Source organism: Bufo gargarizans, chromosome 8, assembly GCF_014858855.1.
Source record: "Bufo gargarizans isolate SCDJY-AF-19 chromosome 8, ASM1485885v1, whole genome shotgun sequence".
NCBI lineage: Eukaryota > Metazoa > Chordata > Amphibia > Anura > Bufonidae > Bufo > Bufo gargarizans.
The window spans coordinates 193,883,462-193,954,692 of NC_058087.1; the positions used below are offsets into that span (position 1 = coordinate 193,883,462).

A 71,231-nucleotide genomic window follows, 5' to 3' on the forward strand; every position below is an offset into this window, starting at 1 on the left:
GGGGTAGTTGTGTATGAACTTCTGCACCACCAAATTCAGCACATGCGCCAAGCAAGGGATGTGCGTCAAACCGGCTAGTCCCAGAGCTGCAACGAGATTTCGCCCATTATCACACACCACCAGGCCGGGCTTGAGGCTCACCGGCAGCAACCACTCGTCGGTCTGTTGTTCTATACCCCGCCACAACTCCTGTGCGGTGTGGGGCCTGTCCCCCAAACATATGAGTTTCAGAATAGCCTGCTGACGTTTACCCCGGGCTGTGCTGAAGTTGGTGGTGAAGGTGTGTGGCTGACTGGATGAGCAGGTGGAAGAAGAGGAGGAGGAAGCCGAGAAGGAGGAGGTGGCAACAGGAGGCAAAGAATGTTGCCCTGCGATCCTTGGCGGCGGAAGGACGTGCGCCAAACAGCTCTCCGCCTGGGGCCCAGCTGCCACTACATTTACCCAGTGTGCAGTTAGGGAGATATAGCGTCCCTGGCCGTGCTTACTGGTCCACGTATCTGTGGTTAGGTGGACCTTGCCACAGATGGCGTTGCGCAGTGCACACTTGATTTTATCGGATACTTGGTTGTGCAGGGAAGGCACGGCTCTCTTGGAGAAGTAGTGGCGGCTGGGAACAACATACTGTGGGACAGCAAGCGACATGAGCTGTTTGAAGCTGTCTGTGTCCACCAGCCTAAATGACAGCATTTCATAGGCCAGTAGTTTAGAAATGCTGGCATTCAGGGCCAGGGATCGAGGGTGGCTAGGTGGGAATTTACGCTTTCTCTCAAATGTTTGTGAGATGGAGAGCTGAACGCTGCCGTGTGACATGGTTGAGATGCTTGGTGACGGAAGTGGTGGTGGTGTTGGTGGTACATCCCCTGTTTGCTGGGCGGCAGGTGCCAACGTTCCTCCAGAGGCGGAGGAAGAGGCCGAGGCGGCAGCAGCAGCAGAAGAGGCCGAGGCGGCAGCAGCAGAAGAGGTAGCAGGGGGAGCCTGAGTGACTTCCTTGGTTTTAAGGTGTTTACTCCACTGCAGTTCATGCTTTGCATGCAGGTGCCTGGTCATGCAGGTTGTGCTCAGGTTCAGAACGTTAATGCCTCGCTTCAGGCTCTGATGGCACAGCGTGCAAACCACTCGGGTCTTGTCGTCAGCACATTGTTTGAAGAAGTGCCATGCCAGGAAACTCCTTGAAGCTGCCTTTGGGGTGCTCGGTCCCAGATGGCGGCGGTCAGTAGCAGGCGGAGTCTCTTGGCGGCGGGTGTTCTGCTTTTGCCCACTGCTCCCTCTTTTGCTACGCTGTTGGCTCGGTCTCACCACTGCCTCTTCCTCCGAACTGTGAAAGTCAGTGGCACGACCTTCATTCCATGTGGGGTCTAGGACCTCATCGTCCCCTGCATCGTCTTCCACCCAGTCTTGATCCCTGACCTCCTGTTCAGTCTGCACACTGCAGAAAGACGCAGCAGTTGGCACCTGTGTTTCGTCATCATCAGAGACTTGCTGAGGTGGTATTCCCATGTCCTCATCATCAGGAAACATAAGTGGTTGTGCCTCAGTGCATTCTATGTCTTCCACCGCTGGGGAAGGGCTAGGTGGATGCCCTTGGGAAACCCTGCCAGCGGAGTCTTCAAACAGCATAAGAGACTGCTGCATAACTTGAGGCTGAGACAGTTTCCCTGGTATGCATGGGGGTGATGTGACAGACTGATGGGCTTGGTTTTCAGGCGCCATCTGTGCGCTTTCTGCAGAAGACTGGGTGGGAGATAATGTGAACGTGCTGGATCCACTGTCGGCCACCCAATTGACTAATGCCTGTACCTGCTCAGGCCTTACCATCCTTAGAACGGCATTGGGCCCCACCATATATCGCTGTAAATTCTGGCGGCTACTGGGACCTGAGGTAGTTGGTTCACTAGGACGTGTGGATGTGGCAGAACGACCACGTCCTCTCCCAGCACCAGAGGGTCCACTAACACCACCACGACCATGTCCACGTCCGCGTCCTTTACTAGATGTTTTCCTCATTGTTATCGTTCACCACAACAACAAAAATATTATTTGGCCCAATGTATTGTATTCAAATTCAGGCCTTTTTTTACAGACACCTAACACTATCTGGCCATCTATTTAGGTACCGTATTACACTAATACAGCCACACCAGTAACGACAGATTTAGCTGACTATGAATTTGAGGCCTAGTATTTAGGCTCTGGGTGACAGGTATACGTTTTACGGACAGAATTAGACTGGGATATGCACAGTAGCGTGTGTGTGAAGTTATTGAGAATGACCCTATCAGCACCTTGATTCTGATATACCCTTTTAGGGATGTATTTAAAGTAGGCCTGATACAGCAGAAACCACTAAATTAGGAAATTGCTAAATTGGGAATTGTATTTCAACCCAGAACAAAAAATGTGCTTTGACGGACACTAAATAACTTGCCCAGCCACAACAGTACAGCAGTAACGACAGATTTAGCTGGATATAAACTTGAGGCCTAGTATTTAGGCGCTGGGTGACAGGCGACAGGTTAAATGCACTTGGTGTGACAGCTTGACCAACCACACTACTGAGGGTTAAATGCACTTGGTGACAGGCGCAGCTTGCCCCTGATGTAGTATATGGCCAAAAAATAAACAGACTATTGCTGGTTAAATGCACTTGGTGTGATAGCTTGACCAACCACACTACTGAGGGTTAAATGCACTTGGTGTGACAGCTTCACCCTGATGTAGGCTTTAGCCAAAAAACAACCACACCATTGAGGGTTAAATGCACTTGGTGGCAGCTTGTGCTGGCGCACCACAAGACACGAAATGGCCGCCGATCACCCCAGAAAAAAGTGTCTGAAAAAACGGTCTGGGCAGCCTAAAAACAGTGAGCAATTCAATAGCAGCTCAATCATCCACAGCTGCAGATCGATCAATGGATGGAGTGTTTTGGAGGAGTTAATCTGCCTAATCTCACCCTACTGTCGCAGCTGCAACCTCTCCCTACGCTAATCAGAGCAGAGTGACGGGCGGCGCTATGTGACTCCAGCTTAAATAGAGGCTGGGTCACATGGTGCTCTGGCCAATCACAGCCATGCCAATAGTAGGCATGGCTGTGACGGCCTCTTGGGGCAAGTAGTATGACGCTTGTTGATTGGCTGCTTTGCAGCCTTTCAAAAAGCGCCAAGAAAGCGACGAACACCGAACCCGGACTTTTACGAAAATGTCCGGGTTCGGGTCCGTGTCACGGACACCCCAAAATTCGGTACGAACCCGAACTATACAGTTCGGGTTCGCTCATCCCTACCCACCACCCTAAAAAATGTATTTGCAAAACTCGGTGCACAAATCGTCCCCATTGCCGTCCCAGTGATCTGTAAATAATATTTCCCATTGAACGTGAAATAATAATGTGTCAGCAAAAACTGTAATAGTGATAGAACAAGTTATTGTGTTCATAAAAGTGTGTTCCCTTAGTGCTCAAAAAATATTGAATTGCATCCAATCCCAAATTGTGTTGTATACTTGTATCCGCATAATCTTCGGAATCCACCTTGACGCCTGGTAGATAGGCCCGACACACGTTAATCAAAAATGTGCGCAAAGAGCTTCTATTTTTCCATTTATAGTAGGTATAATACCACTTTAATTTAGCATTTTTATCAACCATGTTTGCTTTTTAGATATGCACCTGTGACTATGAATAATAATGTGCTAGTCTAAATTTTCTTGTAGTATATAAAAAAATGGTTAGGAAAAGCAAAAAATAGATAGGGAGACCACTAGTTTATTGGAAATAATAATAATAATAATATATAAGTTAATATAATAGTATATAAAAATATAATAATGAACATTTCAATCACGTGGAATAACTAAATAATAGTCATTTATTATTTGTTTAGGTTTATTTTTATTTTATTTTTTCGCTTTTTATAACCTAATATACAGCCCGCATAATTAACTAAAATAAAGTAAATATTTTTGGGAGCAAAAAACTAATAAAAACTTAAATCCATGGTGCTACCGTTTGTAATTTTTCGGAGAAATCCTACAGGCATTAGTATTCCAGATAGACTTTGAATAGCCGGTACATCTATACAGAAAAGTCTGAGTTCAGAGACCTGCGCAACTTATGCCATTGAAAAGTCCCGAGACGAGGTACAGGATACTATAGAGTGAATCTAGGGGGAAGAAAATCAAAGTCTAAAGACATGCGCATAGCACAACAAGTTAATGAATGAAGTGTAAGTCCGAGATCATGCGCGGAATACCAGTGGGAGGAAAGCAGCGAAGGAAAAGGCGACACATCAGCAGCGAGGAGGGGAGAGAAGGACGGGAGCGCTACAATCAGCAGCGAGGAGGGGAGAGAAGGACGGGAGCGCTACAATCAGCAGCGAGGAGGGGAGAGAAGGACAGGAGCGCTACAATCAGCAGCGAGGAGGGGAGAGAAGGACAGGAGCGCTACAATCAGCAGCGAGGAGGGGAGAGAAGGACAGGAGCGCTACAATCAGCAGCGAGGAGGGGAGAGAAGGACGGGAGCGCTACAATCAGCAGCGAGGAGGGGAGAGAAGGACAGGAGCGCTACAATCAGCAGCGAGGAGGGGAGAGAAGGACGGGAGCGCTACAATCAGCAGCGAGGAGGGGAGAGAAGGACGGGAGCGCTACAATCAGCAGCGAGGAGGGGAGCGCTACAATCAGCAGCGAGGAGGGGAGAGAAGGACGGGAGCGCTACAATCAGCAGCGAGGAGGGGAGAGAAGGACGGGAGCGCTACAATCAGCAGCGAGGAGGGGAGAGAAGGACGGGAGCGCTACAATCAGCGCTCCCGTAACTAACCCCATTCGGAAGCATAGCAACACTGAAGCCAACGATACGCTGCAAAGGATCATGATGTCGGAATGAGAGGATTTAAAAGCCCATCCTCGCCCCCTTAAAAAATATCCTGCCCAAATCCCCTGAGGACGTCAGATTAGCTGGCAAAACACGATCTCGGGGGCACCTACAATCTTATTCGAAATAAGGAGGGGGATGAGTGGAGATCGGCCTTTAATACCCCTGAGGGTCTTTATGAATATTTAGTGATGCCATTTGGGTTAAGTAATGCCCCAGCGGTTTTCCAAAATTTTGTCAATGGTATTTTTAGACGATTTATTGGAAAATTCGTGACTGTGTATTTGGATGACATTTTGATTTATTCACCTGACTGGGATTCTCACATTAGCCACATTAGACAGGTACTGGAGTTGTTGGATCCGGCAAAAGTGCAGGCTATTCTGGAATAGGTGAGACCCTCCTCCTTTAAAGCGTTACAACATTTTCAGGGTTTCTCTAATTATTATCAAAATGTATTAACTTTTTTTGGTTATTGCTAAGCCTCTCACTGACCTACCCAGGAAGGGGGCGGATCTACTGAATTGGTCGCCGGAAGCCATTAACGCTTTCAAAACACTCAAGATGTGTTTTGTTATCTCCACCAATATTGGTTTACCCTGACCAAGTGAGGCCTTTTGTAGTCGAGGTCGATGCCTCCGAGGATGTGGTAGGAGCAGGAGGACTCTCCCAGGGATCAGCAACTCTCACTAATCTAAGGCCCTGTGCGTTCTTTTCTCCCACTGAGAGAAATTATATTGGGAACCGAGTGTTACTTGCTATTAACCCCATAGGGACACAGCCTTATTTCACCTTAAGGACTTGGGCATTTTTTGCAAATCTGACCACTGTCACTTTAAGTGCTGATAACTTTAAAACGCTTTGACTTATCCAGGCCGTTCTGAGATTGTTTTTTCGTCACATATTGTACTTCATAACAATGGTAAAATGAAGTCAAAAAAATTATTATTTTTTTGCACAAAATAATACCTAATTTACTCAAAAATTTGAAAAATTAGCAAATTTCAAAGTTTCAGTTTCTCTACTTCTGTAATACATAGTAATACCCCCAAAAATTGTGATGACTTTACATTCCCCATATGTCTACTTCATGTTTGAATTATTTTGGGAATGATATTTTATTTTTTGGGGATGTTACAAGGCTTAGAAGTTTAGAAGCAAATCTTGAAATTTTTCTGAATTTTACAAAAAAACAATTTTTAGGGACCAGTTCAGGTCTGAAGTCACTTTGCGAGGCTTACATAATAGAAACCACCCAAAAATGACCCCATCTAAAAAACTACACCCCTCAAGGTATTCAAAATTGATTTTACATAAGTTGTTAACCCTTTAGGTGTTGCACAAGAGTTATTTGCAAATGGGGATGAAATTTGAGAATTAAATTTTTTTGACTAATTTTCCATTTTAACCCATTTTTTCCACTAACAAAGCAAGGGTTAACAGCCAAACAAGACTGTTTCTTTATTGCCCTGACTCTGCCGTTTACAGAAACACCCAATATGTGGCCGTAAACTACTGTACGGCCACACAGCGGGGCGTAGAGTGAAAGGTGCGCCGTTTGGTTTTTGGAGGGCTGATTTTTATGGACGGTAAACTACTGTACGGCCACACAGCGGGGCGTAGAGTGAAAGGTGCGCCGTTTGGTTTTTGGAGGGCTGATTTTTATGGACTGGTTTATTTACACCGTGTCCTGTTTTAACCCACCTGATGCACCCCTGGAGTAGAAACTCCCTAAAAGTGACCCCATTTTGGAAACTACGGGATAAGGTGCCATTTTTTTGGGGACTATTTTTAGGGTAAATATGATTTTTGGTTGCTCCATATTAAATTTTTGTGAGGCAAGGTTACCAAAAATTGAAATTCAGAAATGTAATCTCCATTTGCCATTAACTGTTGATGAACACCTAAAGGGTTAATAAAGTTTGTATAATCAGTTTTGAATACCTTGAGGGGTGTAGTTTCTTAGATGGGGTCACTTTTAGGGAGTTTTTACTCTAGGGGGGCTTCAGGGGGGCTCCAAAAGGGACATGGTGTCAATAAAAAAGGCCATCAAAATCGGCCTTCCAGAAACCATGTCGGTCCTTTCCTTTTGCGGCCTCCCTTTACTGATACAGCAGTTTACGACCACAAATGTGGCATTTTTGTAAACTGCAGTATCAGGGTAATAAATATTAACTTTTGTTTGGTTGTTAACCCTTGTTTTTTTTTTTTTACTGTGTTAATCTGGGGGGTTAGGTCATGGGATATTTTTATAGAGGAGATTCTTACGGACGCGGCGATACCTAATAAGTCTACTTTTTTTTTTACAATTATTTAGGTTTTTGACTATATTATCCTTTTTGATACAAAAATAAATTTTTTGTATCTCTAAAGTCTAAGTGTCATTTTTTTTATTTATTTTTTATCCGATTATCTTATGTGGGGGCTCATTTTTTGCGGGACGAGCGGACGGTTTTATTGGCACTATTTTGGGGGCTATATGACTTTTTGATCGCTTGCTATTACATTTTTTGTTATGTTTGGTGACAAAAAAATTCTTTTTTTGGACCTTTTTTTTTTTTTTGACCGTGTTAATCTGGGGGGTTAGGTCATGGGGTATTTTTATAGAGGAGATTATTACCGACGCGGCGATACCTAATATGTCTACTTTTAATAATTTTTTTATTTCTTTTTGGGTGTCTCAAGTCTGAGAACCAGTTTTTTTTATCCGATGTCAGTGCTAAATTGGGATATAAATTTAGTACTCCATGGAAGTGTGATACTCCCTGAAGCAACCAATAATGCAGAGGCCCGGATGATCGGGGCACGTGTCACATTGAGTAGTGGTGTCCTTCCGTATCCCCCTCCTGTGACACACTCTGCACCTTTTTTGGGTTCGTCCCTTCTTTCCAGTATGGGGGACCACACCTGGAAAGTGTTGGCCAGGGACGATCCGGGCTCCTACAGTTCCCGAGGTACTCCGGCCTGCTCTTTCCCGATCCGAAAAGATCAGGGCCTTGAGGACTGCCTCATAGAACTGGAGGTATGTCCCTGTGCTGCCAGCGCTTCGGGATAGTACAAAAGAGTTGTACATGGCAACCTGTACCAAGTAGACTGCAACTTTTTTGTACCATGCCCGGGTTTTACGCATGGCGTTATATGGCTTGAGGACTTGATCAGAGAGATCAACTCCTCCCATATACCGATTGTAGTCGACGATACAATCGGGCTTGAGGACTGTTGCCGCATTACCTCGCGGGACAGGGGTGATGCCGTTACCATGAATTGTGGACAGCATAAGGACATCCCTCTTGTCCTTATACCTGACCAGCAACAGGTTTCCAGTGGTAAGGGCACGGGTCTCACCCCTGGGGATAGGTACCTGGAGGGGGAGGGCAGGGAGGCCGCTTTGATTTTTCCGCACGGTCCCACAAGCGAACGTGGATCTGGCGGCAAGGGACTGGAACAAAAGTTATCCACGTACAGGTGGTAACCCTTATCCAGCAGTGGGTACATAAGGTCCCACACAAGTTTCCCGGTAACACCCAGAGTGGGGGGACATTCTGGGGGTTGAATCCGGGAATCTCGCCCCTCGTATATACGAAATTTGTAAGTGTACCCTGAGGTACTCTCACAAATTTTGTATAGCTTCACGCCATACCTCGCCTGCTTGGAGGGCACATACTCGCGGAAAATGAGTCTCCCCTTGAACGCAATGAGAGACTCATCAACCGCGACCTCCCTTCCAGGTACATAGGCCTCCATGAATTTGGCCCCAAAGTGATCGATGACCGGCCGTATCTTATACAGACGGTCATGGGCAGGATCACCTCGGGGGGGACATGCTGCATTATCGGAATAATGCAGACATTTCCGGATGGCCTCAAACCAGGAGCGTGTCGTGGCCGTACTGTAAAGTGGGGTCTGGTATAGGACGTCCCCACTCCAGTAATGCCTGACACTGGGTTTCTTGACCAGGCTCATAAGCAGCACGAGGCCCCAAAATGTCCTCATATCGGCTGCACTGACCGGCGTCCAGCCTGGCCAAAAAGGAGCCCGGGTGTTGAGCGACGAACTGTTGGGCGTACAGATTCGTCTGCTCCACCATCAGATTTACCAGTGGGTCACTGAAAAAATTACAAAAAAAGTAATATTCAGTGTAGCCCACTGTGGAAATCTGGATTCCTGATTGGCCTACAAAATCAGGAATCACGGGCTCGTATCGCTCTGGGCTACACCAGACAAGTTCACCGTCAGGGTGCTCCGGTGGATTTAACTGGTGGGCCGGGAAACCAGTACGAGCCCCAGAGCTGCTCGTACTAGGCTGGGCCACAGGGTCCCTAACATGGCGGTCCCCTTGCTCCGCCTGGTGGCGTCTCCACCGCCTTGGGGGCTCATCATCATCGCTAGATGATGAGGAGGACGCGGATGATAACAGGAATGTGGGGTCATCCTCGTCCTCACTGGGACTCTTGGAGTCGGAGGCAAGCTGGACGTATGCCTCCTCGGCCGAGAACGTCCGGCGGGCCATAGGGGTGTGCGTGTGTGGAAATCTTTATTTTGTGTGCGTGTGTGTGGGGGGACGGGTGTTCGCGGACTTAACCCTAAAACTAACAGAAAAATAAAAATAAAAAACTAACTAAAAAAAGGCCAAAAAATGTGAAAAAAATAAATCAAAACCACTGATCAATCGTCCGAAGTTGATCAGCGGTGGGGTGTGCGATGCGCTAACAGTGGCCGGACGCTAAGAGTGCCGGCCACAGTCAGCGTACACAAAAAAAATAAAAAATCCTGCACCCCAAAAAAGTGGGGGGGGGAGGCGGGGGAAAGCGGCAGCACCCCTGGGGGGTCTAGGGTCACACAGCTGTGCTGTGGACCCCAGACACCCTAACTAGGGTGATGCAATAAAAAGTTCAGAAACTACCTTTCCCTTTTTTTTCCCCTGCCTAACCTAAACTTTCCCTATGCTGTCCCTATGTACCTGATGGGGTGCTGTGGGCAGAGATCGGGTCCTGGGGGCACAGATCGGGGCGCTGGCAGCAATGGCGGACACACGTGCAGGCAGCTCCTCTCTCCTCGGCTCCGGAACACAAAAGGAGGAGGAGAGGAGCGCCTGCCTCTTTTGAATCTGCCGCCGGACCGCCCACAGACCAATCAGAAGCGATCCTGAGTGGTGATGTCACCATCACCACTCAGGATCGCTGGATGGTGATTGGTGGGGGGAAATCACACCACCATCACCATCCTGTTCCGGGTTATCGGGTCTTCAGAGACCCGAATAACCCGGAAACGCAGAAAACCGCAGGTCTGTATTGACCTGCGGTTTTCTGCGATCGCCGACATGGGGGGTCACAGGACCCCCCGGCGCATTTAGCCTAGGTGCCTGCTCAATGATTTGAGCAGGCACTGGGTTCCGATCACCGCCCGCCCGGCGGCAGTGATCGGAACCATACATGACGTACCGGTACGTCATGTGTCCTTAGGTACCAGGACATCATGACGTATCGGTACGTCATGTGTCCTGAAGAGGTTAAATGGGCCTTTGAGGAATGGCGTCATTTTTTGGAGGAGGCTCACCATCAATTCACTGTACTTACTGATCATAAGAATTTGATGTTTTTGGAGTCGGCTAAACGTTCGAATCCCAGACAGGCTAGGTGGGCATTGTTCTTTACACATTTTAATTTTCGTATTACTTTCAGGCAGTAAAGAAAGTAAAAATATCAAAGCAGATGCCTTATCCTGGAGTTTTTGTGCCTTTCAATCTCCCGATACTCCACCAGAACCGATATTACCGGCAGGTGTCATTGTGGCTTCGGTCTCCTCCGATCTGACGACCGAAATAACTGGGGGACAACACTTGGCTCCAGTACAGTCTCCGACTGTTGGGTGAGTGCCATAATTCTGTGTTTAGTGGACATCCGGGTATTAATGCCACCCAGGAACTTATCTCCAGGTTTTACTGGTGGCCTACTGTCACATTACCTCCCGTGTTAGAGGTTAGAAGATCTGGGAGGCTGGCTGCAAGTAGAGTTAACTGACAGTCTCTTGATTCTCTGTGTTGTTGTTTGCTAATGGCCACACCTCCGGTCAGGTGCAGCTTGTACTCATTACTGCATTCCCTATTTAGTTTGGTCTCACACTTCTGTCCATGCAGATTTATATTCTCTGCCTGGATTTGGAAGAGTTGGTGTGGGGACCTTTGCTGTGTTCCTGCTCATCCATGTTCGATAAGATAAGTTGATTTGCTATTTGTATTTGGTTGTTCCCTTGTGCTTGTTGTTTCTAGGCCTCAGGAAGACTCTGGTTCATTCACCTTGCAAGGAACCAGTTGTCTCATTCCCTATCACTACCTTAGGGCATTTCAGGGCTCCTAGGGTTTAGGTTACGGTGTATGTATTTTCCCTCCTTCCGGGTTTATACATACTGACAGGAGTCAGGGCCAGGTTTAGGGGTTTTCTAGGAGGTGACCGTTCCCCTCTCCCTAGTCTTGAGGCCTAGTCCTTTGTCTTTCCACTTCTCTTGCTATTCTGGTGTCCCTCCCCACTATTCATGACACCTACTTTGTCTAGAGATGTCCACTCATATGTATCTTCATGTGAGGTTTGTGCCAGGTCCAAGACTCCTAGGCCCCGTCCGGTGGGGGAGTTACGACCACTTCCCATCCCTAGTACACCTTGTTCCCATATCTCCATGGAGTTTATTACCAACTGTTAAAGGGGATATTAATTATTGATATTATTGCAAATCTCAATAATTAATATTCATAAATAGAAGGAGGTCGTCTATTGATGACCCCGCCTATTTATGCCTTAATTAACAACAAATCGCTACTGATTGCTTTACTGTCATGGTCTTACCCTCTTGCTGTTCTCCTTCGTTTGACATGTGCTGGCGGCCATCTTGGTTTCTGGGTTTCTTGTAGCCTCCCACCCTGCGGCTTCTCCTTCCCACTGGGAGGAGCTGGATGCCTGCTCATATATATAGGAGGTCTGTGGCTTCAGTTCCTTGCTTGGTCCTCCTGTGTTCACATGCTTCTAAGACTGCTGCTGCTTCTGGTTCCTGATCCTGGCTTCGTCTGACTACCCTGCTGGTTCCTGATCCAGGCTTCGTCTGACTACCCTTCTGGTTCCTGACCTCTGGCTTCGCAAGACCCTGCTTCGGTTTAGCCATCCGTTTGGACTTTTGCCTGACAGCTTGATTTTCAATAAAGCCTTCTTATTTCCACTTATCTCTTGTTGTACGTCTGGTTCATGGTTCCATGACATTAGGACCAAGCCATGAATTCTGACGGTACAGGGCCATCCTCGCTACCTACGCTGGTTGCCAGACTTGATCAGCAGGATCACCTGTTGGGTCGGTTCGCTGTGGCGTTGCAAACCCTGCTTGAACGCACGGCTCATTTAGCTTCCGTTGCCGATGGGTCGGTTGTCGCTCCTGGGCCCGCTCCTACTGCCGCTCCGGTTGTTGCGCCAGAGTCTACCCCGACACCTGTTGCTGCGCCTGCGGTGTTTCGGGGTATGACCGGTTCTGCTCCCCTTCCACAGCGCTTTGGGGGAGAGCCAACTCAGTGCCGAGGTTTCCTTAACCAGGTGGGCATTTATTTCGAGTTGCTGCCACATGCCTTTCCTACTGAGAGATCAAAGGTGGGCTTCTTGATCTCACTGCTCTCGGACACGGCCTTGGCCTGGGCCAGCCCTTTATGGGAGAACAACAATCCGGTGGTTGCCGAGTTTTCCGGTTTTGTTGCTTCTCTTCGGAAGGTATTCGATGTGCCGGCTCGTGCTGCCTCTGCTGCGAAGCTCCTTATGTCCATCAGACAGGGTTCACGATCCGTAGCTGAATACGCCATTGAGTTTCGTACCCTGGCAGCAGAGGTGGGCTGGAATAATGAGGCTCTGGTCGCTGCTTTCTCTCATGGTCTCTCGGATGCCTTGAAGGATGAGGTTGCAGCTAAGGACCTACCAGTGGAGCTCGAGTCTCTTATTTCTTTCCTGATTTTGATTGACACCAGACTCAGGGAGAGACCTTCCTTTAAGGAGAGCCTGCGGAGGTCTTCTAACAGATTGGCGCCTACGTTTGCTGTCCCACCCGTGCCTCCCTCTCCTCCCACGCCTCCTGGGGATGACTTGTCTGGGGGTGAACCCATGCAGCTGGGGTTTGCTCGCCTGTCCGAGGGGGAGAGGGTACTCCGGAGACACGAGGGCCGATGCATGTACTGTGGTCTCGGTGGGCATTTTCGGTTGGCATGCCCGAACCGTCCGGGAAACGCTCGCACCTGAGATCCTGTCGGGGGCAGATCTTGGGTGGAGTCTCCTCGTCCCCGGTTTCCCGTGTTGACAAACCACTGATTACTGTTGTCCTCTCCTGGGTCGGGGGCTCGGTGACGACCCAGGCGTTGGTGGACTCTGGTGCTGGTGGTTTGTTCATTGATAGTGTGTTCGCTGCCGCCAATTCCATTCCTCTGCAGCCTCGAGGTTCCCCACTGGCTCTTGAGGCGATAGACGGCAGACCCCTTCTGCCGCCACACGTGACTCATGAGACCCTTCCAGTGGGGATGGCCATTGGTGCCGTTCACAGAGAGTCGGTCTGTCTCCAGGTTATTTCGTCTCCACACTACTCGGTGGTCTTGGGGTACCCCTGGCTCCAGAAGCATAATCCGACTTTCGATTGGAGATCGGCCGAGATCCTCTCGTGGTCACGGCAGTGTGGGGCTAGTTGCATCCATGGGTCTGTCAAGTTGCTGTGTACTTCCTCGGACTCTCTGTTGCCTCCTGAATACGAGGAGTACCGGGATGTATTCGATAAGGTGCGTGCGGTTGCCCTACCTCCGCACCGCCCATACGATTGTGCCATAGAGTTACAATCTGGTGCCGTTCCTCCTCGTGGCAAGGTCTATCCACTGTCGGTAGCGGAGAATGAGGCCATGGAGGAGTACGTGAGGGAGGCGCTTTCACGCGGACACATTCGCAAATCCTCGTCCCCGGCAGGGGCTGGATTTTTCTTTGTGAAAAAGAAGGGCGGTGAGTTGAGGCCTTGCATCGATTACAGGGGTCTCAATCGCATCACGATCAAGAACGCTTACCCGATACCCTTGATTTCCGAGCTGTTCGATCGCCTCAAAGGGGCCACGGTCTTTACCAAACTCGACCTGAGGGCGGCATATAACCTGGTAAGGATCAAGGCGGGCGATGAGTGGAAGACCGCGTTTAACACCAGGACCGGTCATTATGAATCCTTGGTTATGCCCTTTGGGTTGTGCAATGCGCCCGCAGTATTCCAGGAATTCATCAACGATGTTTTCCGTGACCTGTTGCAGCAGTGTGTGGTGGTCTATTTGGATGACATCTTGGTATATTCTGAATCCATGGAGGCCCACATTCTGGATGTCAGACGAGTGTTGCAACGGTTACGAGAGAACAAGCTGTTCGGTAAGCTTGAGAAATGCGAATTTCACCGATCCCAGGTAACCTTCTTAGGTTACATCATTTCCGCTGAGGGGTTCTCCATGGATCCTGAGAAGGTTTCGGCTGTCTTACAGTGGCCCCAGCCCAGTGGTCTTCGTGCCCTGCAGCGCTTTTTGGGCTTCGCCAATTATTATCGGAAGTTCATCAGGGACTTTTCCATGCTAGCCAAGCCTCTCACGGATCTGACCAGGAAGGGCAGTAATCCCCAGGTCTGGCCGCTCGAGGCCATCCGAGCTTTTGAGGCTCTAAAGTCCGCCTTTGTGTCGGCTCCGATTCTGTCGCATCCCAACCCTGGGTTGCCTTTTGTCCTCGAGGTGGACGCGTCTGAGACGGTAGTAGGCGCCCTTCTGTCTCAGCGTAGAACACCAGAGGGTCCTCTGCTTCCTTGTGGATTTTACTCCCGGAAACTGTCTTCCGTGAAGTGCAACTATCAGATTGGTGACAGGGAGTTATTGGCCATCGTGCAGGCCCTTAAAGAATGGAGGCACTTGCTCGAGGGCTCGGTGGTTCCGGTTCTCATCCTGACGGACCACAAGAATCTGACCTACCTCTCTGAGGCCAAGAGATTGACACCACGTCAGGCCAGATGGGCTCTGTTCTTGTCACGTTTTAATTACGTGGTCTCCTACCTACCCGGTTCCAAGAACATCAGAGCGGATGCCTTATCACGGCAGTACTCCGAGCTGTCCGGGGAGGAGTCGATTCCGACTTCGGTCATACCTCCGAATCAGATCCTGGCCGCCATTCGCACCAGCCTGACCTCTCCCCTGGGTGAGCAGATTTTGGCGGCTCAATCTGGTGCTCCCTCTGGGAGACCCAACGGCAGATGTTTTGTGCCTGAGGAGTTGCGCACTCGGTTGTTGCGAACCTACCATAACTCCAAGGCCGCGGGGCATCCTGGAAAGAATCAGCTGTCCTGGGCTGTTTCACATCTGTTCAGGTGGCCTTCTCTACGTTCCGACATCGCCGCATATGTAGCGGCATGCTCCGTTTGTGCCCAGAGTAAGTCCCCTCGGCACCTTCCGTTGGGTCTTTTGCAACCCATAGCCACCGGGGAGTGTCCATGGTCACACCTGGGGATGGATTTCATTGTGGACCTCCCTGCATCCCGAGGCCATACGGTCATTCTCATGATTATGGATCGGTTTTCCAAAATGTGCCACTGTGTTCCTCTCAAGAAGTTACCCTCTGCACAAGAGTTGGCCACGATTTTTGCCAGGGAGGTCTTCCGGTTGCACGGTTTGCCCAAGGAGATTGTGTCGGATCGGGGGAGTCAGTTTGTGTCCAGGTTCTGGCGCGCCTTTTGCTCCCAGTTGGGGATTCATCTCTCTTTCTCCTCGGCCTACCACCCTCAGTCCAATGGGGCCGCAGAACGATCCAATCAGGCCTTGGAGCAATTCCTTCGTTGCTATGTCTCCGATCACCAAGACAATTGGGTTGACCTCCTGCCTTGGGCTGAGTTTGCCAGGAACACGGCGGTGAACTCTTCCTCTGGGACGTCTCCCTTCATGGCCAATTATGGGTTCCAACCTGCCGTGTTACCGGAGGTATTCTCTCCCCAGGATATTCCGGCTGTGGAAGATCACCTTTCCGTCCTACGTGCTTCTTGGGTACAGATCCAGAGGTCCCTTGAGGTCTCTGCGCGGCGCCAGAGACTCCAGGCTGATCGCAGACGAGCGCCCGCTCCTTCCTACCAGGTCGGAGACCGCGTATGGTTGTCCACCCGCAACCTCAACCTTCGAGTGCCCACTCCCAAGCTGGCGCCTCGTTTTGTTGGTCCCTTCCGAGTGCTTCGCAGGGTAAACCCGGTAGCCTATGCCCTTGCGCTTCCTCCTGGCATGCGGATCTCCAACGTGTTTCATGTCTCCCTGTTGAAGCCACTGGTGTGTAATCGTTTCACTTCCTCGGTTCCTCGGCCTCGTCCGGTCCAAGTGGGCAATCGTGAGGAGTATGAGGTGAGCAATATCCTGGACTCACGCCTGGTCCACGGTCGGGTGCAGTTTTTGGTCCATTGGCGTGGTTATGGTCCAGAGGAGCGTTCCTGGGTTCCCTCCGCAGATGTCCATGCTCCTGCCTTGCTCCGAGCCTTCCACGCACGCTTCCCTCAGAAACCGTTCTTTACTCCGCGGAGGAGGGGCCCTTGAGGGGGAGGTACTGTCATGGTCTTACCCTCTTGCTGTTCTCCTTCGTTTGACATGTGCTGGCGGCCATCTTGGTTTCTGGGTTTCTTGTAGCCTCCCACCCTGCGGCTTCTCCTTCCCACTGGGAGGAGCTGGATGCCTGCTCATATATATAGGAGGTCTGTGGCTTCAGTTCCTTGCTTGGTCCTCCTGTGTTCACATGCTTCTAAGACTGCTGCTGCTTCTGGTTCCTGATCCTGGCTTCGTCTGACTACCCTGCTGGTTCCTGATCCAGGCTTCGTCTGACTACCCTTCTGGTTCCTGACCTCTGGCTTCGCAAGACCCTGCTTCGGTTTAGCCATCCGTTTGGACTTTTGCCTGACAGCTTGATTTTCAATAAAGCCTTCTTATTTCCACTTATCTCTTGTTGTACGTCTGGTTCATGGTTCCATGACACTTACGCTAATCTCTAAACTAGCTGCATGCGCCTTACTAGCTACCGTCAGTAACCACACGTTACACCACACGTATAAATAACACAGTATTTATTAATCCTTACAGCATATACTAATAATACAATACCGGTAATACGCTACAACTTATTGCTGCGGCGCCTTACTACTACCAAGGAATATATGTTTATAACTATATATATATATCTATCTATCTAACTCAAGGAAATAGATATCTATATAGTTATAGCAGCACACAGCAATAAGTACACACACTATAACAATACACTTTTACGGTTCTAACTACACTAACACAGTCCCAAGTCCTCCCCAACATCTAACTACAATCGCAATAATACACATACATACACTTTACCAGCAGCCCACCCAATCCTGACAATATACTATCCCTACGGGGTATAACAAGGGGTAAATATGGACACTACTACTACTGGGGTAAGCAGGGAGCCTAGAATCAGGGGTAGAGGTAATACCAGGATAGGTCTAAGGGTAACGTATCAGGGTATATAAGGAATCCTGGGGGGACACAGGGGGATTAGCTACAGGGGAAGGTAAGGTTTATAGGGGGTGGAAACCAAGGGAAGCAGGGGCTATGGGGAACACAGGGGGATTGGGGTCCGCTGGAGGTGTAAGGGTTGTTAATGCAGGGGAAACAGGGAGCAGGGGATCATTGGTTGTATAGGGTAGGGGAATAAGGGAATATCGTTGGTGGTATAGGGTAGGGGGGTAAGAGTTAAATGCAGGGCAGGGGATCGTTGGTGGTATAGAGTAGGGGGATAAGGGTTAATGATACTCAGCGGTCCTGCTCGTTGTCCAGGGGGGCTCGTTAGTCCAGGGGATGCTTCTTCCTGCCAGTGGTCTTCTTGACTGCTGAGCGGAGCGCCGCCGGCCTATTTAAGCTTGGCGGCGCCCGCTCGCAGTCCCACCATTGCCGCCGTGCGCATGCGCACCGCCGGCCTGAACACGTGGGCCGGCACGGTGATACGACGTCACTGCGCCGGCCCGAGGATCTCGGAGCGCGCTTCCAGGGGGGGGATCCTTTGATCCTCCCGCCTGTGAAGCGGACGCCTACCTCCGGCGCTGTAATTACAGCGCCGGAGGTCAGCCACTCACAGGGGCATGGGAACTCTTTGTTCCCATGTCTCTGTTAGGCGCACCATCTCCGGTGCGGCCGGAGATGGTGACAAAGGGCAGAGGATCTTATTGATCCTTTGTCCTTTGTAGAGGCCGACGCTGGACATAATTGTCCAACTGTCGGTCTCCTCCACCCCCCCAGCAGGCGCATATGAGCGGGATTCCGGCCATATATGCCCATAGATGCTTGGGGCACATCTATAAGCATATATGAACGGACATTATTCACATAGGGGCAGGAATAAGCCCTCCTATATATTGTATAGGGGCACATATACATCCACAGATGTCTGGGCCACATCTATAGATATATATGTGCCCATACCCCTGAAACCCACCCCTATTATATGTCCTACATACATAGAGATGCATGCTGCCAAGGGGGCACACATACTTCTCTATGTATGCAACACATCCCAACTGGACGGGCCCAGAAGAAGGGCCTATATATATATATATATATATATATATATATATGTCAGGGCATATATACATATATATACTTGAATATGCCACTCCCCTCAACAATCCCCCTGTTGTCGGGAACACGACAATAAACATTTTGGGGGAAGGGTTGGGATGTACTAGTCTCCTCTCAATCGCCCTCTAGGTGACGATTCAGGAAGGACTGAAGTAATATGACCCTTAGGTACCTAGACATCACCCATCATGACTAACATCTCCGACCTGCCCTTCACCAAACGTTTCCATCCACCGAATATACTGTCTTCTCTTTGGGTAACTTCCTTGGAATCTTACATTATGATCCTCAGGTGTCAGCCACTCCCTATGTAGTCTATTCCTGACTCTGGAATGGCTTCACCCTCGCCGTCTTTAGATCGCTCCACTCAGCGACCGTGTTCTCTCTTCTTGCAGTGCAAGTGAGATTCCTACAGCCGTGCCACTGGACTACCCACCAGTTGGTGTGATTGGCTGCAAAAGGAGATATAAGAGGACTTACCCGTTGGCGGAGGTTAAATGGGAAGTGGCCGCCGTACAATGATGATACAATATGTTTAAGGTTGCCTGAGAGTTCACTCTGGACTTGCGTACACGCCAGAGCGAGCTGAGCTCTATCCTGTTCTTCCAAGAGACCCACAACTAACCTTCTAAACTTCTCTCGTAAAGCAGAAGATAGAGAGGTAGTGGCATCTATGTGCGAATGCTGCAAACCCTCTAAGACGTGGTTTACATCAAGCTGGGTCTCGAATCCTTCTCCGGCGTGTCGCGCAACATCCCCAAGTTTACCTCTCAGGACTTCCATATCCATAGTGTTCAGGGCGCCCACTCCCAATGCACCTCCGCCTAGTCCCATGGCTATCAGATCTCTTCTTCCCCTGTGATTCCTGTGTATGAGATCGTCCTTTCTTACCTCTTGCCCCGCCTCTATCCAACCTCTTATGTCAATTTGGTTCCTCACAAACTCCCCACATCTGTGATCCCACTGGTCGACTCGGAAGTCATCTACGGAAATTCTCCAAGTAAATAGGACGAATTTTGTCCCCGTGATGATCTTCCATGGGGATGACAGTTGAGGAGCTTTAGGATCTGCCAATTGATGGATAGGGACGTTGCAAGAGTCTAAATGCATTTTTACAGGTTGGAGACCTGTCGCTTCATAGGGGATCCTCACCACTGTTACACAAACTTGCCCTCTACCTCTGAACGGATACCATTGGTCACTTTCTCCAACCTGTAGCACTAGTTTTCCTACGGGTTTGGATTTAGACAGATCGACCCATTGTGTAAATGTCCAGCACCCTTCATCTACTGCCTCGCAAAAAGGCCATCTAAACGAACCATCTATATTGATGTCAAAGTTAATATCCCTGCCACTGGGGTCTTTCCAATCGGAAGACACATACCTACCCCAGTATTCCTCATTCATAGGGGTACCGTCCATCCATATATCCACTGTAGGGGTATCCACCCCATTGCACACTAAATCCCAACTCCAGGGATTAGTGTCCAAGGTTACCATATGGGTATCTTGTTCGCAGTGACCATAGGTGACGAAATAGTATCCAGTCACCTCCTGAACACAATTGTCTCTCATGATGGTGATCATAAAAGACCGTATGGATGGAGATCCCTTTAACTGAGCATACCTGGGATCCTTGGCATCTGTCCGTACTTTTAAAATGGTGGCTCGGTAAAAGCCTTCCAGTTTTACCGGACCACTCTGGTCATTCCATAGGGCCTGGCCAGAGTTACTGCAGTTTAACTTTAGCATCATTATACTGGTTCGTATGTAACCTGTGGACACATGTCCCTTGAACATAACTGGATTCCCTAGTGATAATCATCTGGGAATCTCTTAACATACAATAAGCTTTTAGGGTGCCCTTTACCGGAATGGGTCTGTCAAAATATGTCCTTACCCTCAGCCCATCTTGGCTATCCCTCCTTATAAAGGTAGCTTTAAGGATAAACCAGCCACTATACTCTGCCCCAGTGACATCCTCAGGACTCAGAACCCCCTCTTTGGTACACAATACCGTGGTAGTGTTGGCTTCCACTTGCTTGTAAGGATGCAAGTGAGGGTCCCTAGACACCCATCTTAAAGATCTCATAGGAGTAGGGTCAGAGTCCTAAAAATGTCTGAATTCCTTGAGGCAGAAGGCATGTAAATCATGTTGTATGGCAGACACATTCTCCGCAGGGGTATAATGTTGAATTACACCTGGGGCAAAACTCTCCCTCTGGAAACCATACAGATACCACTGTCCTGGTGTAAAGGAGAAGTTCTCGTATGGTTTCAGGATTTTGCCCTCCAAACATTCCACCATTAAAAGGCCGGGTTTATCAATAGATATGTTAGCCATATCGTTATTAACTCCCAGGCCCTCCCCCGAAGAGGTTGAGCCTGCCATCATCATGCTTACCACCAGTGCCACAAGCTGGAGATATGCCATGTTCAGAGGATTTCTATATCTTTTCTGGTTAGTCGTAACCTTGGTGAGTCTCCCTCCCGTGATCTGTTAATTCAATGTGAATGTAATTAGTTTCATGGATCCACCCTCGACCCACCAACCCCCCCCCCCCCCCCCCCAGTCACCCAACTCTGCGAGGGTTCATGTTATTGAGTTGGGGAGGCTCGGGTGGCCTTGGCCTGGTCGATATGGATCCATAAAACTCCCTGCCGCCTACGTGACTTTTTCTTGGTCGTCATCAGCCTTTGCACCTTTAGCATGGTGTCACCCATTACTTCAAGGACCTGATTGGGTCCTTCCCAGTTTGCATCCCAGGGGCAGGCCCGACGGAAGATTTTCACCAGCTCTCCTACAGAGGGCATTGGTGTTTCCCCCTGTAGATACGGTCTGTGTAGCCGTATCCCTGCATGAGGCAATAACTCCTTCAGGTTTAGTTGTACCTGTTGGAGAAACAGGTCTCTGGCGATGGCATTCTTCACCGGTTCTGACACTAGGGGTTCATTGGGCAGGCATACGGGCATTTTGCGTCCAGTCATTAGTTCGAACGGGGTGATACCGGTACTGGTAGCCTCGGTAGCTCGGATTCCCATTAGCACGGCTGGCAGAGAGATTACCCATGAGGAACCTTTCTCCAGTAGTGCTTTAGAAAGTCGTGTTTTTATGGTCCGGTTCATCCGCTCCACGATGCCCGCAGACTGAGGGTGGTAAGGCACATGAAACCTTTGCTTTATATCTAAAAGACCACAAAGCGCTTTCATTACCTTACCCGTGAAATGGGTCCCTCTGTCTGACTCTATCAATCTGGGGATACCCCATCGTGACAGAACCTGTTCCCAGAGAACAGGGGCAGTGGTTGTAGCAGAATCATTAACCGTGGGGATGGCTTCTACCCATTTAGAGAAGACATCCACTACCACCAGTGCATAACGATAGTTACGACTTCCTGTTGGTAAAGGTCCTATAAAATCTATTTGTAGTGCGGACCACGGACCATCTGCAGGAGGAGCTCGCTGCAACACCGGCTTCAGGGCTGACGCCCTTGGGTTAACCTGAGCACATACCAGGCACTGTTGTGTTACTTCCTCTACTGTGTTGGACATTCTCGGCCAGTATAATTAGTCTCTCAGGAGAGACAAACCTTTATCCCGGCCCAGGTGTCTAAACAGTTGGTGGTTCAATCTGGTTAGCTCTGCTTGCAGATGCTGTGGTATCACGGGAAGAGGAAGTTGCTGTGTACCGGTATCGTAACACAGGATCCCTTGCTGTATTGACCAGGGATGCTGTGGAGATGTGAGGTGTGTCACTAGAAGAGGATCTTTTGCTTGTTCCTCCTCAAATGACACCGGGCCTTTACTCAGGTTGGTACGAACTGCAATCTGGTAGGCCGGTAGCGGCTCAGTGTCTGTTTCCTGAAGGATCCCAGATACTGCCGCTAGTTTGGCCAATTCATCCGCCTTGTTGTTACCTAGCGTCAAAGGCTCATCCCCTTTCTGATGCGCAGGGATTTTTATGATGGCTGCTTCCGCCGTGTGTGCCATGCCCCATTCCCAAAGTTCTTTCAGGACCGACAAGTGAGCCAGAGGTTTGTTTTGGCTATCCACAAATCCTTGTCTTTTCCATGTGTCCAGGTGTAAGGTGAGAGAACGAACTACATATGAACTGTCGCTATATATAGTTCGTTTCCCTGGGGGTTGAAGAAGCAAGGCTTCCTTGACCGCCTCCAGTTCCGCCCGCTGTGCCGACATGTGACCTGGTAACTTGACAAGATTCTGGGTACCTGTGGTCTCATCCAGCACAGCAAAACCTGTGACATAGGTCCCATCCATGAAAAATCGAGAGCCATCAACAAAGATGACTCTGTCTTCTGGATGTTTATCGGTCCTGAAAATATGTGGCGCGTTGATATGCGCTGGTTGGCCACAGTCATGTTCGGTGCCAGTTAGGTTCAGTAACTGGGACAGAACATACTTGGCTTTGTGGTTCACCTGCAGACTCCGGCCACTGAGATCCATAATCCACCTCCCGAATCTCTGTTGGGAGACTCCAGGGAGTGTATCACGGAGCAGTAGGGCCAATGGAGAGTGTGGAGTCTGCAAAGTGAGGGGCCTGAAGCCTACAATATGCTCGGTGGTTTTGACGGCATAATGTATGGCTGCCAGTTGTTTGGCACACTCATCGAACCCTCGTTCAACAGGCGAAAGTAACCTGGAGAAGTATCCCAGCGGTCTAGTGTCATACCCTATCTGCTGTAGGAGGACCGCTGAGATAGACTCCGTCCCTGCATGCGCCTGTATGGCTATTTCCCCTTCAGGATGGGGGGTGGCCAATACAGGGGCAGAGGAGAGGTCCCTTTTCAAAGTAGAAAAGGCCTCTTCCTGTGCATCAGACCAACCTTTGATTGAAGGGTCTTCTCCTCTGAGGAGTTCATAGAGGGGTTTTGCTTTGGCAGCAAAATCCTCTGTGAACTCCCTCATGAAATTAGCAACTCCCAGGAATTTTCTCAAATCCTGTAGAGTGCCCGGCCTAGGTAACTTTACCATGGCTTCCACTCTGGCTGCCACGATTCCTTTGGCTCCAAAAGAAATTTGGACTCCAAGGAAAGTCACCTCTGTTCTGGCCAAATTTGCCTTGTGGGGACTCAGCTTGAGTCCTGACTTGGCCAGGAGTCCCAATAGCTCTTTTAACAGAACATTGAGCAGGTCATCCACGTATTGCAGAAGGCATCCCGGCCGTGAAAATACACTCAGAACGGCCGCCAATGCCTGGTGAAAATACGTGGGACTACTGTGGAATCCCTGGGGGAGTACACCGAACATGTACTGTTTGTCCCCTACTGTAAAGGCAAATTTGTACCTACAGTTTTCAGTGAGTTCAATTGAGAAGAACCCATTGGCAACATCTATGGTTGAGAATATGCAACTTTTGCCGCTTATTCTGGCCATGATGTCGGGAGTCTGTGCCACCACTGGAGCGGACCTTGGGGTGTATTTGTTGAGGACCCGGAGGTCTATGGTGAGCCTCCATGCATTGGTGTCCTTTTTCTTTACTGGCCAGAGGGCATTGTTGCATTTAGAATTGCCCTCTATGACCACCCCCCTAGTTTTCAATTCTTGGACGGTGTCCAAAATTGAATGGGTGGCTTCTGGCGGAAAGCGGTATTGGCGTTGAGGTGGAGGGTCGGGACCTTGTATGTCCACCTGAACTCCAATCAGTCTGCCACAATCGTTTTTTCCCTGGGCCCACAGATCGGGGTACTCATACACAATAGGCTCAAGGTCTGGATTATGCGAGATCTCAGGCCATTTGTGTTCAAGTACTTCAGTAGAGTCATCTACTGTTGGCAATGGTGGTCCCAGAAACTGGCGTTGGATGACAAACACCTTGGATTGTCTGTGACCCTTCCATACAATACTATTTGCCAGATCTAGGATCCACCCATTTTGTGTCATTACGTCGGTTCCAATAATGTTGTCAGAACCGGGGTAATACCACATGGGGATCCTAAGGGTCGTGTGACTGGTAATCTGGACAATTACTTCTATTCTGTGGGCCTTCACCCCCCCCCCCCCCCCCCCCTTGTTGGTGATCAAATTCGATCACCACACACTGAGGGCTGTTGGGATGTAAATCATGTTTGACATTGGTAATGGAAATTTCCGCACCAGTGTCAAGCATGATTTCGGCGTCCTGATTTTTGATTTTGGCCTTTATGTGGGGTCTCCCTGAAGAATCCAGTATGATGGGACATACTGGCGCCAGATCTTTAGGGATCCCTGATCTTCAATCAATTTCTACCAGACTCCCAGTAGGTACCTGTGAGGTACATACTGCCACTTGTGGGTTCTTGCTATGGACCCTTAGTGTGGATTCCAGGGATTCCACACTCCTTACCGAACGCGCTGGGTCATTCACAACAGCCACACGTTTTGGTGTCTGGACCTGTGAATGTCCCAGATATTCCCCCACTGGTTTGGCATAATTAGGTTTCATCTTGAAACCGTTATTATTGCCCGTTCTCTCAGGATTTGTCCGGTTATTACATGACCATTGTGGGCAATTCCTCTTTATGTGCCCGTATTGTAAACATAGGAAGCATCGAATGCCTCCTATCCTTTCCAATGGCGGGGCCGTGGGGCGAATAGCTGAATTACCTTTTGTGTGCTGTACCCGTTGATCTTGAGATGTATCGTGTACAGGCGCACGCTCCGTCACTTTGACAGATTTCTTATTGAGCAGTGTATCCTGTCTGCACTGCTCAATAATCATAGCAGCATCCGTGAGGGATGGCTCCCTGGCTGCGCTCAACCGGATTGCAGTGTCAAGGTATGGGAATTTCTCCACAAACATACGTATCATACCTTTTGGAATTCTGATACCGTGATCCTTTGTAACCCTTCTATACATGGCTTCAAACTGACTACACATAGACAAAGGTTCGTCATGTATAGTGGGTTTGAACTTGGACAGGATATCTGGAGTGACTTCCCAATGGCCCGTTGCCAGTCTCATGAGTATGGAGAGACGTTCCTCCTTGTCATAAAACTGTCCTTTCATGGGTTGCGTCCTCCCCGTTACCTCATACCTTTGGTTTAGGTGTGTCTGTAACCATAACTTAAATAACTCCATGCGATATTCGTGAGCCACTGAATACTTGTTACAGTGACCCTCGAAGATATCACATGAAGTAAACGGATCTACACTGAGATCATATTTTGGGATCTCCTTGCAAATCCGTAACAGGAAGTTTATCCTTTCCATACTGGAATGGTTAGGATAAAAGTCTTCCTGTCTTTCCGGACACGTTGGCGGACTGGAAGTGGTAAATGGCCAACCACTTTCCTCTCTCCAATCGTTGTCCTGTTCCTGGACTCGGTTGCTACCCCTATTCTCCCTGGGTGTTTGGGTGAAAGGTAGCGTCCGTTCCACCTGTCCCCTGGTGTCTACTGCGTTGGGTGTTTGATCCGTGGGAGACCTTGGCGCAGTCGCCGCTGTCTCCCCCTGTGCCATTCCCGAAACACAAACCTGTTTCGTGGGCAACATGCTGTTAGCACCAGGCCGTGACAGATTCGAGATGACCTGCTGTAAATCTGCAATGGTTTGCGTTTTTGCAGCCAGGTCCTCTCGAAGTTGAACAATCATGTTATCCATAGATACCGTATTGTTCCTGAACTGATTTATCTCAGTGTACAGTCTGAGCAGTTCCTTATCCATGTCAGAGTAGAAACTCTCCTTGTCCGAGAGTCTAGACTCTAACACGCAAATCTCCCTGCCCCTCTCCACCGTACACTGGGACTTCTCTTGTAGTTGTGTTTGTAATGTGTGTAACTGTTTAATGTTCTCAACACAACAATTGCAGTGAAAGTTTGCAGTGTTGGAAACTTCCTCTGCCTTTGTTGTGCTGTTAAGTGTTTCAAGATGTTCTGGCTTCCAAATGATATCCTCAAAGGTGTGAACCAATTTGGCTAACATTTGGAGCCGTTTTTTGGTTTTTTTAAACACTGCGATTAATGCAGAGTTTATCATGAGCGTATGCCTAGTCCAATAAAGTGGACCATAGCAGCTCAGTGGATTTGTACGTGGTGGGGATGATGGGGTTGTATGTGCTATGTTTGCTGAGGTGTTGCAGTGTGGCGAAGTTCATACTTTTTGACGAGAGGCCATCTTCATTGGTGTCGTTGTTCGTTGTACTGTGTTGCTGCGTGGAGGAGGTCCTTCACTATTCGGAACGTCTTCTCCCGACCAGCCAGACGACTTTTGCTTCAATGATGATGGTTCTCTCTTCAGTTCAGCGTGTAAGGGAATCAGAAAATATTAATATACAAAAATCAGAAAAGATTTTAGATTCTCTGCTGTAGAGTTTGCTCTGTGTCTAGTTCTGATTTGAGAAAAACCGCTCTACCTGTCCGAACCTTCAGGCTATGGACGCTCAGAATCCACTGACCGCGTCCATCCCACCTGATATTTCACAGCGTAAGCGATTTCTCTTCCCAAAACCAAACACAGATACAAACTCCCAGCAGTGGGCCTGGCTCGCCAATGTTAAAGGGGATATTAATTATTGATATTTATGCAAATCTCAATAATTAATATTCATAAATAGAAGGAGGTCGTCTATTGATGACCCCGCCTATTTATGCCTTAATTAACAACAAATCGCTACTGATTGCCTTACGCTAATCTCTAAACTAGCTGCATGCGCCTTACTAACTACCGTCAGTAACCACATGTTACACCACACGTATAAATAACACAATATTTATTAATCCTTACAGCATATACTAATAATACAATACCGGTAATACGCTACAACTTATTGCTGCGGCGCCTTACTACTACCAAGGAATATATGTTTATAACTATATACAGTATAGACCAAAAGTTTGGACACACCTTCTCATTCAAAGAGTTTTCCTTATTTTCATGACTATGAAAATTGTAGATTCACACTGAAGGCATCAAAACTATGAATTAACACATGTGGAATTATATACATAACAAAAAAGTGTGAAACAACTGAAAATATGTCATATTCTAGGTTCTTCAAAGTAGCCACCTTTTGCTTTGATTACTGCTTTGCACACTCTTGGCATTCTCTTGATGAGCTTCAAGAGGTAGTCACCTGAAATGGTCTTGAAGGAGTTCCCAGAGATGCTTAGCACTTGTTGGCCCTTTTGCCTTCACTCTGCGGTCCAGCTCACCCCAAACCTTCTCGATTCGGTTCAGGTCCGGTGACTGTGGAGGCCAGGTCTTCTGGCGCAGCACCCCATCACTCTCCTTCATGGTCAAATAGCCCTTACACAGCCTGGAGGTGTGTTTGGGGTCATTGTCCTGTTGAAAAATAAATGATGGTCCAACTAAACGCAAACCGGATGGAATAGCATGCCGCTGCAAGATGCTGTGGTAGCCATGCTGGTTCAGTATGCCTTCAATTTTGAATAAATCCCCAACAGTGTCACCAGCAAAGCACCCCCACACCATCACACCTCCTCCTCCATGCTTCACGGTGGGAACCAGGCATGTAGAGTCCATCCGTTCACCTTTTCTGCGTCGCACAAAGACACGGTAGTTGGAACCAAAGATCTCAAATTTGGACTCATCAGACCAAAGCACAGATTTCCACTGGTCTAATGTCCATTCCTTGTGTTCTTTAGCCCAAACAAGTCTCTTCTGCTTGTTGCCTGTCCTTAGCAGTGGTTTCCTAGCAGATATTCTACCATGAAGGACGATTCACACAGTCTCCTTATAACAGTTGTTCTAGAGATGTGTCTGCTGCTAGAACTCTGTGTGGCATTGACCTGGTCTCTAATCTGAGCTGCTGTTAACCTGTGATTTCTGAGGCTGGTGACTCGGATGAACTTCTCCACCGCAGCAGAGGTGACTCTTGGTCTTCCTTTCCTGGGGCGGTCCGCATGTGAGCCAGTTTCTTTGTAGCGCTTGATGGTTTTTGTGACTGCACTTGGGGACACTTTCAAAGTTTTGCCAATTTTTCGGACTGACTGACCTTCATTTCTTAAAGTAATGATGGCCACTCGTTTTTCTTTACTTAGCTGCTTTTTTCTTGCCATAATACAAATTCTAACAGTCTATTCAGTAGGACTATCAGCTGTGTATCCACCTGACTTCTCCACAACGCAACTGATGGTCCCAACCCCATTTATAAGGCAAGAAATCCCACTTATTACACCTGACAGGGCACACCTGTGAAGTGAAAACCATTTCAGGTGACTACCTCTTGAAGCTCATCAAGAGAATGCCAAGAGTGTGCAAAGCAGTAATCAAAGCAAAAGGTGGCTACTTTGAAGAACCTAGAATATGACATATTTTCAGTTGTTTCACACTTTTTTGTTATGTATATAATTCCACATGTGTTAATTCATAGTTTTGATGCCTTCAGTGTGAATCTACAATTATCATAGTCATGAAAATAAAGAAAACTCTTTGAATGAGAAGGTGTGTCCAAACTTTTGGTCTGTACTGTGTGTATATATATATATATATATATATATATATATATATATATATATATAATATTGTTTTTAACTGTTCTTATTTATGCATCCCTCTAGCCAACATCATTCGATACCCGTAACACTGCAGTCTTGCTATGTCCGGAGATGTCAAGAGAAAAGGACATTAGATACCCCTAATTTTCCAGTTGTGAGCACTGATTGACCATTGGGGATTGCCCTCCTTTATATCCTCTTCATTTGGGCCTTTTCTTCCAGATTGACTGTTGATCAGTCTTTAGACCCGCACGGAAGGCGCTGCAACACTACCAAGGACTGTCAAGATTTACGCTGTTTTTAGTTTTAAGATGTAGAAATATACATATGAATTTGGATATACATTTGAATTGGGTTTCCTATATAGGGTCATAGCACATCACGTTTTGCACTTTGCACTCATTCACGTTTATTTAATTTATTTTTTATATTTATTTTTATCACTCACCTTTTTTCCTTTCACTGTCACTGACTTGGAAGGTTCTTATTATTTTGCGCATCTTATTGATTATGTTTTTTGCACTGATATATGATGCTATTCGTTTATGAGATTCTGACATAACTAATAATGGATTCACATATATGTTTATATAGGATTTTATAGTATGTATTATGATAGTATAATAAATTATTTATTTATATGAAGTATGGTTATCACTAACACACCTATATGGACCCATGGAGGCATATTTGGGGTGCCTTGAGTAAGATAGACGGCGCTCTTTTAATGTATATGTTGGTTTCTCTGCTCCCTGGTTCGGCCACTGATTGTGGGTACAATATGGGCAGCGGTGCCCTTGATTAAGATGGCGAACCCGCATCCTCTAGCCGCTCCCCCCTCCCCTCTCGCATGTGCAATTGGTTGGTGGGAGTGTTTTTACTCCACTCTCGTGTGTTCTCTCGCGTGACTCTCCAGCGCCGGGACGAACCCATTGCCGGCCGGCGCTGTGGAGTCACGTGACGGACACACGTGATCAGGAGCCTGAGATGAGGTATAATCCTGTGAGATGCGGGGAATCACACCGATGGGTCAGGAAGAGTGAAAGCTATAGGCCACAGGTGCGCAGCGCTTATTACTCCAGGTGATTGGAGTAAGGGGGGTATATAGGGGGTGTTGGCTAGTCGAGAGGGATGCGCCCCCAAGAGGAAGCAGAGGCGAAACGCACGTCGGGGTCGGTCACCTTCTATCACTCCTGTTGCCTACTATCCTGTGCTATGTAAGTTTTTTAATCATAGCTCCTGTGTTCCTTGCTGCTGATTTAGGCGTGCACGGATGATTATATTTGATTTTTGTATTGTAATGTTGTGCTATTAGAGTGTAGAGGTCATATTGCTATTATACATTGAGCTCCTGTGTGATAGAACATTTGGAATGGTGCTTTGATGACTTCAGACACTGTACCACATGTTTTTTTCAGGATATTGGGGATAGTGCAATAGTATCATTGCCATTGAGCATAATTTATTAATATTGCACTTCCACTAGCAGGAGTGATTGTTACATCAGGAGAGCAAGTGCCATGGTTGTGTGTCATGAACTGTGCAGAAATCCCATCATCTCTTCCCCTATGCAGAATGCGGGCTGTAACTGTGTCCCCCGTCCCCTGCGGAGACTCTGCCCGGCAACAGCAGATTAACAGCTGGACCTGTAAAGCCTTATAAGGGCAATGGAATGTGGTAATGTCATGTGACCTGCCATGAGAGAGGGGGGACTCGAAACTGTTGTTATCCCTCACATCTTGGGGAGGGGGATATGAAAACTGCTGTTTTACCTCAATAAATCAGTTTATGTTCTGAGTTCACATGAAGCAGAGGTGTGTGGTGTCTTCTCTGAGGAAAAGGGGACATCAGGATCGCAGGTTCTGGGTGTCCGAATGGCGTGATCTTGGGACAGTACGGAGCCACTCATTTGGGATATAAGGGCCCCGTTACAGTGATTTAACGGGGTGTCCTGTTTTGTTGTCGTAGTACTGTCCTGCAACTACTACTATGTACAGGTCCTTCTAAAAAAATTAGCATATTGTGATAAAGTTCATTATTTTCTGTAATGTACTGATAAACATTAGACTTTCATATATTTTAGATTCATTACACACCAACTGAAGTAGTTCAAGCCTTTTATTGTTTTAATATTGATGATTTTGGCATACAGCTCATGAAAACCCAAAATTCCTATCTCAAAAAATTAGCATATCATGAAAAGGTTCTCTAAACGAGTTATTAACCTAATCATCTGAATCAACTAATTAACTCTAAACACCTGCAAAAGATTCCTGAGGCTTTTAAAAACTCCCAGCCTGGTTCATTACTCAAAACCGCAATCATGGGTAAGACTGCCAACCTGACTGCTGTCCAGAAGGCCATCATTGACACCCTCAAGCAAGAGGGTAAGACACAGAAAGAAATTTCTGAACGAATAGGCTGTTCCCAGAGTGCTGTATCAAGGCACCTCAGTGGGAAGTCTGTGGGAAGGAAAAAGTGTGGCAGAAAACGCTGCACAACGAGAAGAGATGACCGGACCCTGAGGAAGATTGTGGAGAAGGACCGATTCCAGACCTTGGGGGACCTGCGGAAGCAGTGGACTGAGTCTGGAGTAGAAACATCCAGAGCCACCATGTACAGGCGTGTGCAGGAAATGGGCGACAGGTGCCGCATTCCCCAGAAACAGCGGCAGAAGCGCCTGACCTGGGCTACAGAGAAGCAGCACTGGACTGTTGCATGTCATTCGGAAATCAAGGTGCCAGAATCTGGAGGAAGACTGGGGAGGGGGAAATGCCAAAATGCCTGAAGTCCAGTGTCAAGTACCCACAGTCAGTGATGGTCTGGGGTGCCATGTCAGCTGCTGGTGTTGGTCCACTGTGTTTTATCAAGGGCAGGGTCAATGCAGCTAGCTATCAGGAGATTTTGGAGCACTTCATGCTTCCATCTGCTGAAAAGCTTTATGGAGATGAAGATTTCATTTTTCAGCACGACCTGGCACCTGCTCACTGTGCCAAAACCACTGGTAAATGGTTTACTGACCATGGTATTACTGTGCTCAATTGGCCTGCCAACTCTCCTGACCTGAACCCCATAGAGAATCTGTGGGATATTGGGAAGAGAAAGTTGAGAGACGCAAGACCCAACACTCTGGATGAGCTTAAGGCCGCTATCGAAGCCTCCTGGGCCTCCATAACACCTCAGCAGTGCCACAAGCTGATTGCCTCCATGCCACGCCGCATTGAAGCCTCCTGGGCCTCCATAACACCTCAGCAGTGCCACAGGCTGATTGCCTCCATGCCACGCCGCATTGAAGCCTCCTGGGCCTCCATAACACCTCAGCAGTGCCACAGGCTGATTGCCTCCATGCCACGCCGCATTGAAGCCTCCTGGGCCTCCATAACACCTCAGCAGTGCCACAGGCTGATTGCCTCCATGCCACGTCGCATTGAAGCAGTGATTTCTGCAAAAGGATTCCCGACCAAGTATTGAGTGCATAACTGAACATAATTATTTGAAGGTTGACTTTTTTTGTATTAAAAACACTTTTCTTTTATTGGTCGGATGAACTATGCTAATTTTTTGAGATAGGAAATTTGGGTTTTCATGAGCTGTATGCCAAAATTATCAATATTAAAACAATAAAAGGCTTGAACTACTTCAGTTGTGTGTAATGAATCTAAAATACATGAAAGTCTAATGTTTATCAGTACATTACAGAAAATAGTGAACTTTATCACAATATGCTAATTTTTTGAGAAGGACCTGTATATGTCCACATTTATGTTTTTATAGTAATCATTGTAATAATAAAGATTAATGTTATAATACATGTGTGCATGTTTTTGGTGATTTTTTTTTGTATGCTGACACACATGTTAAACTACTGGTGTTTTTGTTAATATCAGTGTTTCTGATAATCAATGTAACTAAATGAAGGAGGAATGACTGTCATAGCGATCATTCCTCCCCAGTCACTTTACATTGGCCTGTGTAATAGGCTGATGCAAATGAGCGCCAATCAACATTTTTTTTATTTGCGGCCCCTTGAAATAGAGCGATGTGACAGTGCGGCCCTCAGACCAAAAAAGGTTGTGCACCCCTGGTCTAAAGTAAATCAACCGAGGCGAGGTATAAATGTAGACAAGAGGGTCTAAGACAAGAATCAGCAACCTCCGGCACTGCAGGTGTGGTGAAACTACATCTCTCATCATGCACACTTGCTTGGCTGTTCTCTTAACTCCCACAGAAGAGAAAGGTGCATGCTGGGAGATGTAGTTCCACAGTAGCTAGAGTGCCGAGGGTTGCTGATTCCTGGTCTAAGATGTTTAGAAAGATATGGAAGAGTTTACAGAGTAGCCACTGAATTCCACCAAAGACAGGAGTCCGGGGAAATCTGTGACTGCGCTAGAACTACTCCACCAGGATCCGCACCAGATCCCGTCAGTGATCACTCATCATTGTCTTCCTCAGTATGAATCAGCAGTAAACACAATCTCCGAGCTGCAGGGGTTAATTCTTCTACAGGAGCTCTCCGCCCTCTTAGGGGAAGAGACTTTTCCACATTCAATTCCTGCTCCTCTGTACCACAATGGCGTCTGCTGATCTGAGAGCGGAGCTGGACTGCTCTATCTGCCTGGGCCTCTATACAGATCCCGTGTCCCTGAGATGTGGACACTACTTCTGCCGCTTCTGTATTGTGAGTGCGCTGGATGCGCAGGAGGCAGCTGGAGTGTATTCCTGTCCTGACTGCAGAGCAGAATATCTGAAGCGTCCGGCCCTGGAGAAGAACAGGAAGCTGGGGAACATAGTGGAGCGTTTCTTATCTGCTCAGCCTGACATGGAGGAGACCGGGATCTTCTGTACTTACTGTACTAAGTCTCCTGTACCGGCTGTGAGGACATGTCTGCAGTGTGAGGCCTCGTTCTGTGAAAAGCACTTGAGTAGACACAGTAAGTCATCACAACATACTTTGGTTGAACCCACTGCTACCCCGAAGGAAAGAAAATGCTCCAAACACAAGGAGGTGCTGAAATACTATTGTCCTATAGACGTCGCCTGTGTCTGTGTGTCCTGCTGGGTGGCCGGAGACCACAAGGGACATGATGTGGAGCTGCTGGACGTGGCCTCTGAGAAGGAGAAAGAGAAGCTGAGGAAATATCTGGAGGAACTAAACCCACAAAAAGCAAAAATTCGGACAAAACTTCTGAATCTGCAGGATCGTCAGAGGAATATCCAGGAGAAAGCCTCTGATAAGAGGAAGAACGTCAGGAAGTTATTTATGGACATTAAGGAGCAACTGGAAATGGCAGAAAAGAAAGCACTGAGCGAGATCTCCAGGCAGGAGGAGAAGATTGTGTCCCAGATATCTGATCTGTTCAAGAAGATGGAAATAGAGGAGGACAAGCTGTCCAGGAAGATGCGTCACGTGGAGGAGATGTGTCATGTCACCGACCCAATAAGACTCCTACAAGAAAGTGACATTACAGTATGTGGTCGTGGAGATGATGAGGACACAGGGGGAGATGGTGCAGAGGGCAGGTCTGAGGATGATCTGGATGAGGTTCTGATCTCACTGACCTTACACCGATCTATGAGGGATATTGTCACCAATGTCACATCAGAGCTCGGGCTCTATGTTCCAGACATATTGCTGGATGAGGACACTGCTCATAGACATGTGAAGATATCAGAAGATCTGAAAACAGCAACAAGAACAGAAGAACAGAACAGACCAGAATCACGGGGAAGGTTCCTATATTGGGACCAGGTGTTAAGCAGATGTGGCCTCTCCTCAGGAAGACATTACTGGGAGGTAGAGTGGAACCAGAAAGGAGGATGTGACATCGGAATGTCCTATCCCAGTATAAAAAGGAAAGGACGGCAGTCTAGTATTGGATGTAATGATAAATCTTGGTGTTTGTATATGTATGGTGCAGAATGTGCAGTGTGTCACCGCTCAATCAGATCTCCCCTCAATGTAGATACAACATGTCCTAGACTTGGTGTCTTCTTAGACTATGAGGCCGGGCGTCTGTCCTTCTATCAGCTGTGTGACCCCATCAGACACTTACACACCTTCACAGCCTCCTTCTCTGAACCCCTACATGTTCTCTTCTATGTGCGGGATGGAGCCTCTGTTAGAATAATAAGCTGAGGCCGATGCGTCCACGTCCCGTTATAATCTCCGCCTATAAGTCACGATATAGCGCTGTATGGGCGGAGCCTCCGATCACACAATGTATATGGCGGCTCTATGGGGGGGTTACTGTACGATTATTTTACATTCCTTGGAGATCAGATCCAGAATCGATGCTTGAGACAAATGAGAAGTTACGTCGTCTGCACACGAGTTCGGGTGAACGCACATCAGATCCGCAGCGTATCCGCACCAATACCTGCAATGTGTGGTTACGGATTTTGGTGCGGATAAGATGCGGTTTTCCACTGAAAAGGGTGAAATCCGCAGCTAAAACCACAAACATAACTGACAGGCCGCAGATCTGGGAATCCGCACAGAAATAATCGGCGAAGTGTACGTGATCGGGGGAATCTCATACACTTTGCTGGTGCTGTAATTCCTTACGGTTTTTCCACATGGGATCTCGCGTGGAAAGACTGAGCGTATTCCGCAGCGTGCGCAGATGGCCTTCGGGTACAAGCGCACGGTGCGTATTACCTGCTGGTTTTCCAGAGTGAAATAATACCGCCTAAGCAGATGGGATTCCCAGTATCTCATCTACACGGAGCGGAAGTTTCCTGCGTCCGGAGTGACCTGCGGAGCGGATCCGGAGATCTGCGGCCGGTGGATTGTCCGTGCGGATTTCTCCCTTTACAATGCAGAGGGGGAGATCTGGGGAAATCCGTGTCAGGATCTGCAGGTAACAGGTGTGGATCCTGGAGCGGAGATACACCGCCGAGTGCACGTACCTCATGGGGGCATCATTAACCCTTCCCCGTCCTCCACTGATGTCGCTGTAGGGGCTTCTTTATGTTTCGGGGACACATTTGGGGAACATATAATTATTAATCAGCTTTTCCTATTTCTGTAGAGATGTGACAATGTGACGCTTCTTTCCGCACTATACGCGGCATTTGTTTTTCCCCTTTTTATGGAATAAATGTCTGACTACTTCTGTCCCATCAGAGTTGTCGGTCCTATCATCTGGGTGTCAGTGGTCTCCTCCGCCATCATGTCTGTTATAACCGCAGGTAATGAGTTCTGCAATACACTGGATCTGTACAGCGCCACCTGCTGTTCTTGTCCTTATTTATGGCCGGTCGCGCTGAGCTGGTCGCACGCGCTCAGTGTAAGGTGACGTCTACACGACGAGGTGTCTTGGTCCCAACTCTATACATTGTTAGTGTGAGAACATACCGCGCGCTCCGTATTGTGCCGCCTATAGAGCTCCCATTGTTGTGCTCGCCGCCTGGACTCAGCACTTTTCTAACTATCCCTTGTAATGGACGCCTTCCCTGCGGCGCAGCATGTCGGACGGCGCCCGCGCTACGTTACTGTCGGCCGCACTTCGCCATGTCTAGTGATTAATACTGTACGGTTTTCATGCACATTCTGTTCTGTTGTTAGCAGCATTATATGGCGGTGTATGTGGCTCGGGGTGCGGCTTTCTAATACTTCCCTCTATGTGTTGCTGAACTATTGTAGAGCAGCCGTGCAGCGACCGCCTCACGTCCTGGATTGATATGATATGATTACCTCCATTATTCTTATTGACTTGATTATTTGGAGCATTTTTATTTCTTATTCAAATCTCTTATAACAGTCATTTATTCTCTCTTCTTAATTATTTGCCCAATAAGTAATGAATTCAAACCTTATGATTTAATTTTCTATCTCTAAATGAGAAGACTGAGAAAAGCTCATTCCTGATCTATAAGAAGGTCCCCGACCCTTTGTATATTTTTATTCTTACTCAGTCCTTAAAAGTCATGTAGGACTCATAATAATCATTTATTTATCCAGAATATCAAATACAGAATAAACCGTCTTTGTTCAGAGATTATTCTCCAACCCTAAGTGAGAGGACGGAGGAAAGCTCTTATTCTGTCCTTAGGAGTCATGTAGGACCAATTGTAATCAATCATTTATCCAAAGTGTCAAATACGGGGCAAACCGCCTCTGTTCAGAGAAAAGACAGACGTGAATCCCTCATTTAATCCTAGAGGAGTCAGGCTTTTTGTCTCTTCTAGTTGTAATCTCTTATCTATATCTCCTCGTCTTGGGCCCATCTTCATTTTCTTGATAGCCCAAAATTTTTGATTATTTGTATCTCCTTTGTGTTTCTCGTAGACATGTTTTGAGAGAGCTGTATCTGATTCTGTATTGATACAGCTGAAATGTTTAGCTATTCGTCTTCTCAGTTGTTGTGTTGTCTTGCCTATATATAGTTTGGGGCATCCACATTCAATGGCGTAAATTACGCCTGTAGATTTGCAATTTACATACTCTCTGATTTGATATTTTTTATTATCAATTGGATTGGAGAACTCTTTTCTTGGTTCCATTTTATTACAAAATATTCAGTCTCCACAAGGGTAAGACCCTACCGTGGATAACCATGTAGTTTTAGGTTCTCTTTGATCCAATTGAAAATGGCTGTGTACCAAATTTTCTTTCAGATTTCTCCCCCTTCTGTATGTAATTGTTGGGTTGGGAGGAGCCCCTTCTCTCAGATCGTCATCTATGATTAATATGTGCCAGTGTCGTCTCACAAAGTTTCTGACCTTCTCATGTTGTACGTCATATGTTCCTATGCAACGTATTAACTTTTTCCTCTCCTTATCTCTCATTTCCCCTTTATCCTGTAGTAATGTGGTCCTTTCCGAACTTTCTTCGGATAGCCTCTTGCTTTAAACCTTTTATAAAGTAGCATGCTTTCTTGCTCAAAACTTTCCTCTGTTGAACAGTTAAGTTTTGCCCGTAGGTATTGACCTACTAGGATACCTTTTTTAAGAGCTGCTTGATGATAACTCTCCCAGTGAAGGAGGCTATTAGTTGACGTAGTTTTCCTATATATATACAGACGTGGACAAAATTGTTGGTACCCTTTGGTCAATGAAAGAAAAAGTCACAATGGTCACAGAAATAACTTTAATCTGACAAAAGTAATAATAAATTAAAATTCTATAAATGTTAACCAATGAAAGTCAGACATTGTTTTTCAACCATGCTTCAACAGAATTATGTAAAAAAATAAACTCATGAAACAGGCATGGACAAAAATGATGGTACCCCTAGAAAACACAGAACATAATGTGACCAAAGGGACATGTTAATTCAAGGTGTGTCCACTAATTAGCATCACAGGTGTCTACAACCTTGTAATCAGCCATTGGGCCTATATATATGGCTCCAGGTAATCACTGTGTTGTTTGGTGATATGGTGTGTACCACACTCGACATGGACCAGAGGAAGCAAAGGAAAGAGCTGTCTCAAGAGATCAGAAAGAAAATTATAGACAAGCATGTTAAAGGTAAAGGCTATAAGACCATCTCCAAGCAACTAGATGTTCCTGTGAGTACAGTTGCACATATTATTCATAAGTTTAAGATCCATGGGACTGTAGCCAACCTCCCTGGACGTGGCCGCAGGAGGAAAATTGATGACAAATCTAAGAGACGGATAATCCGAATGGTAACAAAAGAGCCTAGAAAGACTTCTAAAGAGATTCAAGGTGAACTTCATGCTCAAGGAACATCAGTGTCAGATCGCACCATCCGTCGTTGTTTGAGCCAAAGTGGACTACATGGGAGACGACCAAGGAGGACACCATTGTTGAAAACGAATCATAAAAAAGCAAGACTGGAATATGCCAAACTACATGTTGACAAGCCACAAAGCTTCTGGGAGAATGTCCTGTGGACAGATGAGACAAAAATCGAAGTTTTTGCCAAGGCACATCAGCTGTATGTTCACAGACGAAAAAATGAAGCATATCAAGAAAAGAACACTGTCCCTACTGTGAAACATGGAGGAGGCTCTGTTATGTTCTGGGGCTGCTTTGCTGCGTCTGGCACAGGGTGTCTTGAATCTGTGCAGGGTACAATGAAATCTCAAGACTATCAAGGAATTCTAGAGAGAAATGTACTAGCCAGTGTCAGAAAGCTTGGTCTCAGTCGCAGGTCATGGGTCTTGCAACAGGACAATGACCCAAAACACACCGCTAAAAACACCCAAGAATGGCTAAGAGGAAAAAATTGGACTATTCTAAAGTGGCCTTCTATGAGCCCTGACCTCAATCCTATTGAGCATCTTTGGAAGGAGCTGAAACATGCAGTCTGGAAAAGGCACCCTTCAAACCGGACACAACTGGAGCAGTTTGCTCATGAGGAGTGGGCCAAAATACCTGCTGAGAGGTGCAGATGTCTCATTGACAGTTACAGGAAGCGTTTGATTGCAGTGATTGCCTCAAAAGGTTGCGCAACAAAATATTAAGTTAGGGGTACCATCATTTTTGTCCATGCCTGTTTCATGAGTTTATTTTTTTACATAATTCTGTTGAAGCATGGTTGAAAAACAATGTCTGACTTTCATTGGTTAACATTTATAGAATTTTAATTTATTATTACTTTTGTCAGATTAAAGTTATTTCTGTGACCATTGTGACTTTTTCTTTCATTGACCAAAGGGTACCAACAATTTTGTCCACGTCTGTATATATATATATATCTGTTTTGACACTCCCGTCAGGCTCAAGGGAAACGTTCAGATCCAAGAAACTGATGCTTTTTTGTGTATTTCCGCAGTAAATTTTAAACCTACTTGGTTATTATTCAGTGAATCAACAAATTGTGAAGTGCTTTTCTGTGCCTTCACATAAAATTAAAATATCATCAATGTATCGTCCCCAAAATAATTTGTGCTTCGTGAAGTTACCATATTGTTCTGTGAAAACTATTCTTTCTTCCCACCACCATAAAAATAAATTAGCAAAACTCGGTGCACAAATCGTCCCCATTGCCGTCCTAGTGATCTGTAAATAATATTTCCCATTGAACATGAAATAATAATGTGTCAGCAAAAACTGTAATAGTGATAGAACAAGTTATTGTGTTCATAAAAGTGTGTTCCCTTAGTGCTCAAAAAATATTGAATTGCATCCAATCCCAATTTGTGTTGTATACTTGTATACAAAGCCTCAACATCGAGGCTTGCAATCATAGTATCTTCATTGACCTGTATACCCTGGAGCCCAGCGAGAGTGTCTTTCGTATCTTTTAGATATGAAGAGAGACCAGGTACAAATAGGGAGAACACCTGGTCCACATAGCTGCTGATCCCCTCACAGAAGCTCTGATTTCCCGAAACAATGGGTCTCCCTGGAATGGGGTTACGCATAAATGGTTGCTACCGTTGGTCTAGGGTTGTATAGCACTTTGTATTCTTCTTTTGTTATTAGATCCTTTTCTCTAGCGGACATGAGAATTGTTTTTATTTCCTTGGATTATCTTTGGTGTCTTTTAGCAATGTCATAACCATTGTCTGATAATCACTCTTTTCCAGAAGAACAACATTGCCACACTTATCTGACGGTTTTATCTCCAAATCTTTATTGTCCATGAGTTCTTGCATGGCTATCTTTTCATTTTTGGTCAAATTGGATCCTACCAAATTACCAGTTGTTTTTATTTTTTGGAGATCCTTTGTTACTAGGTCTACAAAAGATTGGATATTATCATACTTGGTAATAGGAGGAGTAGATTTTGATTGAGGAGTTAATGTACTGAATGGACCGGTCGGTTTTTGATATTAGCCTCTATGTTCTCTCTGTAATTCCTCAAGTGTCTGTATAGCTTTTTCGTCCTTTTTAGCCATTTCACTCATGTCTCTGTCTTTGTGCTTATATTCTTTATGTAATGCCAATTTTCTAGCGAACAAATTAACATCCTTAACCCACAGTCAAAATAAGGCACAGGTGTAAAGGGCAGACCTTTTTGTATGAGGGTTACATGCTAAAGTTGTTAGAGATAGAAAATTAAATCATAAGGTTTGAATTCATTACTTATTGGGCAAATAATTAAGAAGAGAGAATAAATGACTGTTATAAAAGATATGAATAAGAAATAAAAAGGAATAAAAATGCTCCAAATAATCAAGTCAATATAAGAATAATTGAGGTAATTATTTCAATTCTCCCAAAGAATATACATTAAGTAATAAATAAATAAGAGAAGTAATAGTATAGACAGTATTAGGAAATTGCCAATCATGATTGAAAATAACTAACTATATAAAGAATGGTTAGGAAAAGCAAAAAATACATAGGGAGACCACTAGTTTATTAGAATTAATAATAATAATATCTAAGTTAATATAATAGTATTTAAAAATATAATAATGAAAATTTTAATCATGTGGAATAACTAAATAATAGTCATTTATTATTAGTTATAATAATATAATATACAGCCCGCATAATTAACTCAAATGAAGTAAATATTGTGGGAGCAAAAAACTATAATAAAAACATAAATTCATGGTGCTACCCTTTGTAATTTTTATGAAAAATCCTACAGGCATTAGTATTCCAGATAGACTTTGAATAGCCAGTACATCTATACAGGAAAGTCTGAGTTCAGAGACCTGCGCAACTTATGCCATTGAAAAGTCCTGAGACGAGGAACAGGATACTATAGAGTGAATCTAGGGGGAAGAAAATCAAAGTCCCGTAACTAACCCCATTCGGAAGCATAACAACACTGAAGCCAACGATACGCTGCAAAGGATCATGATGTCAGAATGAAAGGATTTAAAAGCCCATCCTCGCCCCCTTCAAACATATCCTGCCCAAATCCCCTGAGGACGTCAGGTTAGCTGGCGAAACATGCGTTTCAAGCAATTTTTAGACAGCGGATGCCCCAGTTACAAGGAATAAAATAGTGAATGGTTCTCACGTACAGCACAGGGAGAGGGGAGCGAGCAGTGCTCGGACGCAGCTCACTGCTACCCTGAGGCTGGTAAATTACACTGTGATGGTAAGGCTACTTTCACACTGGCGCTTGGTGCGGTTCCGTCATGGATCTGCACAGTCGGATCAGTTCAGATAATACAACCGTCTGCATCCGTTCAGAATGGATCCGTTTGTATTACCTTTAACATAGCCATGCAAGCATTGTTTTTATGTCTGCCTCCAAAGCGGAATGGAGACTGAACGAAGGCAAACTGATGCATTCTGAGCCGATCCTTTTCCATTCAGAATGCATTAGAATGCAAACTGGTCCGTTTTGGACCGCTGCGCCCTGAACGGATCTCACAAACGGAAAGCCAAAAACGCCAGTGTGAAAGTAGACTAAGGCTACTTTCACACTGGCGTTTCGTGGATCAGTTTAAAACAGATCCGTTAGAAGGATTTGAAAAACGGATTCAAACGTTGATCTTTTATGCGGATCCGTTATAACGGATCTGCCTGTAAAACCGATCCGTTCGTGGCGTCTGCATCCGTTTTAGCATCCACTCAGCGGATCCGTTTTTCTAATAAAGGTGTAAAAAGGTGTGCCTCACAAAGTCCTCCCACATTAAAAGCAGGTACACCTCTATTCAGGCTCATTGTATATTGGAAGCATGTTGCCTGCACACTTGCAGACGAGACCTGGAAAGAAGACGACGTCGGTATTGGATACACCCTATAAGTTCAAAAAGGATGACCAGAGTTTTTTTTTTTTCTGTTCTTTATTTGGAGTTGCGTGCAAATCCTGAAAGATTTTACAATTATATGCGCATGACGGTTGAGATTATGACCAGCTTCTGCAGCGCATTACTTCGACCATTGAAAGGCAGGATACCCGATACAGAAGGGCCATTTCACCATCAGAGAGGCTAATGGTGGCAATAAGGTAAAAATGTATTTATATTTAGATAGTGTTTTATTTATTATTAGTTTTTTATAATAACTTTATTTTTTGGGGGGTTTATAAGGTTTCTTGCTACCGGAGAAAGCCTTACGTCATTACATTACCAATATCGTATTAGAATTTCGACACTCTGTGGAATAGTAAAGGATTATGGGCGATATTGCATGAAGACTTTATCCCGCATCCAACAACTGAACGATGGCTTCAAATAGCGGACAAGTTTATGGAAACCTGCCAATTCCCTAATTGTGTAGGAGCAGTGGATGGCAAACATATAAGGATTGTTAAGCCGTCAGGAAGTGGATCTGGTTTGGACGCACCTTTTCATTCAAAGAGTTTTCTTTATTTTCATGACTATGACAATTGTAGATTCACACTGAAGGCATCAAAACTATGAATTAACACATGTGGAATTATATACATAACAAAAAAGGATGAAACAAATGAAAATATGTCATATTCTAGGTCCTTCAAAGTAGCCACCTTTTGCTTTGATTACTGCTTTGCACACTCTTGGCATTCTCTTGATGAGCTTCAGGAGGTAGTCACCTGAAATGGTCTTCCAACAGTCTTGAAGGAGTTCCCAGAGATGCTTAGCACTTGTTGGCCCTTTTGCCTTTACTCTGCGGTCCAGCTCACCCCAAACCATCTCGATTGGGTTCAGGTCCGGTGACTGTGGAGGCCAGGTCATCTGGCGCAGCACCCCATCACTCTCCTTCATGGTCAAATAGCCCTTACACAGCCTGGAGGTGTGTTTGGGGTCATTGTCCTGTTGAAAAATAAATGACGGTCCAACTAAACGCAAACCGGATGGAATAGCATGCCGCTGCAAGATGCTGTGGTAGCCATGCTGGTTCAGTATGCCTTCAGTTTTGAATAAATCCCCAACAGTGTCACCAGCAAAGCACCCCCACACCATCACACCTCCTCCTCCATGCTTCACGGTGGGAACCAGGCATGTAGAGTCCATCCGTTCACCTTTTCTGCATTGCAAAAAGACACTGTGGTTGGAACCAAAGATCTCAAATTTGGACTCATCAGACCAAAGCACAGATTTCCACTGGTCTAATGTCCATTCCTTGTGTTCTTTAGCCCAAACAAGTCTCTTCTGCTTGTTGCCTGTCCTTAGCAGTGGTTTCCTAGCAGATATTCTACCATGAAGGCCTGATTCACACAGTCTCCTCCTAACAGTTGTTCTAGAGATGTGTCTGCTGCTAGAACTCTGTGTGGCATTGACCTGGTCTCTAATCTGAGCTGCTGTTAACCTGCGATTTCTGAGGCTGGTGACTCGGATGAACTTATTCTCCGCAGCAGAGGTGACTCTTGGTCTTCCTTTCCTGGGGCGGTCGGCATGTGAGCCAGTTTCTTTGTAGCGCTTGATGGTTTTTGTGACTGCACTTGGGGACACTTTCAAAGTTTTCCCAATTTTTCGGACTGACTGACCTTCATTTCTTAAAGTAATGATGGCCACTCGTTTTTCTTTACTTAGCTGCTTTTTTCTTGCCATAATACAAATTCTAACAGTCTATTCAGTCGGACTATCAGCTGTGTATCCACCTGACTTCTCCACAACGCAACTGATGGTCCCAACCCCATTTATAAGGCAAGAAATCCCACTTATTAAACCTGACAGGGCACACCTGTGAAGTGAAGACCATTTCAGGTGACTACCTCTCGAAGCTCATCAAGAGAATGCCAAGAGTGTGCAAAGCAGTAATCAAAGCAAAAGGTGGCTACTGTGAAGAACCTAGAATATGACATATTTTCAGTTGTTTCACACTTTTTTGTTATGTATATAATTCCACGTGTGTTAATTCATAGTTTTGATGCCTTCAGTGTGAATCTACAATTTTCATAGTCATGAAAATAAAGAAAACTCTTTGAATGAGAAGGTGTGTCCAAACTTTTGGTCTGTACTGTATATATATATATATATATATATATGAGAAATCTGGTGTCCAGGTAGCAGTATAGCAGAATACACAGTCCATAGTATGGAGCAGCAGAGATTTTTTGTGCTGCGATATGAGGTTCGATTGGGTGTCTTCTCCCCTAGAATCAATGCCCTGGAAAAATATGATTTTTTATTAGCATACAATTCTTATGAAGAGCTTTCCGGAATACAGCACAGCCCGCTATAACCATCTAGCTCTAATATTATAATGTTTAATCAATGGCCGGCTCTATATAGTATATACAAGTGAAACTCGAAAAAAAATTATATCGTGCAAATTTATTTCATTAATGCAACTTAAAATTTGAATATTGTGAAAAGGTTGAATATTCTAGGCTCAAAGTGTCACCCTCTAGTCAGCTAATTAATCCATACCCCCTGAGCAAAAGGGACCTGAGATTGTGACTTTGGGGTTTCAGAAGCTGTAAGCCATAATCATCCAAATTATAACAAATAAAGGCATGAAATATCTTGCTTTGCCTGTTATGAGTCTCATGTGTTAGTTTCACCTTTTAAGTTGCATTACTGAAATAAATGAACTTTGCACGATATTCAAATTTTTTGAGTTTAACCTGTATAACATTTTATTTAAAAAAATATAATTTACATAAAAATATAAATTATACAATTGAAACTAAAATTAAAATAAATTAAAAATGCATATGCAATGTATATCTCTTAATAATGTGCAAATTATCAATTGTAATCACAGTCCCTCTACTGGTTCTTATTGCGGAGCTCACGCAATGTTTGGAACCTTAAAAATTAATAGTTCTCCAATTGTTATATTCCTCTATCATGTATCGTTTTGTATTAATGTAATATAGTCTTGTTGTCACTTTATTACTTTTCCATATGCCGCATGGGCACCAGATTCGCCCCCAGCTATGCTACCCTATTTATGGCGGCATGGGAACAGGATGCAATAACACCTAAGCTGGGGTCGATACATAGATGACATTGTTTTAATTGGGAAAGACTCATATGAAGATTTAATGGGATTCATAGAAAGTCTAAGTGATAACCAGTTAAATCTAAAATCTGTATCAAATGTGAGTACTCATCAAAAATCGGGTAGCAAAAAATAGTTTTATATTAAACACCAGTTGTCACCCGCCCCGTTGGCTGCTGAATTTACCATTCGGCCAATTTCGTCGCCTCAAGAGGAGTTGTACACAGGATGATCAATTTGAGACAGAAGCAGAAACAATGAAAATTCAGTTCCTTGAAAAACACTATCCACCATAAATACTCGAGTATAAGACGAGTTTTTTGGCACATATTTTTGTGCTCAAAAAGCCCCCTCGTCTTATACTCGAGTCTAGGTCTGTATTATGGCAACTTACATTGCCATAATACAGACCATGACATGTTGGGGGCCGGAGAAGCTGTTACTTACCTTTACAGCTGCTCCGGTCAGCTCCCAGCACGTCCGCACGGCACCTCTGTTAAACTCCCAGTGTAAATCTCGCGAGACACGCGGGCCGCGAGATTTACACTGGGAGCAGACCGCGAGATTTACACCGGCAGTAAGTACCAGCCCCTGCACAGCCTCCCCTCCCCCTGGACAACCCTCCCTCCCCCTTGTTCCGACACCCTGGACATCCCCCCCTCCCCCTGGACAGCCCCCCCCTCAAATTTTCGCATAAAAAATCAAATATTCGCAATTACAAATATATTTTGCGATATTCCAAATATTCGCGAATCCTCAAAGTGACGATATTCGTGATTAAAATTCGCAATTCGAATATCAAAGTCATTTTTTTTTAAAACCTTTAACCTACTGATGCCTCAATTAATGTAATTTTATTGGTACGGTATCTATTTTTATTTTTGAAATTTACCAGTAGCTGCTGCATTTCCCACCCTAGTCTTATACTCGAGTCAATAATTTTTCCCATTTTTTGGGGGTAAAATTAGGGGCCTCGGCTTATACTCGGGTCGGCTTATACTCGAGTATATACACGGTAGATGACTTAAGAGATTAAATAAAGTTAGGAAACTAGACAGACATTTTTTCAAACAAAAGTAAAAATAAGTGATAAAAGAGGGGAATCATCTAAGTTAGTATTGCCTTTTAATGTAGAATATAAAAAAATATCAGCCATTATAAATAAGTACTGGCATTTATTACAAGGGGATAACAATTTGGCAGCAATTCTCCCCAAAAAACACCCATAGTACTGTATATACAAAAGCTCCAAATCTAGGACTACAGGTAGCTCCAACTATGAGAAAACAGAAAGATCTATACTTACACCATGGGTACATTTAAAAGGATTCTCTAGATGTGGCGTATGCAGTATGTGCAAAACCACAGAGTTCGATGGAAGACGACATTTGAATGGGGAAATCAAAGAAACATTATCACGTAACAGCGAGGCAGTTATATCTGTCCTAGAATGTCCATGTGCTAAACAGTACATAGGCTGAGTGTCAGAACACATCAATAATATCAAGAAAGGATATGAGAAACACACTTTATCACATCACTTTAAGATACATCATGCCAGCAATTCAATCAGTGAGGAAGGATTGGAGAGGAGGGGACTTTATCTCTATGATGTAGAGATATGAGGCTAGAATGATTTATGAATTCGGGTCGCTGGCACCTTTGGGACTCAATTCAGAACTGGAAATGTTCGGTTTTCTATGAACGGGCCAGTGGCCAGGCTTACATGACATTTTTTAAATTTTTTTAGTTTTCTCTTTGTTTTTTTTTTTTTTTTTTTATATTTATATATACCATTGTATAGTAACGAATTAACAAATAAAGGCGTTAAGAGCAAGCAAAGATACTGCCATATGTGAACAAAAGGTAAATTGTCGTCCGGTCCAAGGTTTTAGTGACCATGTCAGTCCTACATGGTCCGGTTCTGGTTTTAAATGATCATGCTGACTCAATATAAGGAGCACTCTGTCCCTCAGTCTACGGTATATCTTTGACCACTGAAGAAGAAGCCATTCAGATTTCGAAACGCGTTTGTTAAAAAAATACAAAAGGCAAGACAGCGGCAATATAGAAAAAACAAATATCCTCTATGAAAGAATAAAATACATGCTACGGAGCGATGTTGGCGTCCCAATATTCCTAACTTGCATGCACGGTCTCGGAGGGGAATAGCCATACAGGAGAAATCCACGTATGTATTAACCGCTATCCGCAGCATCGGACAAACAGGCAAGAAGAAAATATTGTGCTTGACCCAAGTGTGTACGGAGTGTGCGGCATATGGAGAAGTAATATAAAGTGACAACAAGACTATATTACAATAACACAAATCCATACATGATAGAGGAATATAACAATTGGAGGACTATTTATTTCTACAAGACGGCTACATATTAACAAAGGAATAGGAACCAGTAGAGGGACTGTGGTTACAATTGCTAAATTGCACATTATTAAGAGATATACATTGCATATGCATTTTTAATTTATTTTCATTTTAGTTTCAATTGTATAATTGATATTTTTATGTAAAGTAAACATTTTTTTAAATAAAATGTTATATATACTATATAGAGCCGGCCATTGAGTGAACATTTTTTATTAGATATACACAAAGGTGGTTTGTTTGTTTTTACAATTTTTTATTATGTTTTTGTTTAGTTTTTCATGCATTTCCAGTCCAATAAAGAAGCCTAGGGAAAATGCATAAAAAAAAACAAGTATCAAATATATGTATAAAATAGGAAAACAAGGCACTGCAGTGTGTTTTATATTTCCCTACGGATCTACAGATAACATCTGGAAAAAAAAAAGAACATGAAATTGCTGCACAAGTGAAACTGGTTTAACTGGTTCTGTAGCAAGCTTTTGGACGACTTCTACCGGCTTGCAGCTGTACTCCACCAATGAAATTCTTTGGCAACAGGTAATGTTTGTATACAGTCAGGATGTCACATAACACAACAGGTCTGTCCGGGTTATGTACATAGGACCAGTGATGGTCAGTTCGCAGTGTTCGCCAGCCCCCGGCGGCTGTTCTCGGAACTGCCTGCTCCCGGTGACCGCATTTAGATTTCAGACCGGCTCCCGACACAGGGACAGGTAGGGGTTACCTGTGCATCGCCGGACGGGTGAGTCAAGATGGCAGCCTGCATGTATTCGTTGGCGAACACTGCGAACTGACCATCACTGCATAGGACTCTCCAGCAGACAACAGAGCTCTACCCCGCAGCTGGTGACACCTTTGCTCGTGCAACTCTTGTATGTAAATGGGTAATGGGGTCATAGATCAAAAGTGAGTGAAAGGTGTTAACCGTAAGGGCACATTCACACCAATTTCTGTCTGGTCCGACCAGTAGTTGGTGTGTATAACAAAATATCTGCGTGTGTAAACGGCCATCTGACCAATGATTGGTCAGATAATCTGTAAGTGTAAATACACTTTTCCATAAGTTGTCAACGTATGCCGGCCTGATGAAGGACAAAAGGACACTCTTTTGGGCTCCATCAGGGGAAACGGGCATTTGGCATATGTTTTACATAAAAAGCTGGGATGTTTTTCTGACGTATACGTTACATTATATGGCGCTAGGAACTAATACAGGAAATATTTCAGATCCCTTTAACAACAAATTATTCAGACTAAGTGAATAAACCATCCATCTGGGCACAATTCTCCCTCATCTTAAGGATAGACAGATATTGGCGTACATTAGAGAACTGCAGTAATTAATAAGCACTGCCGTATGGTTCTTTTTTTATTTATTTTTCGCTGTTCACTCCTACGTCAATTTCTGCAATATCTGGCCGGTCTAGTAATGGTTGACATTATTTGGCAAGCTTCAGGAGTCTCTGGATATCAGGTTCTATGTTGATCGTTGGAAAGCTTTTACTGCAGCGAAGGTTCTCCTTCAGGGCCAATGAGAAACTTTTCAAAGTTCCAGGACAGGTCAGATCGGTGTACGGGACTCCATACTATATACTCTATCTGGGGCCAGTGATCAGGCCTGCTGGGTCGTCATCTGGAGAAGGGAGCTTGTCCTTCAAGTAAGCAAAGACTGGATGAGGGCTTTTTCCATTCACCTCACATTTTTGGAACAAGGTGAAATCAGGTTCGAAGCCATTTCCTGGTCTGACATACTTTAGAGAATTAAGAATCTCTTCATTCTTACAGTTTTCCTAAAAAAAAATAAAAAATAAAACAACACATAAGAAAACATATAAAATATATAAAGCACAATTATATGGGACAATGTTTGGTCTCTACATCGCCGCAGGACATGTTGGTGATACATAAGCAAGGGATATAAATCTTCTGCAGATGACAGCTATACAGAATGTAAGAGTCGGGGATAAAAGAGCTTGTGTTTAACATTGACACACGGCTATATTAGATGTTTATATAACTTTTGTAGCATACAATGATATCAGCATACGCCAGCCCATAAACCCTAAGGGCACTTTTGGCATATACAGTGGTGTGAAATAGCTTAAAGGGAACCTGTCACCGGAATTTTGTGTATAGAGCTGAGGACATGGGCTGCTAGATGGCCTCTAGCACATCCGCAATACCCAGTCCCCATAGCTCCTGTCCCTGAGATGAGTCCTGTCCCTGAGATGAGTCCTGTCTCTGAGATGAGTCCTGTCCTTGAGATGGGTCCTGTCCCTGAGATGGGTCCTGTCCCTGAGTTGAGTCCTGTCTCTGAGATGAGTCCTGTCCTTGAGATGAGTCCTGTCCCTGAGATGAGTCCTGTCTCTGAGATGAGTCCTGTCCCTGAGATGAGTCCTGTCCCTGAGACGAGTCCTGTATGTGAGATGAGTCCTGTCCCTGAGATGAGTCCTGTCCCTGAGATGAGTCCTGTCCCTGAGTTGAGTCCTGTCTCTGAGATGAGTCCTGTCCTTGAGATGAGTCCTGTCCCTGAGATGAGTCCTGTCTCTGAGATGAGTCCTGTCCCTGAGATGAGTCCTGTCCCTGAGATGAGTCCTGTCCCTGAGACGAGTCCTGTCCCTGAGACGAGTCCTGTCCCTGAGACGAGTCCTGTCCCTGAGACGAGTCCTGTCTCTGAGACGAGTCCTGTCCCTGAGACGAGTCCTGTCCCTGAGACGAGTCCTGTCCCTGAGACGAGTCCTGCCCCTGAGATGAGTCCTGACTCTGAGATGAGTCCTGTCCCTGAGACGAGTCCTGTATGTGAGATGAGTCCTGTCCCTGAGACGAGTCCTGTATGTGAGACGAGTCCTGTCCCTGAGACGAGTCCTGTATGTGAGATGAGTCCTGTCCCTGAGACGAGTCCTGTCCCTGAGACGAGTCCTGTCCCTGAGACGAGTCCTGTCCCTGAGACGAGTCCTGTCTCTGAGACGGGTCCTGTCCCTGAGACGAGTCCTGCCCCTGAGACGGGTCCTGTCCCTGAGACGGGTCCTGTCCCTGAGACGGGTCCTGTCCCTGAGACGAGTCCTGTCCCTGAGACGAGTCCTGTCCCTGAGACGAGTCCTGCCCCTGAGACGAGTCCTGTCCCTGAGATGAGTCCTGTCCCTGAGACGAGTCCTGCCCCTGAGATGAGTCCTGCATGTGAGATGAGTCCTGTCCCTGAGAAGAGTCCTGTCCCTGAGAAGAGTCCTGTCCCTGAGAAGAGTCCTGTCCCTGAGAAGAGTCAGGGACAGGACTCATCGAAGGTTAATTTGCATATGGATCAAATTGGTTTTTGATTAGAAAATGAGAAGAGATTAGAAATAAAGATGTGTCGCTATCTGGATTTAACTGGCATAAAAAAATTACAGCATGATCAACCCAGACTTTTTTGTGGTCCCCAATGCACGGGCAATGTCCGTGCAGCGTCCGGGACGGATCATGACCCATTCAACTTCAATGGGTCCGTGATCCGTCCACACTGCAAAAAATTAGAACATGTTCTATTTTTTTGTGGTGCCTCCATTCCGTACCGCAGGCCTAGTGCTGAGAAATGCACCTAAGGGTGCCGGCACACAGTCAGGTTTCTGCATGCAGTTTTGGAATCCAAAACCAGGAGTGAATAAAAAAAAAAGAGAAGTCATATCTATCCATAATACTTACTGTCATTTTATGATACACTCCTGATTTTGGCTTCCAAAACTGGAGAAAAAAAACAACCTAAAACTGGCCCCATGTTGTAGGTGGGTCCAAATTGACGGAAAGCAGGGCCAATATAAGAAGAAATAAATGGGCCAGCAATACTGTAGTGCAGCACAAAATACTGCCCTAGCAAAACCAAATACCATAGTGCAGCACAAAGTACTGCCCTCCTCGCCCCAGCATTCAACTTTATCACTGTCCTGAGGATGGCAATACAGTTGAACACAGGTGGGCACTTTCTTCTGCCAGCCAGATCAGTTAATGCTGACAGCACCAGCTCTCTATGTAGCTAACCGGCGGCCATGAGGAGGGCTTGGGTGCCCCCCTTGGCATTGGCTCACTGGGAAATTTCCCTGAAGGATCTATTGCCAGTCAACCCATGCCCATTCACTTATGCCAGACTCCAGTGATATGACACTGATGATCAATCCGGATTTTAAAAGCTAGAATACCCCTTTAAGCACCGTTTACATAGGGTATTGATCATACAAAGTCTTGCTCATACTCCTCTGATCAGTAGGCACATCGCATTCTTTAAAGGGGTATTCCCATCATAGTTTAATCTTTTAATGAGGTGCCAGTGATCATTTTTGCACATATGTTGTAATATCAAATTTCCACACTTCTTGATAAAATTCCTTCCCTCCTACCCCAGTGTTGTGCTTTGGTTCCCAATAGTTATGGCCACCACTCGTCTGCCGAATCCATGGGCTGCGTTTGCACAGAAGAAACAATTATTCCCACTGGCCGGTAGATGATTGCATTCATGAACGCGCATGCGCAAAGCTTTATTCCTTTGTGCCATGTCTAATACAGAGCCGCACATGCTCTGTTTGCAGCGCGGACATCGGAGAGGGACGTGCAGGAGAAGTATCGGAGGACCGGGACAACTTCCAAATATGTACAGTAAGTATCATTTGTAAATAAATAAAATCACCACGAAATCCACCAACCATATTATACTATAGGACAATAAAGGGGGTTACTCAAGAATTCAGGAGGAACTCCATTATGGAGTGGAGGGACGCAGATGGAGGGTATATTGTGGGGTTGATGGATGCTGATGGCGGACATTATGGAGTGGAGGGACACTGGGGAGGACATTATGGAGTGGAGGGACACTAGGGAGGACATTATGGAGTCGAAGGAGGCTGGGGTAGAACATTATGGAGTGGATGGACACTGGGGAGGACATTATGGAGTGGAGGAACACTGGGGAGGACATAATGGAGTGGAGGGACACTGGGGAGGACATAATGGAGTGGAGGGACACTGGGGAGTACATTATGGAGTGGAGGGACACTGGGGAGGACATAATGGAGTGGAGGGACACTGGAGAGGACATTATGGAGTGGAAGGAGGCTGGGGTAGAACATTATGGAGTGGATGGACACTGGGGAGGACATTATGGAGTGGAGGGACACTGGGGAGGACATTATGGAGTGGAAGGAGGCTGGGGTAGAACATTATGGAGTGGATGGACACAGATGGAGGGTATATTGTGGGGGAGATGGACGCTGATGGAATACAATATGGAATGGAGGGACACTGGGGAGGACATTATGATAGTGGAGGGTGCACAATCATTATTTCTAAATGGCCCACAGTCTGTTGATCATTATTAGAGATGAGCGAATTTACTTGTAAAAGGTGTTTGTGTTGTGTTATGAATTCCGTTACCACGGACCATAATGCAATTCTACGACAGAATGCCTAACGGAATGCCTAAATGCATTTAGTCATAATATAAGTTTATGGGCTGCATAACGGATCCGTCCCGTTGCCGTTATGCAGGAGAGGACTCCCCTGCATAACGGAAATGGGACGGAAATTGAACTGTCACCTGAAGAAGATATTGAACAATTCCATTAAGGAAGACATACAGTTGCAAGACAAAGTATGTGAACCCTTTGGAATGATATGGATTTCTGCACAAATTGGTCATAAAATGTGATCTGATCTTCATCTAAGTCACAACAATAGACAATCACAGTCTGCTTAACCTAATAACACACAAAGAATTAAATGTTACCATGTTTTTATTGAACACACCATGTAAACATTCACAGCGCAGGTGGAAAAAGTAGGTGAACCCCTAGACTAATGACATCTCCAAGAGCAAATTGGAGTGAGGTGTCAGCCAACTGGAGTCCAATCAATGAGGTGAGATTGGAGGTGTTGGTTACAGCTGCCCTATAAAAAACACACACCAGTTCTGGGTTTGCTTTTCACAAGAAGCATTGCCTGGTGTAAATGATGCCTCGCACAAAAGAGCTCTCAGAAGACCTACGGTTAAGAATTGTTGACTTCCATAAAGCTGGAAAGGGTTATAAAAGTATCTCTAAAAGCCTTGCTGTTCATCAGTCCACGGTAAGACAAATTGTCTATAAATGGAGAAAGTTCAGCACAGCGCAGACTGCTCAATGAGGTGAAGCAGAATCCTAGAGTGTCAGCTAAAGACTTACAGAAGTCTCTGGCATATGCTAACATCCCTGTTAGCGAATCTACGATACGTAAAACACTAAACAAGAATGGATTTCATGGGAGGATACCACAGAGGAAGCCACTGCTGTCCAAAAAGAAAAAAACATTGCTGCACGTTTACAGTTTCCACAAGAGCACCTGGATGTTCCACAGCAGTACTGGCAAAATATTCTGTGGACAGATGAAACCAAAGTTGATTGTTTGGAAGAAACACACAACACTATGTGTGAAGAAAAAGAGGCACAGCACATCAACATCAAAACCTCATCCCTACTGTGAGGTATGGTGGTGGGGGCATCATGGTTTGGGGCTGCTTTCCTGCGTCAGGGCCTGGACGGATTGCTATCATCGAAGGAAAAATGAATTCCCAAGTTTATCAAGACATTTTGCAGGAGAACTTAAGGCCATCTGTCCACCAGCTGAAGCTCAACAGAAGATGGGTGTTGCAACAGGACAACGACCCAAAGCATAGAAGTAAATCAACAACAGAATGGCTTAAACAGAAGAAAATACATCTTCTGGAGTGGCCCAGTCAGAGTCCTGACCTCAACCCGATTGAGATGCTGTGGCCTGACCTCAAGAAAGCGATTCACACCAGACATCCCAAGAATATTGTGGATCCCACTACTACATGTGCGTCTTCCCCTCCCCCACCAGCTCTGTGGCTGAATCATCTCATATACAGCTCTGCTACATCTGTCCTCTCTTCTTCTCCACCAGCAATGTGACTGAGCCGCTTCATATACAGCTCTATTCCCCTCCCCACCAGCAATGTGGCGGTCTGGCTAGAGCTGCACATACCATCGGTGAAGAACACCGTACATCCGGATGCCTTCCTTTTTTCATACAAGCCCCATTCACTTCTGTGGATCCAGGGCTGCGTGAAAAACGCACAATGTAAATCACGCAGCGATTTCACCTGAATGCAGAGATGATGTGCGACGTCCCTGTGCACAGACCTATTGAAACGAATGGATCAGGATTCAGTCTGGATGCTATGCGTTCACTACACGTATCGCATCCAGATGGAAATCCCGCTCGTGTTAAAGAGCCCTTAGGCCCCTTTTACACGAGCCAGTTTTCCGCACGGGTGCAATGCGTGAGGTGAACGCATGGCACCCGCACGGAATCTGGACACTTTCACTTCAATGGGTCTGTGTATATGTGCGTTGATTTTCATACATCGCTTATGCGTTGCGTGAAGATCGCAGCATGTTCTATATTCTGCGTTTTTCACGCAACGCAGGCCCCATAGAAGTGAATAGAGCTGCGTGAAAATCGCATAGCATTCGCAAGCAAGTGCGGATGCAATGCGTTTTTCACTCATGGTTGTTGAGTGATGTTGTTTGTATACAATCAGTTTTTTATCACGCGCGTGCAAAATGCATTAAATTGCATCGCAGACAAAACTGAATGACTTTGCCTGCGAAATTGCGCATTTTTCACCAAACGCTGACGCAAGGCATCCAGACCTAATCCTGACACACTCGTCCGCAAGGGGCCTTATAATCAACGGATCTGTCAGGCGTCATTGGTGTCTAGCATATGCCAGTGTTTTCAGTGTTGGATTGGGGTGTCCAATCCATATGTGAATAAGCCCTAAACTGGGTTTTTCTGAATAATTTACCTATTTTTATATGAACATAGCCGGTTGAGATGCTGTACGCTGTCTCTCTATATCATGTACTACATGTGCAGGGGGATAGGGGCCCACCGGGGATTCACCTGTTCCCCTGTGGGCCAGTACGATCCTGGGTGCTTCTGTTTTTTGTATTTTTCTCCTTTCCCATACAGCGGTGTGAGGTTAGCCTCACTGAAGCCATCGATAGCTGCATTTCTCTAAAGACGTTCTTGTTACGCGGCCATCATTCAAGTCCTACGCAGGTTTCCATGGCAACGTCCTCGCCAAGTGGGAGTGCTGTGTGTGCGGCCATACAGCGCCCGGTGAATGATGTAACAGCATGAAACACATTTTACAGAGTCGCTTACCTGGAAATCCCAGCAGCACCAGCCGACGCGGGCTCTTGCATTGCAGCTCGTTGAGCTGCGTGTAGTCCCTGATGGCGGCATCTCACAGGGAAGCAACGTTTTTCTATTAAAACCACCCTTCCCCGAAAAAACGTTGAAGTCCACCTTTTCCTCCTCAAGGTTTGTAGCATGCAGGTCATAGAAGGATTTAGCTATGTAAGCCATGGCTTCTACATTAAGGCCAGCCAGGACTCTGCACAGACTGCTTGTCCGGGGCCTTTTATCGGAAGGTCATGTGAGCAGTCGCCGGCGATGTGCATCTGTAAGGTGTACGTTACAGAAAGCAGATATGTCAGTGTTACTGATACCGCCAGCTTGTCTGAAAAACGAAGCCATTGTAGCTCTGCAGTCTATGGTGGCCCTTCACAAAAGATGCAAAGGCTTGGTTAGTGGTTTTGTGTTCACTTGGAAGGTTGTGTCTGGTCAGTCCATGGGATTACAGTGTAGTATCTGCCCAAAAATATCATCAATATGCATATCATGTTTAAACCCAGGCCAGGTAGTCTAAAACAGGGATGGCCAACCTGAGGCTCTCCAGCTGTTGCAAAACTACAACTCCCAGACTGCCTACAGCAGGGCATGGTGGGAGTTGAAGTTTTACAACAGCTGGAGAGCTGTAGGTTGGCCATGCCTGGTCTAAAATAATAACTTTGCTGGAAAGAAACTGCTTGCACTCAGGGATGCACCACCAATGAGGCCAGGTGAGGCGATCGCCTCGGACAAGAGAGGGTCAGCCAAAGGTCCATGGGCTGAAGGGAAGGCGTTAGGTTAGGAAGGGGCGACATTTCAGTTTTTGCCTCAGGCAGCAGAAAGGCTAGGTGCACCCCTGCTTGCACTGATATTTCCTCACAATGGAGATCATTGATTGCGCTAAAGGTTGCCATACACATTTAAAAATGGGTTGTTCTTCTGGGAGGTCTTTTAGCAGACCCCTCCTTGTGACCAGACCTAAGGACGGAAGCATACTTTCTTGCTCCCCGCTGATAGGTCCCAGCTTCTTCGCTCCCGCATCTCCGCTGTAGGGCCCAGGACCCCCACTGTCAACATCCAGTGTTACGCTGCTGCAGCGGTGACCTGGCCTCCTTGTGTCAAGAGACCAACTGATGCAAGTGAAGCAGGACAACCTTTTTGAGACCCTTTTACGTGTTCATTCTAAATCCTTGCCCAGTCAAAAAGCTCATTTGTCGTTGATCAAATCTTCTGTGTTGACATAAAAACGATCATTTGTCAGCAGCACATCTCCCCATGTTAATCAATGTACATTTTACGGCAGTTGGTGTGGAACCACGGTGACTTTGGGCTAATCCTAAGGGGCGTTATCCTGGCAGTCTCCTGGTTTTAAACCTTTTAACCTGGATCTGGACTGCTCTGCAGGGGAACCACCAGGCCAATGCCTACTGGAATAGTCTCTGTATGATTGAAAGCTGACGCACCAGGGTCAGAGACACCGGAGCAGAGCACCCACGGCTTAGGAAAATTGTAGTCAGAGATAGGCCGAGATCAATACAGTACAGAAAAATGGTATGAAGTCAGAGCAGGCAATGAAGGGTTAATATAGAGGTCAGGCACAGGTCAGGCAAAAGAGAGTCACAATCCAGGAAATAGGCAGAAAGTCAATACACGGGCAGACAACAGAAGCAGGACACCTTAGCAAGTTACTAGCACACTAGGAAACCTATTGCTCAGGCACCCTTCCATAAGGGAAGGTGACTAAAGTACCCCAAGTTTGGCAGCCATGGCTGATGAGAATTAGGTCAAGCACATGTTGGCCTTTAGGAGCACAAGTAGGCCAGAGCCTGCGTTCAGAGACAGAGAAAACTCAGAAGCCGGACCTGCCGGAAAGAGCAGTACAGTGAGAGGTGGGTCCGAGCCGCAGGAAATGGTGATGGCAGAGAAGCAGCAACCCTTCCTGATAATTGGCAAGTGAAAATGAAAGTAAACGGGCACAATCTACTTTCTTTATTGTGGATCGGGCATGTTACAGTCAATTTATTTGCTCATTTAAAAATTTTTTTACTGTATAGTTCATCAGAATGGATGATTTCAACTAAATGGGTCATTAGTTGGGTGAAAATTAACAACCGTTTTAGCTAATAGATTGTCTGTCTTCTCAGGGCTATAGATGACCTATCCTCAGGATGGGTCATCAACAGGGGTCGAGTGGAGGGGGAACGCATGGGAACGGCGTTCCTGCACTTTTTTCATGGCAGGAACGCCGTTCCCTTTCAGCCTCAAGCCAGGAGAACGCGGCTGAATCAGAATCAGATGGAGACGGAGCGCACTGTGCAGGGCAGGCAGGGAGGAGGGGCAGCTTCAGTTGAGAGGAAGCTGAATGTGCGGTGCTGCTGCCTGCGACTGCCTCACTGTGACTCCTCTCATGATGTGTAGAGGTCATGAGTTCGAATCCCAGGACAAACTTTTGTAAAAGTGTTTTTTTTTTTTTTTATAAGACTTCTACTGATACCTAGTTTACTGATACCTAGTGTACAACCATACACATGACAGCTGCCCACTGTGTATGGATGTAGCAGAGCTGGGTGTGTTGGGGCAGCTGTCATGTGTATGGTTGTACACTAGGTATAAGTAGAAGTCTTATTTTTTTTTTTTAAGCAACTACCTTGACAGCTTTTATGGCTGTGAGGGTAAATGCCTTGCCTCTAATGTGTAGAGGTCATGAGTTCGAATCCTAGAACAAACTTTTCTAAAAGTGTTTTTTTTTTTTTTTTCTGATACTTCTACTGATACCTAGTTTACTGATACCTAGTGCACAACCATACACATGACAGCTGCCCCAACACACCCAGCTCTGCTACATCCATACACAGTGGGCAAAGTTACCTACAGTAGAAGTCTTATATATTTTTTTTTTAAGTAACTAGCTAGACAGCTTTCATAGCTGTGAGGGCATATGCCTTGCCTCTGATGTGTAGAGGTCATGAGATCGAATCCCAGGACAAACTTTTCTAAGTGTTTTTTTTTTTTAGTCCGCAGCTACACAAATTACAGCATGCTAGATTTTCTGTGCTTTTTTATTTTTTGGAGGGGGGGGGGGGGGGTTGCAGTGGATCTTGGGTGAGTTCCCACACTTTTTTTCCCAGGACTTGACCCCTGGTCATCAATATCATATTGGTGGGGGTCCGACACTCGGCATCCCTGCCGATCAGCTGTATGAGGAGATGGCGCGCGCAGTGACCATAGACATTGCAGCAGCAGGAAGAGAGAAGGGAAACAGCACATGGTCACTGCGCGCGCCATCTCCTCAAACAGCTGATCGGCGGGGGTGCCGGGTGTCGGATCCCCCGATGATCTGATATTGATGACCTATCCTGAGGATAGGTAATCAATACTAAAAGCCCGGAGAATCCCTTTAAAGATCTCTACCTGAAAGAAAGATTGGTTGTCCTTCGCCCGGCGTCATTGAACATGGATGACCAGCTGGAATGGCTGAAACTGCCTAAAATGCGTCCGGCTGCAGCAGTGAAGCCATTGTTCACTAGTCTGCTGTTAAACCTGCCCTATCTTATGTGCATGGCAACCTAAGTACAAAAAAATCATGAGAACTACCATATGTATACCTATATACTACATATATGTTTACATTGCACCATCCAACATTCCCTGAAACCTGCTCATATGTATCTGCTGGAGTTGGTGAAAGTTAGTGGGGGTTCAGTAACTCCCACTAAAGTCAAGGGAAAAGGACCATCCTATATTGATGACCTGTCCTCAGGTAAGTTGAAGTATTTAATTTCTATGTAGGTTTTATCAATCTCTGATAGCCCCAGTTATCACACAGCCCTATACATTAATAGGCCACCGATTCTATCACTGGATGGCCTCCTGACGACGCGATCCGAGTGATGTGACTCCGTTGATCATGCCACAGTCCGTACTGAAGAGCACAGATTGTACCACACTTTAACCTCCACAGGAAGGTCTTAATCTTTTTTGGCTAAAGATACGGCCACGCGGTCAGGTTTCCTGATGCCAGTTAGGAAGCCAAAATCAGGAGTGAATCATAACAGGAAAGGAAGTATAAAGAACAGATACGACTTCTCCGCTAATTTTTTTATTCACTCCCAAAACTGCATCAAGAAACCGGACCGCGTGGCCGCACCCTAATACAGAAACATATATCCATTCACTGCTCTGTGCTGACAATCATCCCTGTCACATCGAAATTAACGTTATAATGTGGAAACCTGAACTTGTCGGACAAGCCCCATTGTCATGTAAGTGTGGCAGTGAATGGCCCCCATTGAGTGAATAGTCTCCACACACAAGTCATAATATTCACAAAACCTTGGACTTATGAATACAAATAGAGAAGACTGAGAGGGCACTAACACGCCCGTATGTATTTTGCGGTCCACAAAACGCAGATCCGCAAACAATACAGGTGACGTCCATTTTTTTGAGGACCCATTGTTACGATGCCTATTCCGGTGTTGCAGAACGGACATACGGATCTTCCCTTCACCTCAAGGTCTCATGCATACCACCGTATGTTTGGTCTGTATCCAATCTGCATTTCTTTGCAGATTGCGCCCGGACCTATTAATTTCTATGTGTCCGCCAAAAAAAACAGACAGCACATGGATGCCATCCGTGTGCTGTCCGGGACGCAAATTATAGAACCTTTCCTAAGAATGGGCTTTTTTCAAGTAGGTCCCACGAAAATTGTGGCATGCACACAGACCACATCCGTCTTTTGAAGAACCGCGATTTGGGGACTGCAAAACGGATGCGGTCTTGTGCAGGAGGCCTAAGACAACACCACAGATGTAGACACATTTAAAAAACCAAAATCATACATTTGGCGCAAACTAAAAATGCTGCAGGCGCACTATTCTGGAGCAAAATAAACTTCTTAATATATGTACTCTACTGTTTGAGTAAAAAGCGATATGCGACGTTCCGTAGCCCTTTTTGTGGACCCTTTTGCCATGCTTTATAAGTAACCGCATTAGTTTCCGTCTTTAATTCTCTCTACTGCGCATTTCTGTTAAACGTGATACCTGAAAGTGATCCCCGCATTGTCAGCTCCAGAGAGAGTCACAGAGATCACATTAGTGAGAACTCTACTGTGTGAGGGCTCACGCACACAAACGTATTTTCTATCTGCTTCCGTAACGTTTTTTTCGCGGACCGTATGCGGAACCATTTACTTCAATGGGTCTGCAAAAACAACGGAATGTACTCCGTGTAAATTCTGTATTTCCGTTCCGCAAATAAGTAGTGCATGTCCTATTATTGTCTGCAAATCACGGTCCAAGGCCCCATTTAAGTCAAAATACGGAACGCACACGGAACACATCCGTATTTTGTGGATCCATACTATGCCCAGCCCATATTGGTCATGTGTTTGGTGATTAATAAGTTACTGTTTCCGTATACGATCCGCAAAAAACGGATCAAATTCGGAAACCAAACGGATATGTTTTCTGGAATAACGGAATGGAAGAGGACTTAAATCAGAGGAAAAAAAAACTGATACGGAACAACATATCGGTGAAAAACGGACCGCAAAACAACAACGGTCGTGTGCATGAGCCCTAAAACTAAGGCTATATTCACACGACAGTGAAGGTTTTAAGAGCCAATGTAAGTCGATGGGGCCAGTCACATTAACTTTTTTTTTAGCGACCAGTCAATAAAGGCCATATAGGACATACTTTTTGTCCGTTTTCATGGCAGACGTACATCATTGAAATCCGTTTTTCACGGCTTTTAAAAATAGATGCAAAATGGCCATTAAAAAGCGACCAGATGGCCAGAAAGTGGATGCTGCAGGACAAGCTATAGTTTTATTGGTATCATTTTAGGTACAATTTTATGATTTTTTTATTCAAAATTTTCAAGGCATAAGATGAACCCCCCCCCCTTTCCCCAATTTTTTCTATGTAATTACTGTATATGCCATACGGAAAAACAGAACAGAAACGGAAACACAAAGGAAAACGGAACAACAGATCCATGAAAAATGGACTGCAAAACATTTTAAAAAGCCATAAGGTCGCGTGAAAGAGGCCTAATACTGTACGGAGCTCTTGATGCTGCGGTATTTTCTCCGTCCAAAAACCGTACAGTGACTGAAGTGAAGACATCCTGATGCATCCTGAACGGATTGCTCTCCATTCAGAATGCATTAGGATAAAACTGATCCGTTTTTTTCCGGTATAGAGACCCTAGGACGGAACTTAATACTGGAAAAGTTTAACGCAAGTGTGAAAGTAGCCTAAAGTGAACAGAAACCGCTGTGCCCTGATCTGCAGAGGGAGGACTGTCACCCGCCCTGGCGCCCCCTCGGGACACATCAGATTTGTCACAGGTTTTGGGTGAGATTTCACCTTATGCATCGCAGAGTGAAACCTATGGTGGTAATCCACACCTTAAGGGCTCGTTCACACGAACGTATTTTGTATTACATATACGGGCCGTTTTCTGCGTTCCGCATACAGAACCATTCACCTTCAAAGAGTGTGCAAAAGGTGCAGACAGCACTCTGTGTGCTGTCCGCATCCGTTGCTCGCAAAAATTCAGAGTCCTGTGTTGTATTCTTGTCCATTTTGCGGACAAGAATAGGCATTTCCATAATAGGCCTCCTGTTCCGTCCCATCCAAATTACGGAAGGCACACAGGCGGCATTCGTGTTTTGCGGATCACAAAAAACGGCACGGTGTGAACGAGCCCTAAGGTGAATTTACAAAGTAGAAAGGAAGAGAAAAATCCGGCTCACTTTTATTCCAGCAAAGTAAAATCCGTAAACAAGTGTACATGAAAGAATCTACGCGTTTCAGACCTCTGAGGATGTTTGTCATGAGGAAGGACCCACATACCTCAGAGGTCTGAAACGCGTAGATTGTTTCATGTACACTTGTTTACGGATTTTACTTTGCTGGAATAAAAGCTTTATACTTCATCTGAAGTGAGCCGGATTTTTCTCTTCCTTTCTACTTTGGATTTTACCGCACCCAGGGGCGGCATCCGTGCACCTCAGGTGATTCTACCACTGCAGGTGAGAGCTGCCTTACAATCTTCTAAGGTGAATTTACATTACAGATTTTTTATTCATTTTTTAGCTACATGTAAACGCGCAGCGTATCCGCCCTGTGTGGACTTACCCTTACAATTATTAGTAAAGGTACCTAGCGTAGCAAACATGACAACCCCTGGTATCTGCGCCTCACTGCACCGTCCGTGAACAAAGGCTGAGAAATGTACATGGGGAAGGGGGCCGTGGAAGCTGTGAGGGAAAAAACTGAGACCCCTTACACCTTTATTGTTCTATTTTCAGTCTGAATTGTATTATACATTTTTATCATTGTATTATATATTATAAAGCAATAGAAACATCATGACACAGGGCTTTGGCTTTGTCGACCTCCATTTTGTGAAACACACACCACTGCAGCACTTCTAGCATCGTCGACGCCCTCGACCAATCAGCGCGCTCCGTTCTCAGGCCACGCCCGAGCCACCACCATTTTGTGAAGAGCAGTAAAGGAAGGGAGGGGCGGGGCTTTGCTTTTATGTCCTTTTTCATGTGAAGGACGGTACGTAGCTGGGCGTACACGTGATGTTAACCACGCCTCTTCTTAGTTAGGCCCCGCCCTGTACTTTATAGTCCTCTGCAGAGCGAGGAGAGCGTCATTCCGTGGATTGTGCTGCTGACGAGACAATCGGGTATGTGTGAATGGTTCCGCGCGTTGTGTAGTCCTATACTGTGGGGATTTTAAAAATTTTGTTTTGGAGATTTTTTTAATTTTTATTATTTCTTATGTTTACATGTTTGTTTTTTATCCGCTTGTACTGGTAGTCGGTTCGGTTGGCCGAGAGTAGCGGGGTTAAATCTGGTGTTTATTGTGTTGAAATTTCGTCCTGCGTGTTTATTGGATGGACATGTTAGTTTTAGGCAGTTTATGGTTGTGGCGAGGCCACGCCTCCTGGCCAGGCTGCCGGCGCCATCTTGGAAAGCTTGCAGGATAGTGTAAGTGAAGGGTTAAGCTGAAGATTATTTGCTATTCCTCTGTGGCGTGTCACAAAAATCACTATTTTATGTCTATAATTTGGGCAAGATTTATCCAAACTGATGTAAAAGAAAACTGGCTTCGTTGCCCATAGCAACCAATCAGATTCCACCTTTCATTTCTCACAGCTCCTTTGGAACATAAAAGGTGGAATCTGATTGGTCGCTGTCGGCAATTAAGCCAGTTGTATTTGCCCCAGATTCCTCCCCTATTGTCTTGGTTGTCCTTACAATTTCTATATTTTCTGAGACCTTTTAGGTCAGCGCTGGCCATCTAGTGGCTCTCCAGCTGTTGCAAAACTACAACTCCTAGCATGGCCAGTCTGCCTACAGCAGCTCATGGTGAGAATTGTAGTTTTCCAGCAGGTTGCCCAGCTTCGCTTGTATTACTATAGATCTGGTTGTTTTAGGGCTATGTGATCCTTTCAGCCTCCCCCCCCCCCCTGTAGTCGGTGATGTCTAGTAATGGTGGTATTATGTGTTAGTAGGGAGGGGGCTGTGCTCGTACAATGGGGGGGGGGGGCTTTTTATACGCGGGGAGGACGTTGTTGTCATCTATAGGGCTGGCATGGCGCATATGGCAAGTAGGCGGGGGGGGCGGCGGCTGCTGCTGCTCAGACCTGTGATGTCACTGCAGCGCCATCTAGTGACAGGAGTGTAAACCGGACCGCTAGGTGTCTTCGGTGCTAATAAACGTGCATGTTTTTCAGGGTTCATAACCTACGTCAGCATGAGCGGGTGCAGAGTTTTCATTGGGCGACTGAACCCAGCGGCCAGAGAGAAGGACGTCGAGAGGTTCTTCAAAGGCTATGGGAGGATCCGAGACATTGATCTAAAACGCGGGTTTGGCTTTGTGGTAAGTGAGTGTGTGTTTGTGGTAAGTGAGTGTGTGTTAATAAAAAAAACTGACAGCAGATTTTATGCGGCCTTTTAAGCCTAATATTTGATCTGTAGAGATCACTGCTCAGCAGTCATCTCATTATGTCAAGTAGGAATACAGTGACAAGTAACACCTCTATGCAGAGGATCAGCCATTCACTACAGGCAGCGTTACAGCTCTGACACCCACCTTACCCTTGTGTGGTTTGCAGAGCGTACATCGAAGTCAAACGCCTCCGGACTACAGATTCCTATGGTCCTTGTGAATGTAGCAGCTCAGGCTAGATGAGTACACCAACAGAATAGTGGTAGCCGATTGTGGGGGAGGGGTTTAATGGGATGGAACTACCACCCCCAGGCAAAAGCAGGTGTCGAAACTGGTGGCAGGGTGTTGGTATATTGCGTATTTATTTTGTAACGTCGTATTCACGGGGATGGAGTCTTTCATCCAGGGTGACGCGTCCAATAAAGATCATACGATGTAACGGTACAGCTTTTCTTCGGTTTGGGGTTGGATAGCTCAGCCTTACGGTTTAGTCCTGTTCACAAGTAAAAATATATTTATCAGAATTGTATTTTCATTGGCAAGTGACGCAATATATTTAAAGCCCTTCTTGGTCGGCCGAAATGACCTTAAAACGGGACCTACTAAAAGGAATGACAGAGTGGAACGCCCATAGACTTTAACAGGAAAGTTGAATGCCCATAGAGAATAATGGAAGTGTAATATTTGAATTAGAGACAAAACCATATGACATATCTAATAATTATTTAGCAGGCTAACTCTCCAAGTTCAGTGGGATTATTTCATGTTCAGATTACGTGGAATTATCACTGTTTTCTGCAGAATAAGGAATGCCCATAGACTATAATAGAAAGTAAACGATGAGCTCATTTGCAGGTAAATGTGTGTTATGTAGGACCTCAACCTTTACCGCAAGTGTTTCCTTGGCAGAGCAGCACATTGTAAAATGACCTTGGATTATAACCGTTTTCTATAGAATGCAAGGGGATGGAATGCCCATAGACTATAATGGGAAGTAAAACGTGACTTGGTGCCTAAACCATTCAACATATCAAATAAATCTGTAGCAGGTTTACTCTTCAAGTTCAGTGGGATTATTGAAAATTGAGAATAAGTGGGATTATCATGTTAATGTCCTACATAACACAGATTTACCTGCAAATGAGCTCAGTGTTTACTTCCCATTATAGTCTATGGGCATTCCTTTGTGTCATTCACCTTCATCATTCTGCAGAAAAAGATGATAATTCCACTTGGTCCATTCACACATCCGCAATTTCATTTTGCGGAACAGAATTGCGGACCCATTTATTTCTATGGGGCAGCACGCAATTCCGATCCCGAAAAATATAGAACATGTCCGCAATTGCAGACAAGATTAGGCATTTTCTATGACCCTGGGTTCACACCTGAGCGTTTTACAGCGCGTTCAAACGCGCTGTAAAACGCTTAAGACATGAAAACCAATGCTTCCCTATGGGAAGGGTTCACACCTGGGCGTTTTACAGCGCGTACGAACGCGCTGTAAAACGCCCGACGCTCAAACAAGTACTTGAGCTTCTTTGGGGCGTTTTGACGCGCGTTTGTGGCCATAGGACACTGCAGTCAATGACACAAACGCGCGTTTACTATTACAAAAAACGCGCGTAAAACGCGCGTTTGAGGAACGCTCAGGTGTGAACCCAGGGTTAAGTGCCGGCAAAATGCGGAACGCACATTGCCGATGTCCGTGTTTTGTGGATCCGCAAAACACACACGGACATGTGAATGGACCCTTAATCTGAACATTAAATAATCCCACTGAACTTGGAGAGTAAGTCTGCTAAATAATTATTAGATATGTCATATGGTTTTGTCTCTAATTCAAATATTACATTTCCATTATTCTCTATGGGCATTCCCCTCTGGACCATTGTTCTCTATGGGCATTCCATTCTGTCATTCCTTTTAATAGGCCCTGTTAAAACTTTAGGTCTAGAAATGAATTTGCTGAAAACCAAATTTTCTTAATTGCAGGAATTTGAAGATCCCAGAGATGCAGATGATGCTGTTTATGAGCTTGATGGGAAAGAGCTGTGCAGTGAAAGGTAGGTGTCTGTGGTTTGTACCCTTTTTTTCTTTCCCCCCCTGTGGTGTCACTGTACCTAACAGGCTTTTGCTTTATCTTTTCAGGGTTACTATTGAGCATGCACGCCTGCGTTCCAGGGGTGGTGGTGGTGGCGGCGGTGGCAGAGGAATGGGAAGAGGGAGATACTCTGATCGTTTTAGTAGTCGCCGTCCACGTAATGATAGAAGGTGAGTTGTCTTTCCTGGCCAGTCAGAAAACTAATCGTAGTAAGACTAGCTGTATACAGACTGTACATTTCTTTCTCAGTGCTCCGCCGATAAGAACCGAAAATCGTCTCATTGTGGAAAACTTGTCCTCCCGCGTCAGCTGGCAGGTTTGTGAACTCATTTTATACGGGGAACATGAAAATGTTTGCCAGTGTACTCTTAGATACACTTTATGGCAATTTCAAAATTTATTTAATTGGGATTTGGGTTTTTATTTATATATAATTTTTTTTATTGTATTATTTAACCTAATTTTAACCAAATATTAAACCCTTTATTTGCCAGCCTATCTGTGTCTCGTTGGCCTTGTGACGAGGAGCGTCTGTTGGTTATCGCTCTGTGTTGGTCACTTGTGGTTGGGCCGTGTTGAATTTGCCAGTGAGCTCCTACACTGCCTGTTGGCTACCTAGATCCGTTGCCGGTCTAGACATACCGGAGCACTTCCTTAAAAGTACCAGGTTGCAGCGACCCCCTGAGAGTTAACGAAATCTGGTCCTTAAGTTGAGAGATGTTCTGCCTGTAAAGATTCCGAATAGGAGGTCGTGATCGCAAAGTTGAAAGATGCGCAATTAGGTGGTCGTTGGAATGCTGGTCGCAATAAAGTCCAAGAATAGAAAATGATGGCCATCGTCCATAGTCTTCTTATAGGGAGGGTCGTATCGTATAAAAGCTTCGATCAATTGGTTAGCCCTCAAGTGGGTGTGAAGAGCCAGTCGGGCTTGTCTCGTGATGGTTCGTCCAGTCGCTTAATGCAGTTTGCTGATTGACTAGCCTAGGGATTTGTTATTAAAGGTAAAGTAACTTATATTCTTAATGACATCATGGGCACCAAATAAATGGCTTGTATAAAATGCTAATTTTAGTATGTTACTGTAATTTAACACCTCTTCCACTTTAAGCTAGTTTTCTTACTTTAGAGGACTCTGCACTTATTTTGTGCCCTATTGTAGTTTTTGCTATTCTAAATCTCAAGAGTGGTAAAAGTACAAATGTCAGCTTCTGGTCTAACACTGTGAGATTTTTTTCAGTGTTATTGTCTCCATGTCGTCTGTCTTTGTGCTAATGAACTGCTGTCTTGCATTAGGATTTGAAGGACTTCATGAGACAAGCCGGTGAAGTGACCTTTGCTGATGCGCACAGACCTAAACTAAACGAAGGGTAAGTAGGGGTGAAGACGGATGCCTGTCCATTGCCTAATGAGAGCGGTAGACGGTTTAACTGATCGGGCAATCTTAATTTCCACAGGGTCGTTGAGTTTGCATCTTACAGTGATCTTAAAAATGCTATTGACAAACTGTCCGGCAAGGAGATCAATGGAAGGAAGATTAGGCTGATTGAAGGAAACAAGAGGCACAGGTTTGGATTTTTATTTTTTGTATATAGCAATGGGATGGCCTTGACAGACCTACTAAGGCACACAGATGATTCTGATTGAATGTCTTTGACTGACTTTGAATTGGTTTTCCAGCAGGTCAAGAAGCAGGTCCCGATCCCGCAGCCGAAGCTCATCCCGGTCCCGCAGTCGTTCCCGCTCCAGGAGCAGGAAGTCCTATAGCCGTTCCCGTAGTCGTAGCCGCACTCCCCGCAGTAACCGTAGCAAATCCAGATCTGTGAGTAGGTCGCCTGTTCCAGATCAATCACCAAAAGCTGCATCTAAAAGCCCATCAAAATCCCCAGCATCTGCCGATCATCAGAGGTCTCGGTCGAGGTCTCGATCTGTTGATAGCAGAAACTGAACATTTAAATTTTTTAATTTTTTTTTTATTCCTCTGAATTTTTTGTGTGAAATGTGTATACTTGCCAAATCTTGGTAAGTATCAAGTGAGAAAGCGGGGCAAAAGACTTCTTTTTTTTTACCGATGTGGACCACGACAGTAGATTCTCAACCTGTCTTTTGATAAACATCACCTGCTTGTCTGTCGTCTGTGTAAATGTATCTTCCCATGTATTTTAGCATGAGATGCGTCTTGTGCTCACTGCTGTATATAGCTGCACGTCTCCTTATCTCCCAGCTTACTTATGTTTCATTTGTGAAATATGCTGTTGAAATAAACTTTAATAAAGACCTGTTTTCTGTGTGACAATGCGCATCCCCAGAGCATTTCAAATCAGATATTTTTTGAGCATTTTCAAAGTAACCAACAAAGCACGTACCCCTCCAACGCCACACTCAAGCACGTACCCCTCCAACGCCACACTCAAGCACGTACCCCTCCAACGCCACACTCAAGCACGTACCCCTCCAACGCCACACTCAAGCACGTACCCCTCCAACGCCACACTCAAGCACGTACCCCTCCAACGCCACACTCAAGCACGTACCCCTCCAACGCCACACTCAAGCACGTACCCCTCCAACGCCACACTCAAGCACGTACCCCTCCAACGCCACACTCAAGCACGTACCCCTCCAACGCCACACTCAAGCACGTACCCCTCCAACGCCACACTCAAATTCAGGGTTCTATAGTAATTCCTGATGCATAAAAGCCGAGGAATACAATGATCATACAAAGAGGATATCACATTGATATATAAAGGCTGGAGAGCCTGGCCCCAGTACAACACAGAAGCTGAAAGGTAGATTAGCTTTATGTTTTCCCATCTTGCTATTTCCCCTCACCTGCCGCCAGCTCTGCCGTTCACTTGGTTTCCTGCTGCATGGGCAGTTTGGGTCAGGGCTGGCCACGCCTCCTTATGACATCACACTGAGAACTCGGTACTTGCATGCTCCTTCATGTGGATAGAATGAGTGATCAGTCTGGCAGCCTGCAGTGTCTGTGAATCATCACTCAGCCATGATAGACAGTAACATGTGGCTGTCCTGCATTCTAATATAGGTTTACACACAAAACCGGTCTTCTCTTTTGCAAACCCATTCTGAGCAGCAAAACAATAATTCACTACTATACATTAGTCCAAAAGCATGTCAGCCAGTAGCCAAATGATCTGTGCTTTTGCCTCAAGGAGACGTTACACTGTATGGGGACGGCCACAAGGAGACGTTACACTGTATGGGGGGCGGCCACAAGGAGACGTTACACTGTATGGGGGCGGCCACAAGGAGACATTACACTGTATGGGGGCGGCCACAAGGAGACATTACACTGTATGGGGGCGGCCACAAGGAGACATTACACTGTATGGGGACAGCCACAAGGAGACATTACACTGTATGGGGACACCCACAAGGAGACATACTGTATGGGGGCCACAAGGAGACATACTGTATGAGGGCAGCCACAAAGAGACGTTAATTGTTATACTTTTATATGTAATTTTTCACCATTTTGGGTATCTGTAACTAGTCAAATGACTTCTAGTAACAACAAAAACATTACAGGGTTAATTCTGTACCAGAACGAGTGGTTTATAGCAGGGATGTCCCGATACTGTTTTTTTTTAGACCGAGTAAGAGTACCGATACTCTTATTTAAGTACTCACCGATAATAAATAACATTTATTTTGTGACCACTGACCAACCAAAAGTCCAAAAAACAGCCCCCAGTCTCTGATCAGCCCCTCCCTCTTTTCAGCCCCCTCTGGTAACTCTCTCCAACCCCCCTCCCCCCTAGTATTAATCATTGGTGGCCACAGGGTCCGTCCCCCCCCCC

At 45.7% G+C, this 71,231-nt stretch overlaps 2 protein-coding genes and 1 pseudogene across 3 annotated transcripts; 2 read left to right on the forward strand and 1 right to left on the reverse strand.

Moving 5' to 3' along the window:
* The first annotated feature begins 33,530 nt into the window (after positions 1 to 33,530).
* On the forward strand, positions 33,531 to 36,582 carry LOC122944944 (E3 ubiquitin/ISG15 ligase TRIM25-like). The gene has a single exon (XM_044303699.1). It carries the CDS (start codon positions 33,544 to 33,546, stop codon positions 35,107 to 35,109), a length of 1,566 nt encoding a protein of 521 aa, XP_044159634.1. The 5' UTR covers positions 33,531 to 33,543; the 3' UTR covers positions 35,110 to 36,582.
* A 12,977-nt stretch (positions 36,583 to 49,559) lies between these two features.
* On the reverse strand, positions 49,560 to 56,514 carry LOC122945748 (annotated as a pseudogene).
* A 7,450-nt stretch (positions 56,515 to 63,964) lies between these two features.
* Positions 63,965 to 69,681, forward strand: LOC122945109 (serine/arginine-rich splicing factor 5). 2 transcript variants are annotated; one of them, XM_044303982.1, is made up of 8 exons: positions 63,965 to 64,035; positions 65,089 to 65,234; positions 67,299 to 67,369; positions 67,455 to 67,577; positions 67,657 to 67,723; positions 68,701 to 68,774; positions 68,862 to 68,972; positions 69,085 to 69,681. In XM_044303982.1, the coding sequence occupies exons 2-8, from the start codon at positions 65,109 to 65,111 to the stop codon at positions 69,350 to 69,352; spliced, it is 840 nt and encodes a 279-aa protein (XP_044159917.1). In that variant the 5' UTR covers positions 63,965 to 64,035; positions 65,089 to 65,108; the 3' UTR covers positions 69,353 to 69,681. The 2 variants fall into 2 exon arrangements, with proteins under 2 accessions (XP_044159917.1, XP_044159918.1); XM_044303983.1 differs by having other exon boundaries at positions 69,088 to 69,681.
* The last annotated feature ends 1,550 nt before the right edge of the window (positions 69,682 to 71,231 follow it).

Excerpts from the sequence above, each read along its gene's own strand:
- LOC122944944 (XM_044303699.1), top strand. The coding sequence starts at position 33,544 with ATGGCGTCTGCTGATCTGAGAGCGGAGCTGGACTGCTCTATCTGCCTG.
- LOC122945109 (XM_044303982.1), top strand. The coding sequence starts at position 65,109 with ATGAGCGGGTGCAGAGTTTTCATTGGGCGACTGAACCCAGCGGCCAGA. Across the intron at positions 65,235-67,298 it reads AACGCGGGTTTGGCTTTGTG|GAATTTGAAGATCCCAGAGA; the intron begins GTAAGTGAGTGT and ends TCTTAATTGCAG. Across the intron at positions 68,973-69,084 it reads GAAGGAAACAAGAGGCACAG|CAGGTCAAGAAGCAGGTCCC; the intron begins GTTTGGATTTTT and ends TTGGTTTTCCAG.